The 72,089-nt window shown below is 45.1% G+C and overlaps 2 protein-coding genes and 1 pseudogene across 3 annotated transcripts; 1 reads left to right on the forward strand and 2 right to left on the reverse strand.

The window, feature by feature from the left end:
- Positions 1-24,537: 24,537 nt before the first annotated feature.
- LOC308238986 (eukaryotic translation initiation factor 1-like) lies at positions 24,538-25,623 on the reverse strand. The gene has a single exon (XM_080651526.1). The coding sequence runs from the start codon at positions 25,489-25,491 to the stop codon at positions 25,150-25,152; it is 342 nt and encodes a 113-aa protein (XP_080507652.1). The 5' UTR covers positions 25,492-25,623; the 3' UTR covers positions 24,538-25,149.
- An 8,187-nt stretch (positions 25,624-33,810) lies between these two features.
- Positions 33,811-34,936, forward strand: LOC308239200 (centrosomal protein of 83 kDa-like; annotated as a pseudogene). The gene has a single exon. The product of its transcript is annotated as a centrosomal protein of 83 kDa-like (transcript).
- Positions 34,937-46,909: 11,973 nt separating this feature from the next.
- LOC308239080 (uncharacterized protein) lies at positions 46,910-66,055 on the reverse strand. Its single transcript, XM_080651665.1, has 3 exons — positions 65,774-66,055; positions 50,276-50,399; positions 46,910-49,328 (listed from the first exon to the last, which is right to left on the reverse strand). Exons 1-3 carry the CDS (start codon positions 65,774-65,776, stop codon positions 47,419-47,421), a joined length of 2,037 nt encoding a protein of 678 aa, XP_080507791.1. The 5' UTR covers positions 65,777-66,055; the 3' UTR covers positions 46,910-47,418.
- Positions 66,056-72,089: the final 6,034 nt, after the last annotated feature.

Below are 72,089 nucleotides of genomic sequence, written 5' to 3' on the forward strand. Positions count from 1 at the left end.
TGAGGGTAAAGTTTCCCCTGAAGGACTTTCCACAATCAGTACATCCATACGGCTTTTCTCCAGTGTGAACCCACTGGTGTAGAATTAGAGCAGAGGTTTGTCTGAATGACTTCCTGCATTCACTGCACTCATATGGCTTGGCTTATCTCCAGTGTGAACTTTCTCATGTCTAATGAGAGCAGAGATTTGTCTGAAAGACTTCCCACAATCATTATACTCACTGGCTTTTCCCAGTGTGAACTCTGTGGTGTTTAAAGAGGGTAGAGCTATGATTGAAGGACTTCTCACAATCACTACATTGATACAGCTTTTCCCCAGTGTGAACTCATTAGTGGTTAAAGAGGTGACTATTGTACCTAAAATATTTTCCACAGTCACTACACTTACAAGGTTTTTCTCCAGTGTGAACTTTCCGATGTTCAATGAGATTACAGATTTTGCTGAATAACTTATTGCAATCAGTACACTCAAATGGCTTTTTCCAGTGTGAACTCTGTGATATTGAATGAGGTTAGAGCTTTGACTGAAGGACTTCCCACAATCACTACATTGATTCAGCATTTCTCCAGAGTGAACTCTCCTGTGGTTAATAAAGAGGTTATTACTGTGCCTAAATGATTTCCCACATTCACTAAACTCAAGAGGTTTTTCTCCAGTGTCAACTCTATGGTATTTAGTGAGGGAAGGGCTTCCCACAATCAGCACACTCATAGGACTTTTTTCCAGTGTGAACGCCCCTATGCTGATTGAGGTTAATGATACATCTAAAAACTTTCCCACTTTTAGTACACTCATATTTCACTTCGCCAGAGCAGACATACTGATGTTTAACAAATTTATGTCTGTGGCTTGCAGCATTTTCACAGTTGCTCCACTGGTGATGACATTTTCCACTGAGAAATTTCTGTGAAATCTCACTGCCACTGTGAGGCTCCTCAGTGTTAAGAGAAGCCTGGGGCTTCAACAGTCCTGAGCTGGCTGGCCAGTCTTTCCCAACCTCCCTAGTGGTTGAAGGCACTCCTGATAAGTACCGTGTTTCCCCAAAAATAAAACATCCTCCGAAAATAAGACCTACTTACAGGTTTCCTTCTGAGTGAAATATAAGGCATCCCCCGAAAATAAGGCCCCCAGGCTCTGTCTCAGAATGAAAATTAATTTACCATAAACTGGTCGCTAGGGCCGCCCTGACTGGCGTCTAGCAACCAGTGACGTTACGCGGAGTCCTGACATCACTGCTGTGTGGAGGCGGAGCGGAGGTCGGAGTGAGCGGTGAGCGCCGGGCGGGAGAGAGGAGGAGACTTTCGCAGATGCGTGTAGAAGAACAGGAGGATTACAGCGGATGGGACGCGGCGAAGGTGGTGAGTGCTGGTCTGTCTCTGGTGACACTACCTGATGCTCGCGGCTGCCTTCATGATGACTGAAGGTTCTCAGTCAGTGGCAGACCCTGCTCCAGCCCAGATCCAGGCCCCAGCAAGTCCAGTGACAGTCCCTAGGCAGGCCCCAGGGGGTAAATGTCTGATAAAGGGGTAGGGGGGATGTCTGGTGAAGGTGTTCAGTGGCATAGGGGTGGGGGGAGGGGGATCACTTAAAATGACACAGGAGGATCAGAGGGGGCAATCAAAATGACACAGGAGGATCAAAAGGGGTTACTAAAATGGTAATCCCCCCTCTGATTCTCCTGTGCCATTTTGATTCCCCCCTCTGATCCCCCCTGTGTCATTTTGAGTGACCCCCCTCCCCCCAACTTGATACCCCAATTCCTTTTTTTTTACCCCTAGAAATGAGCGCAAAAAGAAAAAGCTACTCCGTGGAGTACAAGAAAGGAATCGTGGAAGACTCTTGGGGCCAAAATCTTTTTTTTTTTTTTTTTTTTTAAATATATTTTATTGATATTTTACAGAGAGGAAGGGAGAGGGATAGAGAGCTAGAAACATCGATGAGAGAGAAACATCGATCAGCTGCCTCCTGCACACCCCCCACTGGAGATGTGCCCGCAACCAAGGTACATGCCCTTGACCGGAATCGAACCCGGGACCCTTAAGTCCGCAGGCCAATGCTCTTTCCACTGAGCCAAACCGGTTTCGGCGGGGCCAAAATCTTACTGCGTTCTGCAAAGAGAAGATGTTGAGTATTCGATTGGTCCGAAAATGGCAAGCAGAGTATGGTAACCTCATTGAACAAGTGGACAAGGGAAATGCTAAAAAGCGCAAGTGTGGATCAGGTCGGCAACCATTATTTTCCGAGCTGGAAGACCTGATCTGTGAATGGGTTGTTGACAGGAGAGCAAAGGCTTTGGTTGTGAATAGGGCTCAGATTCAAGAATTTGCCCTTGCAATGGCACCACAGTTTGACATAGCCCCCGAAGACTTCAAAGCATCACAACACTGGCTGGATAATTTCCTTCAGCGAAGTGAACTGTCTTTAAGAAGATCTACAACATTGTTTAGGTTGGAAGATACTCAAGTTATGAAGCAAGCACTTGCATTCAAGTCCTTTATTGATGATGCTGACTTCTCTAAATACAATCTTTCCAACATGATTGCTATGGATGAAACTGCAGTGTTTATGGGCCAATCATCTCAAACAACAATTGAACAGCGGGGTGCCTCCTTAGCGTACATTCCCTCCACTGCTTACGAAAGTGCATGTGTTTCCTGTATTTTGGCAATTCATCTGGATGGCACTGAAATCCCACCTTTAATCATTTCTAAGGGCAAGAAGGAAAAGATTGAACGTGTTTTGGACGTTTTTATTCTTGAAACTGAAAAAGCCTGGGCCACACAAGCAGTTATAAGGAAGTGGGTTGATTTAATGCTGCCGCTTGTTATGCGAGGGAGCCAAAGAGGTCTGCTAGTCTGGGATGCAGCCAGCACTCACTGCGCTAAAGACATGAAGACATTTCTTCACGAAAGAAAAATAGATCAGATAATGATTCCCGCAGGAATGACGGCCTATCTCCAGACTCTTGATATTGCAATAAACAAGCCATTCAAAGACAATTTGCGCATGGAAATGAATGACTACATTGAAAATAGAATGGAGAGAAATCAGCGTGGAAACTTTGTGAAACCTAAACTGCAAGAAGTTGTGACTTGGGTGAAGAATTCATGGGAGAAAATCACTGACAGTTGCATTGCAAATGCACTGCAAGCAGGCTACCTTGACAAGAAGTACTCATTTAAAGACAGTGCTATTGCTAAACATGAGAGATTTGGTCCACTGATTCTGAAAGAAATGGAGTCACAAGAAATTCACCAGGAAATTCAGGAATTGGATTGTTATGATGATGTTCCAGAAGATGATGACATGATTGTCATTGAATAAATGAGTAAATTCTTGATACTGTAGGATTCACAGTTTGTCTGGTTTGTGTTGACAACTACCGTACTACCGTACCGTATACAGGTAATAAATTTCCTTTATTTTCATTTAACAATAAATGTGTACCGTATTCTTCTTCATGGAAAAATAAGACATTTCCTGAAAATAAGATCTAGCCTGTCTTTGGGGGCAAAAATTAATATAAGACACTGTCTTATTTTCGGGGAAACACGGTAGAAGCTGCACCTGGTCACAAAGGAGGCCCTGTCCATAGCTTCTTTCCAGGGCTTCTCTCCACTGGCATCCCTCTGTTGCTGCTAATGGTTTGCATTGAAACAGAAGTCTCTCTTTCATGTGTTACTGAAGAAGGCTTTCTGCTCCAAGTATGCTGCTTGTGACTCAGTCAGGTGTAGATTAACTTTTAAAACTGAGAAACACTGCTTTCAGAGATGGGTCCTCTGTGTTGGTGGAGCTGTCTTAAAAGCCATGAATTTTTACTCCACTTGTACAGATTCGCTTTCATCAGAACAAGCCTCCTCCTCATCCATTTTATGCTAACAACCTGAAAACAGGAAAAAGGTGAGGAAATGAATGTTGACTGTGGTGATGCAGGAAGTCCCATTACAAAAGTGTGTTGCACATATTACCTTGGATTCATGCAACTGGCTGAAAATAAAAGGTTTGCAGGAAGGATTTATAAGATGCTGCTATGAAGTTATAGGCTACAGACGACCTCAAATGAAACATGACACAAGCATGGCAAGCACCACTTAGAACAGAAGAGGGATCACCCGCTCATTCTTCTGCTAAAAGCATTCAGCTGGGCTTGTCTGCGGTGACATGGGCCAACTGTGCAGAATGTTGGTTACATCTTATTCCAAGTAAAATTCAGTAAATGATTAGCTTGTGTTTGAGGTCTACTTAAGCATGTATGTGCACCTCATAACACATGTGCAGGTTTTCGGCACTCTGTCTCATCTTTCATTTCCTGGGTTTCGGCACCAAATGAAAGAATGAGAGAGAGGCCGAAAAACCAGGACTACAGGCTTTATTAGAGGAGAAGGACCTGCTGGGCTGTCTCACAAGGGGAGAGCAGCAACACGTGCAGAGGGGAACACGCCTTTTGAGGGGAGGAATGGGAAGGGATGGGGCTTAGGGTACTCGGCACGCGCTGATTGGTGGTTTCATATAAGGCACATGATTAGGCACCTAGGTACTTAGGAATCAAGAGCTTAGGGTATTTGGCAGGTGCTGATTGGTGGTTCAATGTGTAGCCCACAGAAGGTGCCTGGTTAGGTGCTCGGGAATGTCCGGGCCGCAGGTGCAGGTTACGTCATACTCCATCAGTCGGGGGAAGGGAGGATCTATCAGATAGCAAATAGGGGTGGCTGCATATTGGTTGCCTCCTGTACAAGCCCCAACTGGACTGGGGATTGAGCCTGCAACCAAGATATGTGCCCTTGATCAGAATCCAACCTGAGACCCTTTGGTCTGTGGGCCCATGCTTATCCACTCAAATTGGCCAGGGCATAAACTTACATTTATATCCATTGAAAGTAGATGCCTAGGGCTGGGTGTGGCAATATTTGGAAGCATTTTGAGCCTCATGAAGACTGAACAGGCAATCCCAGAATTGGCTGTTTTCCTCCAAGCAAGCCACTAAGGTCATTGGGAGCCAAGTAGAAAATTCTGAGGGAAATGGTGCCATCTTGTGGTACTTTTTCAGTTTTTCAGGCCATTTAAAAAAATAAACTTTTTTTAAAGAGCAGTTTTAGGTTCACAGCAAAGTCCAACAGAATGTACAGCAGGTCCTCAAATAACATAATTTCATCCAATGTCATTTTGTTATAACGTTGATGAGATGGCGTAGAAACTTAATGCTTCCTTGTATCCATTAGCCTATGGGAAAATTGGTTTTGTTATACACCCAACAACATGGGTAGGTCTCAAAGTTATTATGTTAAGGGAAAGAAGCCAAACAAAAGGAGTATTCTGTATGATTTATTCTACAGAAATTTCTAAAAAATGTGAACTAACCCATGGTGACAGAAAGTGAGATGGCAAGCCCCCTCCCTGCTTGCACCACCATACCCATGCCTCAGCTTCTGTAATCTTGCTTGCTTCTTCTGCTTCTGCTCCAGCAGGACCCACTGCCAGTCAAGCTTCCGCTGTCTCAGGTTGCTGCCCTCATGACCTAAGACACTGTAGGGAATCTAGTCGGAACGTGGCTGGGAAGTCATGTCTGTCCGGAGCGGGGCAGTGGCACAGGAGCCCTGCTCAGCTCTCAGCCACCCCAACCACACCCTCCCGGGTGGGGCACTGGGCCCCTCCTAGGCCAGTGCAGCACACCAGGGCCCCAGCCACAGGCTCCAAGTGGCTGCAGGTGTGATGCTGTGGGAGAAATAGCCGAGAGCATGGGGCAACTGTGGGAGGGCGGGAAGTGCTGGCGCGTGGAAGTGGGAGAGTCGGGCCGCCTGCCCCTTGACTCTAGAGGGTCTCCGCTGGCGCAGAGGGTCCGAGCTCTGCTTGGTTGCGGTGCCGGCCCCTCCTCCCCAAACTGCAACAGATATCTGGAAGCTTAGCATGTAACTTAGAAAGAATGTCTAGAACAGCCGTGGGCAAACTACGGCCGGCAGGCCGGATCCGGCTGTTCTATCTGGTTCTCTTGCTCTCCCCTCCGCTCCTTTACTTTGAATTTATATTAGTTCCCACAAACACTCCATCCATGCTTTTGTTCCGGCCCTCCGGTCCAGTTTAAGAACCCATTGTGGCCCTTGAGTCAAAAAGTTTGCCCACCCCTGGTCTAGAATGTGTATGTATGCCATATATGGGAGACAAAGAACCTAGGGAAATCCTATATAATAAAGAGGTAATATGCAAATTGACCCTTATGCCCTCACACAAGGTGGCCACCCCCATGTAGCCAATGATGGCCACCACAAGATGGCCAGCAGGGGAGGGTAGTTGTGGGCGATCAGGACAGCAGGAGAGGGTAGTTGGGGTTGACCAGGCCAGCAGGGGAGGGCAGTTGGGGGTGACCAGGCCTGCAGGGGAGGGCAGTTAGGGGGGACTAGGCCTGCAGGGGAGGGTAGTTGGGGGCAATCAGGCCAGCAGGGGAAGTCAGTTAGGGGCAATCAGACCAGCAGGGGAGGAAAGTTGGGGGGGACCAGGCCTTCAGGGGAGGCAGTTGGGGTGACCAGACTGGCAGGGGAGGGCATTTGGAGGGGACTAGGCCTGCAGGGGAGGGCAGTTGGGGGGACCAGGCCTGCAGGGGAGAGCAGTTGGGAGGGACCAGGCCTGCAGGGGAGGGCAGTTAGAGGTGACCAGTCCTGCAGGGGAGGGCAATTGGGGGCGACCAGGCTGGCAGGGGAGGGCAGTTGGGGACGACTAGGCCTGCAGGGGAGGGCAGTTGGGGGCTACCAGGCTGGCAGGGGAGCAGTTAGGCATTGATCAGGCTGGCAGGGGAGTGATTAGGGGGTGATCAGGCTGGCAGGCAGGCGAGCGGTTGGGAGCCAGCAGTCCCAGATTGTGAGAGGGCAGTCAGATATCCCCCGAGGGGTCCCAGATTGGAGAGGGTGCAGGTTGGGCTGAGGGACCCCCCTCCCGTGCACGAATTTCATGCACCGGGCCTCTAGTACTAGTATATAAGAAAAAACCCTGCTGTGTTTGGTGCTCAACCTCTGGAGGGGACTGCACTGAAACAGCACTGGTGGGAATTAATAGTCCTTTTCTGAACTTTCCAGTGTGTTTGGTTTGTGGCTTCCCGCCGGCCTGATTTCTGCCATAACAAAAGCAGAAATCGGGGTAGAGGCCCAGGAAAGACAAATAGCAAAGAAGTCAGAGGAAATTTGTGGGGCGCCTAACAGGGTCATAGCATTTGGCAATGCAAAGGTCATGGTAGAAATCCGATGGCAGATTATGAACGATTCCGAAGATGTACGTGACATTTGCCCTGGCCTTGGTGAACTAGCACCTGCCAGTCAGATTTGAATTTTTGTTAGAGCTCTTCTATGTAGCCTGGCTCAGCAGCCTCTGCTCTTGGTCATGAAGTCCAAAGAAGTCTGATTCTTAATGGCCATTTTTATGAACTTTGATGCAAGCTGAAGGGATAGTGGAAGCCAGAATTCGGGAGGTTCGAGACAGGAACCATTCCAGGAAGGGAGATGTTAGCCTTACCAAGGTTTTGGACCATTTGCATTTCAACCTATGCATGGTGACAAGCCAAGAACCCTGAAAGTAGCTTGAGCTTATTCAGGCCCCTCACCACGCTCCAGGCCCAGGCCACTGCGGGGTATTGCACCCAGTGGCCCCTATGCCCTAAGTGTGCCCAGCCTGGCCCCACCCCTGCGATCTACATAACGCAGTCCCTCTGCCCTGCCTCCCGTCCCCATAACCCCACCCCTTCACTGTATGTAGCCATAGCCCCGCCTCTCTCGGTAGCTCGCCTCCCCAGTTCCCATAGCCCCGCCCCGTCACTCTAGGTAATGATAGCTCCACCTCTCCAGTTCCCATAGCCCTGCCCCATCACTCTAGGTAATGATAGCTCCGCCTCCCAGTTCCCATAGCCCCGCCCCGTCACTCTAGGTAATGGTAGCTCCGCCTCCCCAGTTCCCATAGCCCCGCCCCATCACTCTAAGTAATGGTAGCTCCGCCTCTCCAGTTCCCATAGCCCCGCCCCTGCGCTGTCCTCAACCGTAGCCCTGCCTTTCCGGTTCCTATAATCCCCAACCCTGCACTATCTGTATCGGTTTCCCGCCTCCCAACTTCCCATAGCCCGGGCCCTCCCTGCCTCCACTCCCTCCCGCAGTGTGTCCAGTTCCCGCTGCCCCTGTCCTCCCTGTCCCCGCCACCACTGCCATCACCTGCCACCCCGCGCGGCGCCAAGACGGCCGAGGCCCTGGCTGCCGAGGCGGTGGCTTCGCGCCTGCAGTGGCAGGAGCAGGACATCCGCTGGCTGTGGGCCGAGGTCCAGCGCCTGAGGGACGCGCAGCTGCCCTTGCCCCGTGGCCTGGCCCAGGGGCCCTGCCTCACGCGGGAGGTGGCGCAGCTGCGGGCGACCTGCGGCACCGCCTGTCCCGCCTGCAGCAGTGCCTCTCCGAGGAGCCGAGCCACCTTGCGGCGCAGCTGTAGGTGCGCAGGTAGCGGGGTGGCGGGACTCCTTGCGGGGGACTTTGTAGGGCGCCCCGAGGTGCACACTTAGCATTTTTCTCCCCTGGAAGGACAGCTGCGGGTGCCGGCAGCACCCTGAGGGGTGTGCGGGGCACAGTCCTTCCTGGTCCCTGCAGGGCGTGCCCTGCCCTCCCATAACCCCGGGGACCACTGCCTTCCCCCCAGTCGCCAGACAGACCTTAGGGTGCACTTGCTCAGCTCTCCCATTCCATTGCTCCTGCCCATTTTCTGTAGGAGCAGGAATAGCCATTTCTTTAGTTTGGAAAAATGCTGGAATATTGAAAGCTCTGTTATTCGCTTGGCAGATTGGGGTTTTGTTGTCTTGAGGTCTGTATATTGAACATCATTATTTAATACAGGATTTTACTATTTTACTTCATTGAAGGACAAATTATTTTCCTGTAACATAATAAATTTCCTAAGTTCTGAAGGCTTTCTCCGACCCAGGAGTCTTCAGTTCCTTTTTAAAAAATATATTTTTATTGATTTCAGAGAGGAAGGGAGACGGGGAGAGAGGAAGAAACATCAATGATGAGACAGAATCGGCTGTCTCCTTCACACCCCACACTGAGGATGGAGCCTGCAACCCCGGCATGTGCCCTGACCAGGAATTGAACCCTGACCTCCTGGTTCATAGGTTGATGCTCAACCACTGAGCCTGGCTGTCTGGGCTCTTCAAAATCATCTTCATGAAACATCTTCATGAAATAATGCGTTTAGAGTCTGTGATGGCAGTCACACAACCATTTTCCAGTGACATTTGTCTAAAGTGTAGGGGAAAAACTTTAAAATACATTAAATGTATGTATATTTAAAACTAGAGGCCTGGTGCATGAAAATTCATGCACTGGAGCGGGGGTCCCTCAGGCCGGCCTGCCCTCTCTCACAGTCTGGGAGCCCTCAGGGGCAGGAGGCGACCCAGCGATCAAGGGAAGGCGATGCCCCCATCACACCTCTGCTGCTGCCACTGCCGGCAGCGCAAGCCTCGGCCGGCTCTGGTTACCTGAGCCTCAGGTGGCCCTGGTTACCTGAGCCTCGGCTGGCCCTGGTTACCTGAGCCTCAGCCGGCTCTGGTTACCTCAGCCTCGGCTGGCCCTGGTTACCTGCGCCTCGGCCGGCCCTGGTTACCTGAGCCTCGGCCGGCCCTGGTTACCTGAGCCTCGGGTGGCCCTGGTTACCTGAGCCTCGGCCGGCCCTGGTTACCTGAGCCTCGGCCGGCCCTGGTTACCTGAGCCTCGGGTGGCCCTGGTTACCTGAGCCTCGGCCGGCCCTGGTTACCTGAGCCTCGGCCGGCCCTGGTTACCTGAGCCTCGGGTGGCCCTGGTTACCTGAGCCTCGGGTGGCCCTGGTTACCTGAGCCTTGGCTGGCCCTGGTTACCTGCACCTCGGCTGGCCCTGGTTACCTGAGCCTCGGGTGGCCCTGGTTACCTGCGCCTCGGCTGGCCCTGGTTACCTCAGCCTCGGGTGGCCCTGGGTAGCTGGGCAGCCGCCATCTGAGGCTTGCCTGTGACCCTTTAATACAGTTCCTGGGCAGCCGCCATCTGAGGCTTGCCTGTGACCCTTTAATACAGTTCCTCATGTTGTGGTGATCCCCAACCATAAAATTATTTTCGTTGCTACTTCATAACTGTAATTTTGCTACTGTTAATGAATCGTAATGTAAATATTTTCCGATGGTCTTAGGCGACCCTGCTAGCAGTTCTCAACCTGTGGGTTGTGCACCTCTGGCTGGCCCTGTGTGGCTGGGGGGCTGAGGGGACTGGGGGACTCTGGAGGCAAGCGCATGGCAAGGCCAGGCCTGCTGTGGGTGGGCCCGGCCTTGCCGCGCCTGCCGCCCCAGAGGGGCTGAGGGGACTGGGTGCCGCCATCATGTGGCTGTGGGTGCTGCCATCTTTGAGGTCATGGCAGTTAATTAGCATATTCCCTCCTTATTGGCTGTGGGCAATGCCATCTTTGTGACAGCATGAGGGTAAATTAGCATATTCCCTCTTTATTAGATAGGCTACAAAAAGTACATTAACATATATTACCTGATCTTAGGAAAAATATAGGAGAATGCCCAGATAGGAAGGACCAAACCTCAGCAATCAATTTGCCCATTGAGGGCCTTAGGGGGTGCTCAGGAGAGCCCAGCTAAGAGCCTTTAAAGGGGGGTGAGGCACTTGCTGCCTGCTGGCATGCCCCCCACCCTCGGGTCTCAGATGTGTTGGTTTTTCTTGTCATTGGTATGAGTTGTTTACAATTTACCTTTCTTTCTAGCCTCCTTCTAGTCAAAATCAAGAAAAGGACATTCAAAATGAGGAGGAAAGGGAGCCTGACCTGTAATTGAAATATGCTCATGTAGTGAATTACCCAGGGTTTAGGGCAGGGGCAGGCAAACTTTTTGACTCGAGGGCCACAATGGGTTCTTAAACTGGACCGGAGGGCCGGAACAAAAGCATGGATGGAGTGTTTGTGTGAACTAATATAAATTCAAAGTAAAGGAGCGGAGGGGAGAGCAAGAGAACCCTCCGCTCTTTAGGCTCCACGGGCCGGATAGAACAGCCAAACGGGCTGGATCCGGCCCACGGGCCGTAGTTTGCCCACGGCTGGTTTAGGGTGTGCAGGAGGCTATGAATCAGTGACTCTCTCCTCATTGATGTTTCTGTCTCTCTTCCCCTCTCCCTTTCTGAAATCAGTAAAAAACATTTAAAAAGAAAAAGAAAAGAAAAAAGTGGGGTGTGTATGCTAACCTTGGTGCATTCTAATGATTTTCAGATAAAAAATCACTCAGAATTCATAAAAGAAAGGTTGATGCTTTTTGAAATATTGAAGAAAGAGCATCAGCTGTTATGTGCCACTGATGGAAGCAAGGAGAGTACAAGCAATGTGATCACAGGAAGAGTGGCTGATGGGAAAACCGTGAAAGGGGAAGCATGGAAAATAACACTGTACCAAGTGGCTGCTGACATTAGGTAAACCATAGTTTGGATGTGTGTGCGTGTGTGTGTGTGTGTGTGTGTGGTTAAAATGTATGCCTTAATCAATTACAGTTATATCAAGCTTTAAAAAATGTTTAACACTTGCCACTTCCTAATAATTCAGCTGTTTTATTATGAATGCTCTTGAGCACACCTATTGTGATCAGTATTCTGAAAATAAAATATAATGATGTTCTACTGAAATATCTTATCATGTCCATGTTCAGTGTCATCATTTTGGCAATTTGAACCTGTTGACAATGAGAGTATTTACACCTGGGAAATTGACAAATACTACAAACCTAGACTTCACATAATGTATTATTGAATGCATAGACTTAAAGAACACTGGTGGAAAATGTTAACAATGCAGATTAAATGTATAAGTGTATGGTACAAGTGGGCTATAAATTGACCATAGGATAAAAATTGAAAAAACTAATTTATTTTCTAGAATTCACAACCAATAGTTCCATACGGCAAAGAAGTCACTGGAGTCATTGAGGAATGAGTGAACCTTAACCATATATCTTATATGCTGCCCTGTCCTGCTATTGATTAGAATAATATATTAACTTTCAAAGTAAACAACAGATCCTGAGCAGACATTTTAACAAAGGAGATGAAGACAGTATAAATAAATGAATGAAGAAATGCTCACCATCAAAAATTCTTGGGGAAATGTTATTAGAATGAAATCCAGTTAACATTATACTCATTTCCTGGCCCACTATTTTAAAAAATTAACCATCACATGTGTTGGCAGGGTTAGGGAAAACTGGAATTTTCACTACTGTGGGTGGGTGGGAGGCAAAGGGAATGACCATTTTAGATCACAGACCTGCCTATCTTAAAATCTAACACACTCACTGACACTGCAACAGTTAGATAAGTAAAACATACACCTGTAGGAAGAACTGAACCCAATAATTTAAGCAGTTTTATTTATAAAACCCCAAACGTGAAAATAAGGGAAAACATAGATCAATGGATAAAGTGGTTATCCATAGAATGCAATCTTTCTTAACAATAAAAAATTAGCTATTTACATAAACATTGGTGTTGAATCTCCAAATACCTGGGTAGCATGAAGGAATCCAGAGTTTGGTAAAGATTATATACCTTATACTGCCTAAAAATAATTATTACAATAATTACAATTATTCCTCTATTGTAAGGAAGTTAAATCAATGCCAGCATGGAGAGCCGGGGAGGAAGAATGATTAGAAAAGGGCAGGAGGTGCCCAAACCGGTTTGGCTCAGTGGATAGAGCGTCGGCCTGCGGACTGAAGGGTCCCGGGTTCGATTCCGGTCAAAGGCATGTGCCTTGGTTGCGGGCACATCCCCAGTGGGAGGTGTGCAGGAGGCAGCTGATCGATGTTTCTCTCTCATCAATGTTTCTAGCTCTCTATCCCTCTCCCTTCCTCTCTGTGAAATATCAATAAAATATATTAAAAAAAAAAAAAAGAAAGAAAAGGGCAGGAGGTAAATATAGGGTGTGGCAAAAGTAGGTTTAGAGTTGTTGGTATTGAAAATAATACAATAATTAATACATAATAATAGAAGTATAAACTCTGCCATGCCTATTGTGGTTCAGTTGGTTGAGCATCGTCCCGTTCACTGAAAGTTCTGTGGTTCAATTTCAGGTCAGGGCACGTGCCTTCCTGGATCCCCAGTAGTGGGCTTAGAGGAGGCAGATGATGGATGTTTCTCTCTGTCTCCCATCCTCTCTGAAAATCAATAAAAATACCTTTTAAATTATGTAAAATAATTATTTAAAGAAAGAGAATAAACTCTATGTTTTGCATACTCACAACTATAAGCCTACTTTTGCTCCACCACGGAAATGGAGAATAGATAAGCTTATTTCACCTGTAAGAGTTTGACAGCTTTATCCAGATGTTCAACCTCACTAAATAGTAAACATTAGAAAAGTGCATTTCCCTGTATGCCAGTTATACATATACCTTAAAATGTGGGTCCAAATAAACACCTAGCTAACCTTCTGTTGTGGAATGAGGGTAGACCTTTGACTGAAGGTCATCTCACAATCACTGCAATCATATGATTTCTCCCCAGTGTGAACTCACTGTGTTTATTGAAGTCAGACTTTAGACTGAAGGACTTCCCACATTCACTACATTTATAACTTTTTTCTCCAATGTGAATTCTGTGGTGTTGAATGAAGGTAGAACTTTGACTGAAGACCATCCCACAATCACTACAATCATATGGCTTCTCTCCAGTGTGAAGTCTGTGGTGTTTAGTGAGGATAGACTTTCGACAATCAATAAGAAGAACTTCCCACAATCAATACACTCATAGGGCTTTTCTCCAATGTGAACTCTGCAGTGTCTATTGAGGTTAGACTTATATTCGAAGGACTTCCCACAATCATTACACACATATAGCTTTTCTCCAGTGTGAACTCTGTGGTGTGTAGTGAGATCAGTCCTTCGACTGAAATGCTTACCACATTCGTTACACCCATATGGCTTTTCTCCAGTCTGAACTCTGTGGTGTCTAGTGACATTAGACCTATGACTGAAGGACTTCCCACATTCACTACACTCATACCTCTTTTCCCTAATGTGAACTCTGTGGTGTTTAATAAGAGCAGTGCTTTCATGGAAGACCTTCACAGAATCAGTACACTCACAGGGTTTTTCTCCAGTATGAACTTTCCCATGTTGAAAGTTAAAGATTCGTCTACACACTTTCCCACATTTATTATACTCATAAATCCCATCTCCAGAGCAGAGACCTTTATGATAAACAACATTCGGTTTCTGGTTGGCAGCTTTTTCACATTCAACCCACTTGTGATGTCTTTTTCCACTGATACATTCCTGTGAAATCTCATTGTTACTCTGTGGCTCCTCAGTGATAAGAGTGTCCTGGTGCTGGAGAAGCCCTGAGATGGCTGGGGAGTCTTCCCCAACTTCCATACTAGCTGCAGACACCCCTAATAAGTAGATGCAGCAACCAGTCACAAGTGAGGCACTCTCCATATCTTCTTTCCAGGGATTCTCTCCACTGGCATTCTTCTGTTGCTGGTGAGGGTTTGCACTGAAACACAAGTCTCTCACACACGCATCACTTAAGAACACATTCTTCTCAAAGTAAACAACTTGTAACTCAGTCAGGTGCAAAATATCTTTTAACATTGAGAAGCACGGCTTACACAGATGGGTCCTCTGGGTGGCTGGAGCTGTCTTGAAAGCCCTGACCTGTGAATCTCCTTCTTCAGATACACTGTGCTCAGAATAGGCCTCCACACCATCCATTTTATGGCAACAACCTAAAAACAGAGAAATGAGGAGGAAATAAATGTTGACTGTAGTGAAAGGGGGAAGTCCTATTATAAAAGTGTGTTGAACACACTACATTGGTTTCATGCAATTGGCTGAAAATAAAAGACCTTCAGGATGGATTAATAAGAGGCCCCTGTGAAGTTCTTGACCACTGAAAATCACAAAACAAAGGAGACCTCAACAGAAATATAACAAACAAATGGCAAGCACCACATGGAAGAGAAGTGGAAGGTCCAGCTCATTCTTCTGCCAACAGCATTCAGCAGATCTCTGCTGGTGACATGGGAAAGCTGTGCAGAAGGTTGGTTACATCTTATTCCAAGTAAAATTCAAGAAACAAGTAGCTGGGATTTGAGGAGTATTTACCTCCTCATAACACTTGCACGGGTCCATGTTGTAATATACTGCAGAGAGAAATGTGCAGAGGAATAGGAGATGTAAAAAGGACACAAAAACGAAGATAGCCAACAGCTAGGAAGTCACAGATGAAATGACAAGTCAGCAAAGTATCAAGTATGGAAAAAGAAAAGTATAAATGAGGTGTGGACATTGGGACCTGTACCAAATACTGTTGGACAGGAGCAGGTTCCTGGTACATTCTGAACACCGCCATTATGTCATACATTCCCCCAGTTGCCACTCAGCAGGGCCAGGCATCCTCTGAGACCATCCTGTACATTCACTGTGTGAAAAAACCAGGGTTCCCTCTGTACCTCGTTCTCTAGAAACACATACACACTAAATATTCTGAGTATCAATGAAAGATAACAGAGGTGAGCAGCCATCACTTGCCCATAGCAATTTGGCTTGCAATAGTATTCAGAGAAGGTAATATTATAAGCAACAATTGAAGGAGGGTCTTATAAGAACAGCCACTGGTTCATGTATGTAAAGAAGATACCTGGCACAGGCATTCACCAAGGTCCTTATCTATAGGAAAGGTCCAGAAGTGGAAGCCATGGATCTGGGTATAGTCACCCTCCCTGGGAGTGGAAGAGCAGGTGGGACCCATTAAGCGGTCTGTAAGACTGCTGACCCCCAGGCACTTCCTGCAGTTTCTGAGGCAACTGGTGTTAGGGAGGTTTATGGAGTCTATTGCTCAGGGCTCTCCGCAGAGCTCAGCACTGGCAGCCACAGCCCATTTGACAAGACAGTGGGGGAAATTAGCAGAGCCCAAGTCTTGCCTTGGGTGAGAGTGTTATGTCTAGAGAATAAAATAAAGAGTGGGCATCACTTCAGGACACTAGGAGAGACGTGAAGGTCTTACCTATGAATGATACAAGTGCAAACACTTCCAGCATCACATCACAGTACAGACGTCTCTGAGAGTCATCAAGGATCTCCCACTCCTTCTGAGAGAAGGCAATGGCCACGTCCTCAAAGTTCATATCCTGTCATAATGGAGACAGTACATCCCATGATAAAATTCTCTCTTCAGATGCCAAGCTTGTCATACTCCCCACCCTGCACATCCATCTGCTCCCTCTACTCCCCACATCAGAGAAGATAGCAGGCCTTGGTCCCATCAAAGTCAATCTCTCCTTATATTCCTACTGATGCTGTGTCTTCCACAACAAATAAAGGCAGATGAGCAGATAGAACATACCTGTGCTCTGGGCCTCAATGTGAGTCACACTGTCCCTTTTAAAAAACAGTGGGTGTCAGGAACATAGAGTAGGAAGAGATGTTGCACATAAAGGGAGTGTGAGTGACTTGACACTTGTCTTGTCAGACAATACCCATGTTGTCCTCCAAATTGTCCCTCCGAGACAACAAAAAAAAACATGGTAATGCACATTACACTTCTGACTCCAATCCCAGTTTGCTGAGGCCATCACTTCGCATTACCTGCTGCCCATAGTTCTTTGAGCCACACTTGTCTCACACAGCTTCATTCCCAGAGGCACAACTTCACTGGTAACGCAAATATGCCATGATAAGGACGGGTTGTTTTCTAATCAGCTTCTTTTCCAGAATTCTAGTTCACGACCGCTGTAATATATTTATCACTCACCTTGCTCCCTTCTCTATTCCCCAGGCTGGTGGAGATTTTCAAGTGCAGGTGACACTGATGTATGCTTTCTCATTCCTATTGTTCACTGGGTCAGCCTGCAACAAGAAATGGCAGGTGGACACATATATAGCATCTAAGCTCTGGACCTGGAATGTAGCACCACAGCAACCCATCTTGTTAGGAATTACCCTAAAATTCCTCATATCATATCATGTCATATATCATATCATATCATATAGACATCATCAGAAATGAACTCCCTTTTCATTTACTCATATGTCAATGTTAGTGCCCTGCCGCCATGAATTCACACTCCCTGTCCAAGTGCAAATCACTCTTCCTACTACACCTCTCTCACACCTGAACTCCAAGAGCCACAGCCCCCATAGTCATCTCCTGGGTTTTCTACTCAGTACTCAGCATGTGTGTTCCAGAGAATACTTGGCCAATTCAAAGATCAAGTATTCCTCCAACTCTGATAGTCCACAGTCATAGCAATAGTCTTGAACCTGCTATGAAGGCCTCCCTCTCTGATTGTTTATTCCTTCAACCTCACCTATTGAGAACCATATCACATCTCCTATGTCCATAGCCCACTCCACTGGTGCATCTGATGTCCCTTCACTAGTCACAGGCTTCATCACTCAAGTCTCATCACCTATGACCCTCTGAGTCTCACAGATGACCCCTCATGGCTCTAAGCAAATCAACCAGACTGACTGCAACACCCAATGGCACAAAAAGTTCCTGGTTAATTTTTTAGAAGTAACTCAACTTGTTTGAAGGCTCCAATTTAAAAAAAATTATCTAAATTCCTCCCTGGTCCATAATTCTCCACAAGCTTTTGAAGAAGTCTTCATCCTGAACTGCCCCTCAGAGTCAAGAGATGCTCATGAACTGCTCTCTGAAATCTCAGGCTCTAACAGGCCAAAAAGAAAAGTGTTTGTATCCCCAATGAATATTACTCTTCTACTATGAATTTCTCCATCTCAGTTGATGGTGTTTCCATACCTCCAGCTGCTAAATCCAAAGCGTCATGGCTTCTATGACTTCTCTCTCTCTCTGTCTCTCTGTCTCTCTCTGTTTCTCTCTCTCTCTCTCTCTCTCTCTCTCTCTCTCTCTCTCTCTCTCTCGTCCTCAAAATTAGAAGATTTAGGTGGCCATGCCTAAAACACCAATCCATAATGCAACTGTTTCTGCCACTTTGACAGCCACCATCATGAGCCAGTTCCCATCACACTCACCAACACTATCTTCCTAGTATTTCTACCACCTCCCTCAATGCCCATATTGTCCATCATGCTGCAGCCACAGAATCTAAGGATAACCTGGTCACATCACCTGCCTCCACTGCTCCAAATCTCCCATTGCTCCCATAACATGCAACACAGACACCCAGGTTGTCACAAAGTTCCTCTACCTGACTCCTGTCCCATTGTTACCTGTTCCCATTTTTTTAAAAAAGAATACCTGCTAGTTCTGAAACCAGCTCAATCTTAACTCTAACCATTGCACATTCTGGTACCTATGCCTGGGAGGACCTATAACTTCCCATTCCCTGGTTGCCCAAACAGGGACCACTTCATATAACACTGGACCTGGACTTAACATTTTGGGCTTGGTGTCTGATCAAGGTCCTCAGGTCCAAGGAGAGGACAGTCCCAGGAGACCACTGTCTGTTAGGCTACAAGAGTGGGAGGCCCTAAAATAAGTCCCACAAATCAATACCCTAAGTCAGTGGTCGGCAAACTCATCAGTCAACAGAGCCAAATATCAACAGTACAATGATTGAAATTTCTTTTGAGAGCCAAATTTTTTAAACTTAAACTTCTTCTAACGCCACTTCTTCAAAATAGACTCACCCAGGCCGTGGTATTTTGTGGAAGAGCCACACTCAAGGGGCCAAAGAGCCATATGTGGCTCACGAGCCGCAGTTTGCCGACCACTGCCCTAAGGGATTCTGCATTTGCAGGAATCTGTCGAAAGATTAAGGTTTGTTGAGAGCCTGTCAACCACCACCAGGATCCATGGGTTCAGGCTGCTCAGTACCCTTACCCAGCCCTAGGGCCAGGTCACCTCAAGATGCCTGCGTTACCTCAGGGCTCAGTCCTCAGTGCACACTCTTGCCAGATGCATTACTTTAACAGGACTTCTCCTTCCTGTCCCTAACTCCTTGCCTCTCTCTTCCAGTCTGTTCTTCCACTGAGCATTTTGGGTAAATGTTTAAAACCCTACCTCAGACCATATCCCTTGTTTTTTCACTATCATGGATGCCCCCCACCCACCCCTTCCTGATGTTAATGTAAAAAAAATTCAAAACTATAAAGAATTTTTGTGAGTTTATTTTAGCAAAACTCACTACAATTGGCTGAAAGCAGAATCTCAAAATATTGAGAATAATGCTCTAGAGAATGGAGTTTTTCCCCCCTATTTTTTTTTACCTTGCAATCAAAGGAAGAGATGTGAGTGGGCTACATGAAATCCACTGGTGATAGATTAGGGAGGCAGGAGCAAGAAAAGTGGGGAAGCCTCTGGGAACAGATAAAAAGTAAAATGATAGACCTATGCTGTTTTACATAGGTTTGTACAGGATAGGTAACAGTCACTAACTAACAGGATAACAATAACAATGAGTGAATTTGTGGTCTCCACCCTGGCCCATTGGCTATTCCCTGAAGGGTCCAGAAAAGAGGAAGTTACAAGTTACCCTGACATTCCAACGATATGTTATCATAGATGCAAAGACAACAGACAGGCTTAGTTAGGTAAAGATGGACTTTTGTCAGGAAAGAATCTGCCTAGGACATGACTACTTGCCATAAACTGCATTTAGTTAAAAGTTTTAATTTAGACCTTCCTTTAGGGTTATTTAGGTCTCTGAGTTTGCATGGCGGCCATGTTGATGTTCCCTGAGATAGTCAGGTTAGCATGTGGCCCGCTTTCATCCACACTGAAAAGGAAAGTAAAATTCATCATGGAAAACTTGGCCTCATGTCCTTGGTTGCATTAAGACACAAAACAGACCTGGGTTTCCTGAATCTTCCGGGCTCAGTCATACCACCCAGTCCTTACACAGTGGCATGGCAGCCTGTCAACCTCCTCCCCCATCACACCCTGTGTCACCCACAAACAACTCACTGTTCTGGATGCAACGACCTGGGCTGCAGGACCTGAGGGGCACCCCCACGCAAGGCTGGAGGGTTAAGTGGGGTGAGGCTGAGTTGCACTCTGTAAGCAGAGAGGAGTGTGTGAAGCAGCAGGCCTCAATCCCACCTGCTGCAGCTCAACAAGCCCCAGACACACCACTGCACAGCAAAGACTTTGCCCCCGATGCCTCGTCCTAGTTGTGACCCAATGCTGGAGCCTCTGACTGTAGAACAGAACGAAGAGGTCAAAATGACCACCAGGTGACAGACGCCAGGAATCACGCCAAACCAGTGAGCACTGGGATCATGTGCCCCCCCTGGGCTTTCATTGGCTAAACCCACCACCATTAGGCTCAGGGCCCTTTGGGTAATGTACTTTTCCTGGCCAAACAGGCGGCATCAGGATCCCCTTCACTTACTGACCATTGTAGTATTGGTGTTAGGGCCCCAAGTCGTACTGGGAAATGGCAACTTGGGGTTTGGGGGGCTGGTCCCGGTTTCTGGGGAGTTTTGTCTGCAACTGATCTCTTGATTGGAGATGTTATTTCAGATTCTCTGAAGCTTAGACTGCTCCCTGAGGTGAAAAGTATTATTGCAATGATTCCCTGAAACTACAAATCTAAACGAATATATATACTTAAGTTTTTAAATTTGACTTTTACAGAGAGAGGAAATGAGATGGAGAGAAACACTGCCTGTCTCCTGCACCACTTCCCCCTGCCACCAGGCATTCAGCCAGGAAACCTGGCTTATGTCCTCACCAGGAATTGAACTGGCAAACTTTCTGTTCATGGGAGGAAGCTCAACCAAATGAGCAGCTCCAGCGGACAGAACTTCATTTTTAACCTAAAAATATCATTATTGAGAAAAAAAGCAGGCTGTGAGAGAATATATATAATCCTATCCTAATCATTTCAAAGCAATATATGAAAGTATACATAGGCCCAGAATTTGACATTTTTTACTTTGAATGTTTGTAGTCAGTACACATTGTGAAGCTGTGGAGCTAACAGTTACTGAATGTTTACTACATGTGCCAGGCCCTGCATTCAGTGCTTTAGTAGCTTTATTATTTCATTTAATCCTCTCGGCAAACTAAGATGGTTTAATAATTCTACGTATTATACGGTGAGGAAATCCAGGCTCAGAGGCTCAAGGTAAATTGCCTGATTGCAGAGTTAAATAAATGGCAGGCCTGGAAGTCAAACCCATGTGTCTTTAACAACATAATTCTGGCTTCTAATATTAGGCTCCTGCCTTCTAAAGCATAGAATAGGGCAGCGGTCACCAACCTTTCGGACCTCATGGACCACCAGGGGTCCGTGGTCCACCGGTTGGTGACCGCTGGAAGAGGGGATGCGTACCCTTTAACATGGGCTAGATGTTGTTGGTGAAGAAAAATCCCAGAGCTTTAGTACCTTATATTAAAGAAGGTTTCTTTCTTTTTCCTAACACATGTCCACCCTGGTTCTCCTGGGACCAGGATAAAGGAGAACGCACCATGTAGGTACCTGCTAGGTGTTATCAGAGGTGGACAAGGGAGCGTGGCCAGTTTCAGTGTTTCCAGACTCTTCTGTTAAAGATGACAGCCTTCACTCTCACCATATTTCATTGGTCTAAACCTGTCAGGCTGCAGCCAACATCAGGGGGTATGAGGAGAACCTGACCTACATCATGGGCCCCAGTAAGATGACTACATGGTGTCAGCCTCTTTTGGGGCTGTGCAGGGGCAAAGGAGGGGAGTGAGATTGGTAGGAAATGACAGTGGTATTCAGTCAGTATGGTTCATTTTCTCCTCATCCACGTGGACTTTGTGTCCGAGATGCCCAAAACCATCACTGGCAAATTTCAAATAAGTGAACCTCAGAAAAAGGAATTTGGTCAGATGTCATTGGCACAAAACTAAGAACCCACTGCTGAGTGTGACCGTGGGTAAATCCCTGCTGTCTCAGTTCCCCCACTAGGGTGGAGGTGAAGACCCACATGTTAACAGTGTCAATTGGGAAGGTTACAGGACTGCAAGCATTCCAGCATCCATGTTCCTTTACATTAACATAAATCTACCCTGCCTCCAAGTCTCTTTATCTTTTGCATTGCCCAGGTGAGTGCTCCATCAGGTGGTGCTGATTGTAAAAATGCTGACATTAACATCAATGGTCATCCTGTGGTTTCCATTCATTCTGTGCCTGAACCTGTGCTAAATGTGGCCCTCCATATTTCTCCCTATACCCACTGGAGAGTGTTCCATGCATGCTCAGTTGACCAGGACCCAGAGGTCCAGGAGTAATGCTCTGAGAAAGCTCAGGCTCCTTCCCCTATAGGTGTCAGCTTAGCTTTCACATGGGCAAGGGATTGACCTGCTCTTCAGGGACTAGGAGTCCCACCTGACTCTTCCAGCCCTCTCCAGGTGTATCCAGTTCCTCATTATTGGGGGACTTAGGGGCCTAAGGTCCTCCCCCTTAGCTGTCCCCACAGGCACCCATTCATTCATTCCTTCACAAGGATCCAGGATCCTACAGCTTTTCCATGAAGGCTCAGAGTCCCCCACAAACATCCCCTCTCCACACTCTGTATATCCTGTCCTTCATCAGAGTCTTCCCCAATTCTCAACCTTCCTACAGCCTTGGATTCTATGAACTGCCCCTATACTTCATCCATCCCTGAGATGGGTCTCTCGGGGGACACGAGACACCTGGAAGAGCAGAAGCTATAAGGGCTCAGCCTGCTGGACGAGGAAGAATAGATTGTCCTCTCCATCTCCCTGGAGGTGATTGCCTGTGCATTCACTTGTTTCCACCATGCACAGACACACAAACATACAGGGAAATATACAGACACCACAAGCACAAAACACAGTTACAGAACACCTCCAGCCACAGCTGGTCACTCAGGTGCAGGGTTAATGGCCAGGCTCACAGAGACCCACACTGTAGACACGGGCAACACCTTGAGAGCATACACACACACACACACACACACACACACACACACACACATATCAGAACAGACAGACATGGACACTAAATGCAGACACAAAGAGGAAACAAACACATATATACAATCAGAAACACTCAAAGGGGCAGCAAATTTACACATACAACCAAAACACACGCATGCAAAATAAACATTCCCAAAAATGCTGAGTCACAAGAATAGACTGTCTTTTTTAAAAAAAACATATGTTTTATTGATATTTTACAGAGAGGATGTGAGAGGGATGGAGAGTTAGAAACATTGATGAGAGAGAAACATTGATCAGCTGCTTCCTGCACACCCCCTACTGGGGATGTGCCTGCAACCAAGGTACATGCCCTTGACCGGAATCGAACCTGGGACCCTTCAGTCCGCAGCTCTATCCACTGAGCCAAACGGGTTAGGGCACTAATAGACTGTCTTGAATGAAAGATTAAGGAATTAAGGTGGTTCCCTAGCTCGGTGGCTTAAGTAAAATGATTGTGGGTTCCATTCCTGGTAAGAGCACATACCAAGGTTGCTGATTTGATCCATGCTCAGAGCATGTATGGGAAGCAACCAATCGTTGTTTCCTCTCACATTGATGTTTCTTTTCTCTCTCTCTCTCTTCCTCTTTCTCTAAAATCAATTAGTATATCTTTGGTTGGGGATTAAAAAAGAAATATTTAAGGTTTTGAGTTTTCAAGACTATACCACTAAATCTAGAGCCATCACTCTAGAACAGTTATTAGGATCATCTGAACTCTGTCTTCTTTCACATGAGACTAATAGAAACAATATAATGGATTTATGAAAAATCCAACATTATTCGTGTCATAGTCATGATCCCCTCCTTGCTTTCATTTCAGCACAAAAATCTCATAGTTCCTCAATAAACTCATCTCCTAATTTTTTAAACTTAGCTTAGTTTTTGAGTGATAAAAATTAACTTACCCATGGGTGAAGGTGATTCTGAGGGATTCCAATATAACTTTGGACACTGGAGAGTGTAGAACCCATGGTGAACTAGAAACTGTGCTTTCCCAAGAGAACCCCACGTTTCTAATCTCTAAAAACACTAAGCAGGAAGCATGAGCCAGCCAACTAGCAGTCTTTTTTCTTTCTTTTTTTAATCCTCACCTTAGGATATATATTTTTATTTTTGCCATTCATTTCTAGTGAGAGTGTAATGGGGTTTGGAGGTGAAGAGAGAGAGAGAGAGAGAGAGAGAGAGAGAGAGAGAGAGAGAGAGAGAGAGAGAAATATCAACAAGCAACAACAGAGAAACACATCATCAATTGGTTGCCTCTTATACCTGGGCTTGGGATTGAACCTGCAACCAAGGTATATATACTTGACTGGGAATTGAACCTGAGACCCTTGGGTCCTTTGTTTGAAGATTTAACCACTGAGTAAACATTGGTTAGGGCTTAAAGTAGAGGAATCACTTGGAGACCACTTGGAGGCTGGTTTTTTTTTTGTTTGTTTGTTTGTTTTTTGAAAACAAGTTTTATTTAAATAAGGGTTTAAATACATAACATAACATTAAAACTGAAGGAGGGAAATAAAAACACCCCAAAAATCTTTTTTCTTTTACTTCACATGGCATTGGGCAGCTGCTGCTATTAAGTTGCAAGCTCTACAGCTAGCTACATGACTGACACTTCAGTTTGAAATTTGTACCCTTGTCAAAAGTTTAACTCGGATAGAAGATTGGCCTCAAATTATGGTGCTTGGACAACAATTAGCTAGGATATGTCAGGTCAGAAAGACCTTGGTGGCAAGCCCGAAGTCCTTACACCTCACTGGAGGGAAGGTGGCAGGCTGCTCTAAGCTCCATCCACCTGGTCAGGTGTAGATCTTTGACTACGGAAGGCTCCCTCTAGTGGTACACATGTCACTGCTGCCTGACCCCTCTCCTCTCAGCTTCACCGAAGGCTGTTCAGGCGGTGGCATTCTCTGAGGGCAGGGAACTCTGGTGAGGAGCTTTGACCAGACATGGGCTGGGCTGAAACCTCACGGAATTGCTGTTTCAGGCTGGACACTGCCAGGCGCCTACTGCTTGACCTCCGTTTAAATGAGGGACTTCAAGACTAGACAGCATGGCTCTTTCCAGTTTATTGCATGGAGTTACACTAGTCCAGGTTAAAAGCAGACCCCAAATGGTTACATTATACAAGCTGTGAGGTTTTTAAACTTGTGACAAGGGACAGGAGGGAAATTCTACTCATTGCAAAGAAATCCTCACTTAAGCTTCAGTGAGCCAAAAGCACTTAAAACCCATGAACCTTCAGCTGGTCGTCCTTAGCCAGTCCAATCTCGACGAGGAACTGGCATATGTTCTTGCGTTGGTCACCCTGCAGCTGAATTACTTCTCCATATTCTGGATGCTCAATTACAGTACTATTGCAGGCAAATTTCTTCTTAAAGGCCTTCACTAGTTTCTTTTTATCGTAATCATCAGCGATCCCTTGGACGGTAGTAAGGGTCTTCCTGCCGTTTCTCTGTTGAATTCTTATATGGATATAATCCTCAGTGCCAGCGGGAAGCAGATCATCACCCTTACTTGCATCAGCAAAGGGGTCGAAAGAGTGGAGGTTCTGGATAGCGGACATACGATACGATTCCTTTTCCTCGGTGGAAACGGCCTGCGGAAGGCTGCGGCGGGAGAAGGCGGGCAGGGGGGACGGAGCATCGGGAAGCGAGGGGGGCTCAAGGGGGAGGTTGCTGAGTCCTCGGCGGCGGCTCAGTCACTCGGAGGCTGGTGTTTGAATCCAAAGATGATTTCTTGAGAGAGATGTGTTGTGAATGTCTAAGGCTCCTCATTATCTCAAATATTAAGTCATCTATTCATATCCTGACCCATTTTTGTGAACTTTGGCCATTTAAAAAAATTCTATGGATGCTTTCTTAGGGAGTCTGGATCATTCCCGCTCAACAGTGTCCACTCCCTCTATGCTTATAGGTCTCAGCTATGACCACCCTTGGCTGCTGGCCCTCCATCCAGCCGGATTCAAGTTCTCATTCCCACAAACTTCCCTCAGGCCACCCACTCAAGGACCCTGCCCCACATCCTGGAGCAGGGGTCTCCTCTAAACAGGTCACACTTGGGGCGGGGTCACCACCTACAATGCATCTCCTCATTGTTGTATCATGTTGAGACCAACCTCTACTTCTGGAAACGCTTGTATTGCAGAAGATTCTAAAACATTAAGAAACACAGCACCATTTCCAGGAGAATCCATGGTACCTCCAGGACTGGCTGAGGGCAGGGGCTTTATTTTTAATGAAATAAAAGTGGAAAATTACCCAAAAAATGTAAAAAAAAAAAAAAAAGATTCAAACCACATGGAGCTCAGGGGTGAGGGGTCAGGGGTGAGTTTGGGCTGGCCAAAGGCAGAAGTTTGCAAAGGTGAACTGATATGGAGGCCAAAAGCATCACAGGGTTATTTCAGGATACAGACTGAGGTTCAGCTGCAGTGGGCCAGGTGCGTGGGGGATGGGGAAGAGCAGAGTGCAGAGACCTCTGGATGGAGACAGAAGAGCCCTGGCCAGCTCCTCTCAGGCAGACACAGAACCCAAATCCCTCCTAGGGACATGCCTAGGGATCCTTGCTACCAATACTGGGAGAAGGACAGAGCATGACCCAGTTGCAGTGGGAACATCCCAGGCAAAGGCAGGAAAGAGAGAGGAGGGATACACTGTTCAGGTGGAGGATCCATCTCAGCACAGCAGGGTGAATGGTTCATTTTTGGTAATCCTCACTCAAGAATATTTTTCTTTTCTTTTTTTTTAAATTTCTTTATTGATTAAGGTATCACATATTTGTCCTCATCCCCCCATTCCCATCCCAAACCCCTCCCCATGCATGCCCCCACCCCCCTGTTGTCCGTGACCAGTGGTTAGGCTTATATGCATGCATACAAGTCCTTTGGTTGATCTCTCTCCCTTACCCCCACCCTCCCCTACCTTCCCTCTGAGGTTTGACAGTCTGATCGATGCTTCCCTGTCTCCCGGTCTGTTTTTGTTCATCAGTTTATGTTGTTCATTATTTCCCCTAGATGAGTGAGATCATGTGATACTAGAAATACACTTATAAGAACCGAAAATGAGACAAGCAATAATGGTTATGCTGGGAGGCAAATGAATCAGTCTGTAGTGAGTTTCTTTCTGAGCCAACAATTCTTTTGAGGCCCAATTTAAATGTCAAACAGTTCCTTATGTGTACATGTCAGCGATGATATTTCAGTTCTGCATGGTGGACAAATGGTGGTAATGCAGGTCCGACCCTCTCTGGTTTGGTCCTGGGCAACCTGCAGCAACACACAGCTGCTGACTGCTAATATGGCAAGGCGTCGTCAGCGTCTTCCATCTCTGGACTGTTTCTCTCTGTCTTCATGGCTGGAGCAGTCCTGACAATTCCTCTCTGTTGCAGGAATCCACATGGTCTTGGAGTTGTTTTCTGAAAATATACATATTCTCGACCAAAAGTTAATAAAGGAATCTTTTCTATAAATTTGACTTGGGATCCTTTTTCATTTTTTGCCCAAATGATTTTCCTTTGGCTTGTTTTGACACCATGTGTGTTTTTCATGGGTGTCTTGCTGTTAGCATTACAAATGAAAGTTAATTTTCTAAAGTAAAAATTTTCTAGATGTAATTTACTTACAGGATATTTTTCCTTACATGATATTCTTCTACTATCCCCCCTTTTTTGATTTAAATATTAGGAGGCTTTTGGAAATTTTATAATGTAGTCCAATAGCTTTTAAATTTTAATTTTTTTGCACTAAAATATAACTGCTTTAGGTTCATTACATGTTACACAATTTTACCATGAGGTTAACTACCAATAAAAATTTTAGTTAATACTTTAGGAACAGCTTTTTGTCCAGTACCATTAATTTCTCTAGAATATTCGCTTATTTCAATTAGTCAATTTAAATTAGTCTGAAAACTTGACTACTATTTTACTGTCAAATTTAATACTCTAACAACAATCTTATTTTACCCTGTAAATATTAGTGGAAAGGATTATTTGACTTCTTGAGTAGGCCTTGAGCATTCCTGGTGCTAGGCTGGATTTGGATATCAAAAACCCACTTCCCCACACCATGGGTACAAGACAACTCAAACAAGTCTTGTTGCAGTGAGAGGGCAGCTGCTGTTGACCAAGTCTCTGTCTGTTACCTGGGTCCTTGTTAGAGTTGTCTTGTACCCATGGTGTGGGGAAGAATATTTTTCAATTGATTTTTATTCAGAGTGGAACAGTGGGGTTGAGGGGAGAGAGGAAGATAGAGAGAAACATGGAAGAGAGACACATCAACTGGATCCAGCCTGCATGAGTCCCCAATAGTGTCTGCAGATCAAACTTGCAACCCAGGTACTTGCCCTTGACCTGTAATCTAATTCACCACCCTGCAGGTATGTGGGCTAATGCTCTTACCATTAATCCACAGTGGCCAGGCCAGGGTGGATGTTTACCCATTAAGGAAAGATCAGGGCCATTTTCTATTACCAGATTGATAAATTTCTACAACGTCCTTTAATGGCTAAATGTTCGGACACTTGCAACCCAGCAAGGACTACCTGGTTCAGCAGCCAGCAACCCCTCCTGCTGGGCAGATAGGGAATCAGCCTCTACAGAGACAGCTCCTCTCCCTCCCTGGGCAGGTAAATGGCTGCAGCACTTCATTACAGTGGACTAGCTTTGGCCTGTCTGGTCAGAGGTTTCTTGGTGGCCATGCTGACACCCAGGTCATGACCTCCCAGTAACTCCTGTAACAGAGGTTGTTCTTTTTCTCACTAATCATGGCTCCAAAGAACAGAGGCCAACTGCCTGGACTGGGACTAGAAAGGGCCTCTGAACCACACTCATGGCCCAGCACCAACTCTCCTTGGCAACTGCCCTGGACTTTTTCATGACACCTAAGAGGAATCTGGGCTTCTCAACCATGTGAATCTGAAATAGCCCAGCCTAAACCCCTGGCTGGAAAGTGCAGAGACCATAAGGGGCATGTATGTCCAGGCCCAGAGCTTTGCTTTGAGTCCCAGAGACCACACTGATGCCATCATCCCCTGTGGTTGATTGTGCAGCTCAGCCCAGGGTTCCCCACCTGGTACACTGACATCAGTGGCACCTCCCATTCTGTTCTCTGGTCACTGCATGCTCTGCCCTCATGAGAACGCTGGCTGCTGGTCACCACGGATCCCTGTGTTGCGCTGGTTTTTACAAGTGAGTGGAGTGACTGGATGATTAAAACATATTGATTTTAGAGAGAGAGAAATATCCATTTTTTTGTTCCATTAATTTTATACATGCTTTGAATAACTCTTGTAATTGATCTGACCAGGGATGGAACTTGCAACCTTCCATTATTGAAATTATTCTCTGACCCACTTAGCTATTTGGCCTCGGTCAGACGTATGTGACATTTTAAGTAAAATAACCCAATAACATATCTGAGAAAGATAGATAGAAAAACCATTATGATGACAGATAGTGGTGGAAGGCTATAATAGGATTCATGGGATTTCATAAGTATCTTTTTCACATGGATATATTTCAAGTAAGCTGTTTCAAGGGAAGACTGTATTATTCCATCAGTTATTTATATGCTGAGAATGAAGCACTAATAAGGGCAGGAGAAACTTGGTATCAGTAATGCAGGCATGCAGGGAAAACCAAAAGTGTATGTTCGTTTGTTTTTTTAAATGTCCATTTTAAATCAATTCTAGCTAAATCAATCTTTAAAAAAGGTTTAAACTTTATGCTTCCCAATAATTTTACTGTTTTATTATGAAAACTAGAGGCCCGGTGCATGAAATTCATGCACCGGGGGTAGGGGGGGTCCCTCAGCCCAGCCTGCATCCTCTCCAATCTGGGACCCATTGAGGGATGTCTGACCGCCCATTTAGACCTGATCCCAGGCAGTTGGACATCCCTCTCACAATCTAGGACTTCTGGCTCCCAACCACTCGCCTGCCTCTGCCTGATTGCCCCTAACTGTTTCTGCCTGCCAGCCTGATCACCCCCTAACAACTCCACTGCCAGCCTGATTGACGCCTAACTGCCCTCCCCTGCCAGTCTGGTCACCCCTAACTGTCCACCCTGCAGGCCTGGTGGCCCCAACTGCCCTCCCCTGTAGGCCTGGTCCCCCCCAACTGCCCTCCCCTGCTGGCCTGGTCCCCCCCAACTGCCCTCCCCTGCTGGCCTGGTCCCCCCCAACTTCCCTCCCCTGCTGGCCTGGTCTCCCCCAACTGTCCTCCTCTGCTGGCCCAGTCACCCCTAACTGCACTCCCTGCTTGCCTGATCGCCCACAACTGCCCTTCCCTGCAGGCCTGGGTCCCCCCCACAACTGCCTTCCCTTGCTGGCCTGGTCACCCCCAACTACCCCCAACTGCCCTCCCCTGCCAGCCATCTTGTGGTGGACATCTTGTGTCCACATGGGGGTATCCATCTTTGACCACATGGGGGCGACCATCTTGTGCCTTGGAGTGACAATTTGCATATTACTCTTTTATTAGATAGGATTCTTGAGCATATTTGGTATTACTGCATCAGCAATGTTGGAAATAAAATATAATGATGTGCTACTGAAATATCTTATCACGTCCATGTTCAGAGCCATCATTTTGGCAGTTTGAACCTCACAACGATGAGAGTATTTACCCCAGGGATATTAATAAAGATTACAAACCCAGACTTCACTTGAATTTTGAATGCTTAGACTTAAATAAGAATGGTGGAGAATGTTACCAATGCAGATTAAACCTGTGAGTGTTTGGTACAATGGGTTTAAATCGTACATAGGAAAAAACTGGGGAAAAAATTTTCATTCCAATTTTCAAAACCTATGGTTCCATATAGCAAAGAAGTCACTTGAGTCACTGAGGAATGAGTGAACTTCAAATATTTCTTAAATTGTGCACTGTCATCCTATTGGTTAAAATAATAAATTCATTTTATATTTTTAATTCCTGATTGTTGAAAGAATTACATACGTCCCATTTTCCACCCATTGACCTCTCCAGCCCACCCCCTTCCCCAAGCCCAGTCCTGCACCCCCCTATTGTCTGTGCCCATCGATTATGTTTATATGCATGCAAGTTCTTTGGTTGATCTCTTATCCCCCAAACCTCGTTAACCTCATGCCTTCCTTCTGAGGTTTGAAGGTGTCTTCGATGCTTTTATGTCTCTGGATCTATTTTTGTTTGTCAGTTTTTGCTGTTCATTATATTCCACAAATGATGAGATCATGTGATACTGATCTTTCTCTGACTGGCTTATTTTGCTAAGCATAATGCTCTCCAGGTAATAAATTCATTTTAAAAATTGGTAAAAGATTCTGAGCAGACACTTAAACAAATGTGATAAAAACAATGTGAATAAATGTATGAAAAAATGCTCACCATAAAAAATTCTTAGGTAAATGAAATTAAAACAAAACGGAATTAATACTATACTCATTTATTGGGCTAGTATTTAAAAAGATTAGCCATCATATGGGCTGGCAGAGTTGCAGAAAAACTGGAATTTTCATTACTGTGGGTGGGTGGGAAGACAAAGGAAATGACCATTTTAGTTCACAGTTACACATATCTTACAATGTAAATCATTCACCTACTCAACAATAGTTTGATCAGTGAAACATACATCTAGATAATGAACTGAACACAATATGCCCAGCAGATTTATATATTTAAAAGCCTAATATGCTAATTGTCCCTCCAACTGTTTGACCAGTCGCTATGATGTGCACTGACCACCAGGGGGCAGACACTCCAACCAGTAGGTTAGCTTGCTACTGGGGTCCAGCTGATTGGGACTGGGCAAGATGGGCCAGGCATGCCCTAGAGTCCTCCCATGGTCCCTCCCTGGCCCCGAATGGCCCCAATTGGGACTGAGTGAGATGGGCCAGACACACCCTGGAGCCCTCCTGCTGTTCCTCCCCAGCTGGCTAGCCCCAAATGGCCCAATCAGGACTGGGCAAGACAGGCCAGATACGCCCTGGAGCCCTCCTAAGGTTCCTCCCCGGTCCCGATCATGCACTGGTGGGGTCTCTCCTCCTGGCCTGCATCCTCTCACAATCCAGGAGCCCTCAAGAGATGTCGGAGAACCAGGCCAAGGGACCCCAGCAGAACACAATTCTGTGCACCAGGCCTCTAGTTTATTTATAATACTCTAAACCTGGACATAATCAAATCATAGATAAATAAAGTAGTAATTCACAGTACACAATACTACTCAGCAATAAAACAATTAACTATTCGCATAAGCATTTGTGTTGAATCTCAAAATAACTATGTAGTGTGAAGAAAAACAATATTTGTTAAAGAATACACACCTTCTAGTGCCTATAAAATTATGAAAAATATGCACTAGTGTGATGTAATGAAATGAAAATCAATGCCTGCATGTAGACTGGAGAAGGTAGAGTTTATAAAAGGGCAGGAGGTAAATATGTATGCCAAAAGTAGGTTTAGAGTTGTTGGTATGGAAAGTAATACAATAATCCTATATAATAAAGAGGTAATATGCAAATTGACCATCATTCCAACACACAAGAGGGCCACCCCCATGTAGTTAAAGATGGCCAGCAGGGGAGGGCAGTTGTAGGTGATCAGGCCCGCAGGGGAGGACAGTTGGGGCAACCAGGCCAGCAGGGGAAGGCAGATGGGGGTGACCAGGCCTGCAGGGGAAGACAGAGGGCTGACCAGGTCAGCAGGGGAGGGCAGTTGGGGGTAACCAGGCCGACAGGGGAGGGCAGTTATGGGCAATCGGGCCGACAGGGGAGCAGTTAGGGTGATCAAGCTGGTAGGCAGAAGTGGTTAGGGGCAATGAGGCAGTCAGGGAGGTGAGCAGTTGGGAACCAGCAGTCCTGGATTGTGAGAGGGATCCCAAATTGGAGAGGGTGCAGGCTGGGCTGAGGGACACCCCCCCATGCACGAATTTTGTGCACTGGGCCTCTAGTTAACAAATAATAATGCAAGAATTTACTCTGCCCTGGCCAGTGTTGCTCAATCAGTTGGGCATCATCTCCTACACTTAAAGTTCACTAGATCAGGTCAGGACACATGTCCTCCTCAAACCCCAGTAGAGGAGAGCAGGAGACATCAGATTAATATATGTCTCTCATATATCTCATATAGATGTTTCTCTCTCTCCTCCTTTCCATTCTCCCTAAAAGAATCAATAAAAATGTTTAAAATACTTTAAAAAAAAAAAAAAAAATATATATATATATATATATATATATATATATATATATATATATAATTGATTTTAGAGAGGAAAGGAGAGGGGGAAAGAGATAGAAACATCAATGATGAGAGAGAATCATTGATTGGCTGCCTCCTTACTGGGGATCTAGCCCGCAACCTGGGCATGTGCCCTTGACCAGAATTGAATCCGGTACCGTTCAGTCCACAGGCTGAAGCTCTATCCACTGAGCCAATTTGGCTAGGGCTAAAATACTTTTTTTAACAACAATAAACTCTGTCTTTTTGCTCACTACTGTAAACCTATTTTTACTCCACCTTGTACACTGGTGACAGGCAAGTTTATTTCATGTGTGACAATTTCACAGCTTTATATGTATATCAAAGATCACCAAATAGTACACATTAGAAAATTGAAGTTTGTTGCATGTCAGTCCTCATATCCTGGAAGGAACAGCCTTGCCTCAGTCGCAGCAAATATTGGTAAGCAATTTAGACTATTACCATCAGAATCAACAGGAATGTTGACTGGTTACAAGACACATCCTGGGACTGATTACAGAATTATCCTTCCTCTGCCTTTGAGTTCTTGCATTTTAAGCATCAGCCTTGAGGTGAACACCCTAGAGGGGCCAGCAGAATAGCAAACCTATAAGGTTATTGTCTCTGCCAATGACTTCAGCCACAGGGAACAGTCATGGAGGTCCTGAGGATGTCCGCACACAAACATCACGCAAGCCACAGGCCCTGCCACATTTGTGGAAAACATTCAGAAGAGGAAGTGGAAACTAATCTTAGAAAGAAAATGAAGACAACAAGAAAGCCAGAACTTACTTTCACATGGTTGTCAGCTTACCTACTATGAACACTCTTCCCACCACTTGTCCTCTGGATGGAGACAGTGGGCTGACAGATTCTGACCCTGTGTTACAAACAATGTGAATTGATGAAAGATCGCGATGTGGACATCATAAAACTAATTATCCCTCTGAAAACTGAACACAACAGGTTGCGAGATGAGTACACAAAGTCACAACATGAACTCGAGCGCCTGTTAAATAAAAAAAGCAAATTAACCAGGAGAAGTTCCAGCTGCTGTTTGAAGAACTAAGAGGGGAATTATTAGAGAAAATGGAAGACTTAGGGGAAATAAAGCTGCAGGTATTAGCGCCACAAAGCTTGGAATTGTTCAGAGCCCAAATACAACAAGAATTAGAAACTCCAATGAGAGAGTGTTTTAGGAGTCTGGATGAATAAATTGAAAAGTATAGAGCTGAATATAATAAGCTTCACTATGAAAATACATTTCTCAAATCAGAATTCAAACACCAGAAAGAAGAATTTGCACTTATTTTAGAAGAAGGAAAAATAAAATACGAATCAGACATTGCAAGACTGGAGAAAGATAAAGAACTACATAATCAGCTGCTTAGTCTTGATCCCACAAGAGATAGCAAACAAGTGGAGCGACTTATTTGAGAAAAAGTCCATTTGGTTCAGAAATTAAAAGAGTTAGAGGCTGAAGTAGCTGAATTAAGGGCTGAAAAAGAGAATTCTAGAGCTCAGGTAGAAAATGTCCAAAGAATTCAGGTGTAGCAGTTGGCTGAGATGCAAACTACATCCAGATCCCTGGAGGCTGAAAAAGAGTCAGTTAAACTATAGGCTGAACGCTTGAAAAAAGAGCTACAATCAAGCCATGAACAAAATACTGTTTTAATCAGTAAATTACATAAAGCTGAGAGGGAAATAAATGCATTGACCAGTGAAGTGAAGGACCTTAAACATTCAAACAAACTAAAAATAACAGACATCAAACTGGAAGCAGCAAGAGCTAAATAAAATTTTTAAAAATATATAAAGTACTTATTTTTTTTTTTAAAAAAAAAGAGAATAAACTCAGTGTTTCCCAAATTCACATCTGTAAGCCAACTGTTGCCCTAACCTGTATGAGGGTGAGAGATAAATTTATTTTACATGAATCTTTTTTACAGCTTTATCTGTATGTCCAAGATCAACAAATAGTGCACATTAGAAGAGTGGATTTTGTTACATGTCAATTATAAATATACCTAAATAAAGCCTTAAAAAGTACTTCCAAATAAAGACCTAGATAATCCTGTCTTGTTAGTAAATTACAATGGCAACCTGATATGAGCTCTACCATTTCTCTCCTAATTTCTTTGGATGATCAGCCTTGCCTCAGGGACAGAAAATATCAGAAAGAAGTGAATACTGTTGCCATCAGAATCAACAGGGATGCTGCTGACTGGTTCCAAAACACACATCCGGGACTGATTACAGGGGACTCCTCCCTCTAGTTTTGAGGTCTTGCCTGTCGAGGAAACATTGAGGTGAACACCCTAAATGGGCCAGGGAAATACAGTAAACTGTTAGATGATTTTTTCTTTTTTTTTAAAATATATTTTATTGATATTTCACAGAGAGGAAGGGAGAGGGATAGAGAGCTAGAAACATCGATGAGAGAGAAACATCCATCAGCTGCCTCCTGTACACCTCCTACTGGGGATGTGCCTGCAACCAAGGTACATGCCCTTGACCGGAATCGAACCCGGGACCTTTCAGTCCGCAGGCCTATCCACTGAGGCAAACCGGTTTCGGCTAGATGATTTTTTCTCTCAATGACTTCAGCCAGAGGAAACAGCTATGGAGATGTGAGAATGTCTGTATACAAACATAACACAAGCAACAGCCCTTTGATCATTTCTGGATAACGTTCAGAAAAGGCACTTTTCACCTATTTCACTACAATATTTCCCACTCATTATTAATACACTGTTTCTGTCCCAATGATGGTATAAATTATACATCAGAGTCTTTTTTTTTTACTTTTTAAAAAAATTTTAATAAATCTTTATTCAGATTATTACAATTGTTTCTCCTTTTTCCCCCCATAGCTCCCCTCCACCCAGTTCCCACCCCACCTTCTGCCCTTACCTCCCCCACACTGTCCTCATCCATAGGTGTATGATTTTTGTCCAGTCTCTTCATGAACCCCCCATACCCCTTTCCCCCTGAGAATTATCAGTCCACTCCCTTTCTATGCCCCTGATTCTATTATATTCACCAGATTATTCTGTTCCTCAGGTTTTTAATTCACTTGATTTTTAGGTTCACTTGTTGAGAAATATGTATTTGTTGTTCATAATTTTTATCTTTACTTTTTTCTTCTTCCTCTTCTTTAAGAATACCTTTCAGCATTTCATATAATACTGGTTTGGTGGTGATGAACTCCTTCAGCTTTTTCTTATCTGTGAAGCTCTTTATCTGCCCTTCAATTCTGAATGATAGCTTTGCTGGGTAGAGTAATCTTGGTTGTAGGTTCTTGCTATTCATCACATTGAAAATTTCTTGCCACTCCCGTCTGGCCTGCATAGTTTCTGTTGAGAAATCAGCTGACAGTCGTATGGGTGCTCCCTTGTAGGTAACAAACTGTTTTTCTCTTGCTGCTTTTAATATTCTCTCTTTGTCTTTTGCTCTTGGCATTTTAATTATGATGTGTCTTGGTGTGGTCCTCTTTGGATTCCTTTTGTTTGGGGTTCTGTGCACTTCCTGGACTTGTAAGTCTATTTCTTTCACCAGGTGGGGGAAGTTTTTGGTCATTATTTCTTCAAAAAGGTTTACAGTATCTTGCTCTCTCTCTTCTTCTGGCACCCCCATAATTCTGATGTTGGTACGCTTGAAGTTGTCCCAGAGTCTTCTTACACTATCTTCAACTTTTTGGATTTTTTTTTTTGCTTTTTGCTTTTTCGGTTGAGTGTTTTTGCTTCTTTGTATTTCAATTCTTTGACTTGATTTTTGTGTTCCTCTTGTCTGTTTTTGGGTCTCTGTATAATATTTTTTATTTCAGTCAGTGTATGTTTAATTTCTAGTTGGTCCTTTTTCATATCTTCGAGGGTCTCGTTATATTTATCGGCCTTTTCTAGGATATTCTTGAAAAGCCTTATAACCGTGGTTTTGAATTCTATATCCAGTCGTTTGTTTTCCTCCATTTCTTTCGTTTGTGATCTGATTCTTTGACGCCGCATTTTCACTGCTTCCCTGAGTTGGTAAGGTAGATTTGTGTGCTAGGTTTCCAATATGGCCCAGTGGGTCTGCCTCCCCAGTTAACCTGAGGTGGACACTCTTGGTGCACCCCTTTGTGGACTGTGTGTACAGCCTTGTTGTAATTAAGTCTTTATTGTTGTTGGTATCACTGGGAAGAATTGACCTCCAGGCCAGTTGGCTGTAAGGATCAGCTGTGTCTATGCTGGGAGAAGTTCGGTGCTGGAGACAGCCTTATAGGATTAGACTTGCCAAATTGCAATAGCCTCTGTGCTCAGCTTGGATGGGGTGGAGTCTCAGTCTTGGCTTCCCGTCAGCCTTGCCCTTGCGCACATGTGCGTGCCTTCAGACCTCTGCCTTCCCGGCTCCCGAGTCTCCGCCCGAGAGTCCAGACTCCCCCCACAAGAGCGTGGGTCCCCAGGGGCTCGCCTGGAACTGGGGTTCACTGCAGTCAGAACTGGGGCTCAGTATAGTCAGGAGCCTCTGACTCCCTTCCACTAGGGAAAGCCTGTGGCAACCTCCGCAGCCTTTGTGCGCACTGGCACGCGTGCGCTTTCAGTCCTCCGCCTTCCCAGGCTCCCGAGTCTCCACCCGAGAGTCCAGACTCCCCCCGTAAGAGCGTGGGTCCCAGGGGCTCGCCCGGAACTGGGGTTCAGTGCAGGCAGAACTGGGGTTCAGTGCGGTCGGGGGCTTCCTTCCCCCTTCCGCCAGAGAAAGTCAGCCAGGCTCTCAGCTGCCCTTCCTCTCTGCACACACAAAGACCCTTTGCCGTACCTCCAATTCTCTGTGAGCTTTTCTCTTTCCTTCTAGTTGTAGAATTTTCACTCAGCCAGCTTCCCTGTGGTTTTGGATGGTGTCTATTCTGTCTTTTAGTTGTAGTTTTGAAATTGTTGTGCGAGGCAGCAGTTTAGGTGCTTACCTATGCCGCCATCTTGGATTTTTCCATACATCAGAGTCTTAAAACAAATGACCAGCATATGAAATTTCATTCATGGCTCATGGCTCCTTTATAGTATATAGGGAAGAATTCCCCAAAACATTGCTGAAATTATCTAATTCATACTGTGAACAGAGAATATAATTCATATAGTTAACAGAAGCACAACAAAGGACTCCTCTTCTGGTTGACCATTGACCTCACCAATAATCAAGGCACGAGGGTGCAAATTAGAACCACAAAGTCATGCACACTTTCTTTCAAGGCCTTAGTCAGCAATACAAAATAAGCAAATGTTTGACAAAGAGTGAATTTCTGCCATGATTATGTGCCTTCCAAAACACAGAAAGTTTGGGACCCCAACATATCTGTTCATTTATCCATTCTGACATATCACAACTTTCCTTTCTAGTCATCCCAGGCAGTGAATATAACCCCCCAAATTAAAGATACAAAACACACACACACCCTTATGAAAAGACTAGAGGCCCGGTGCACGAAATTTGTGCACGGGGGGTGGGGGTGTCCCTCATCCCAGCCTACAGTGTCTCCAATCTTGGACCCCTTGAGGGATTTCCAACAGGTTGTCAGACATCCTTCTCACAATCCAGGACTGCTGGCTCCCAACAGCTTGCCTGCCTCTGCCTGATTGCCCCTAACCGCTTCTGCCTGCCAGCCTGATCACCCCCTAACCATTCCCCTGCCAGCCTGATTGATGCCTAACTGCTCCCTGGCCAGCCCAATTGCACCTAACTGCCCTCCCCTGCCGGCCTGGTCACCCCCAAAAGCCCTCCCCTGCAGGCCTGGCCCCCTTAACTGCCCTCCCCTTCAGGCCTGGTTCCCCCCAACTGCCCTCCCCTGCAGGCCTGGGTCACCCCCAACTGCCCACCTCTGCTGGCCTGATCACCCCTAACTTCCCACAACTGTCCTCCCCTGCAGGCCATCTTGTGGTGGCCATCTTGTGTCCACATGGGGGCAGCCATCTTTGATCACATTGGGGCGGCCATCTTGTGTCTTGGAGTGACAGTCAATTTGCATATTACTCTTTTATTAGATAGGATCATAAACCATAACACAGGACAGCAAGCCTTTTGCAGGTTGGTGAATTGAAACCTGAAACAATTCATCAAAGCATAATGTGAGATCCACAATGTCCCTGAAAGAGGTATCACTTCTTAGCTGAGGATGGGTGCCCTGGATGAAGCCTGGGTCAGGTGAATTCCTTTGTCAGAGATAAACACAGCATACATTTCCCCAGAGCACATAGTGGCTGGGACTGATGCACACTCTTCAGGTGAGCCAGATGTTAGAGTTGACATCTCTTTAGCCACAAATACTCACTGTGACATCCATCAGGTAGTTGGTCTGGTCATGTTAGCAAGTGCAATTCAGCTCGTTAAAACTGTACTTGTAGCTGAAACTTATGAGGAAACTAGAAGTGTATCACCCATTAAAAGGGGTTTAAATTCAGGAAAATGGGTCCCAAAGAGTCTCCTTCCATGTTGTTATTCTAAGTGAGAAAAATAAAACATTCCCTGCACATTTAAGGCTTTTCTCCAGTGTGAACTCTTGGGTGTGTAACCAGGCTACATTTGCAACTAAAAGTTTTCCCACATTCACTACACTCAATAATTTTTTTCCCATTGTGACCTCCGTGGTGTTCCATGAGCTTAGAGTTTTAGCTGAAGGACTTCCCACAATCACTACTCTCACATAGCGTTTCTCTAATGTGAACTCTCTTGTGGTTACGTGGGTGATTATTGCACCTAAAATATTTCATACATACACAATTTAAATGGTTTTTCACCAGTGTGAACTCTGAGGTGTTGAGTGAAGTGGAACCTTCAATTGAAGGACTTCCTACATTCATTACACTTATATGGCTTCTCTGCAGTGTGTAGTCTCTTGTGTTTAGTGAGGCTATATCTTTGTCTAAAGGACTTAACACAATAAGTACACTCATACGGCTTCTCTCTAGTGTTAACTCTGTGGTATTGAATTAGGGAATACCTTTGACTGAAGGCTTTCCAACAATCACTAAGCTCATATGGCTTCTCTCCAGTGTGAACTCTATGGTGTGTAGCGAGTGTGGATTGTAAACTGAAGTACTTCCCACAACCACTACACTCATACTGCTCCTCTTCCATGTGAACTCTGTAGTGTTCAATGAGGTGAGACCTTCAACTGAAGGACTTCCCACATTTACTACACTCAAAATGCTTTCTCCAGTGTGAAATCTGTGGTATTGAATGAGGGTAGACCTTTGACTGAAGGCCTTCCCCAAATCACTATACTCATATGGCTCTTCTCCAGTGTGAATTCTCTGGTGTTTAATGAGTGCAGTGCTCTCACTAAAGAAATTCCCACAATCAATCCACCTACAGGGCTTTTCTCTAGTGTGAATTCTCACTGCAATTAAAGATTTGTCTAAAATCTTTCCCACTTTTGTTACACTCATAATTCACTTCTCTGGGGCAGACACCCTGATGTTGAACAACTTTCTGTTTGTGCCTGGCACTATTTTCACATTCACCACTCTGGTGAAAACAATTTCAACTAATAAATTCCTGTGAATTCTCTCTGCCACTGTGTGATCGCAGTGTTAAAACTTATCTGGTGCTGGAGACGATATGAGGTGGCTGGGAAGTCTTCCACAACCTCCATACCAGTTGAAGACACCCAAGATAAGTATAAGCTGATCTTGGTCTCAAACGAAGCCCTGTCCATATTTTTTCCCCAGGGTTCCTCTTCACTAGCATCCCTCTGTTGCTGGTGAGGATTTGCACTCAAAGAGAAGTCTCTCACACATGCATAATTGAAGAACTCTTCCTGCAAATAACTTAGTCAGATGGAGAATATCTTTTAACACTGAGAAACACTGAGTACACAGACGGGACTGCTGTGTTGGTGGAGCTGTCTTAGAAGCCCTGTCCTGTGACTCTTATTCTACAGATACACTCTACTCAAATGGTTCTACCGTATCTTCCATTTTTGTCTTCTTTCTGCCTGATTCAGTCCTCAGCTTCTTCTAGTCCACCATTGAAACTTTCCATTGTGTTTTTTTGTTGTATCTATGTCATTCTTCATTTCCTCTTGATTCTTACACGTTTTCTCATCCAGACGTTTGAGCATCCTTATAACCATTATTTTGTATTATTTCTCTGACAAATTGCTTGCATCCATTTCATTTATTTCCTTTTCTAGTGATTCCTCCTTTTCTTTCATTTGGGGGTTGTCTTTGTCTCTCCATTTTTTGCTGTTCCTTTGTAATTGATTCTATGTATTAATTAAACTGCTATGCCACCCATATTTTTTGAATTGGCTTTTTGTACTAGATGTTTTTTAGGACCCAGTGGTGCAATCTCTCAGGTCACCAGCACTGGGTATTCTAGTGAGGAATCCTACTAGAAATGTTTGGGTTATTCTGATATAGTTAGGTCTTGACTATTATTGTCCATTTCGTGAATGGAGCCTCCTCTCAGGGTGTCTGATTATGTGGCTTGCTTCCTACCACCTTATGCCAAAAGTTGTGGAGGCACTTAGCCAAAGGCATAACATAACAGGACAAGACAAGATACAGAAGGAACAGAACACTAATGTACACAAGACATGTATAACCACAATAAAAGTGATCATCAGAGAAAAGATAATTAGGAAAGAGAAAAGAGAGCAAGAATGATAGTGAGGAATAAAAAGAAAAAAGAAAAAAGGGAATGAAAACACAATGAAATAAACCAAAAGGCACAAACAAGAAACACCCGGGGGGGGGGGGGGTGGTGAGGAGGGAGAGGAACCAGGGGTGGCAGAATCTGTAGATGCTGAGCATAAACAGAGGGGGAAAAAGTTAAGGAATTGGATAAATAGGGGAAGGATCACAGTCTAGAGCAGTGCTTCTCAACCTTTCTAATGCCACGACCCTTCAATACAGTTCCTCATGTTGTGGGACCCCCAACCATAACATTATTTTCGTTGCTACTTCATAACTGCAATTTTGCTACTGTTAATGAATCATAATGTAAATATCTGTTTTCTGATGGTCTTAGGCGACCCTGCTAGCGGTTCTCAACCTGTGGGTCTTGACCCACAGGTTGAGAACCCCTGCTGTAGAGCCTAAGACCATCGGGAAACACAGATATTTACATTACGATTCATTACCAGTAGCAAAGTTACAGTTACGAAGTAGCAACGAAAGTAATTTTATGGTTGGGGGTCCCACAACATGAGGAACTGTATTAAAGGGTTGCGGCATTAGAAAGGTTGAGAACCACTGGTCTAGAGGATGGAGAAAGAAATGAGAAGACAGAAAAGAGAAAAACAAAAGAGAAAAAGAAAATGAAATATTTTTTTGAAAAGGGGGTTAGAGGAGACAGCAGAAAGGTCTAAATTTAAGAAGTGATACAAGTTAAAAAAATTAGAAAAGAGAAAGACAAGAAAGAAAGAAAATAAAAACATTGTGAAGAAAAAGAAAAGTGAAGGGAAAATGGAGTAGGATCAGGGAAGAGGAAATTAAATATATGAATAAACCAACAGAGACTAGAATAAAGCACATCAGTAAAGCAGATAAGGCCCTAACTGGTTTGGCTCAGTGAATAGAGCGTCGGCCTGTGGAATGAAGGGTCCCAGGTTCGATTCTGGTCAAGGGCATGTACCTTGGTTGTGGGCACATCCCCAGTAGGGGGTGTGCAGGAGGCAGCTGATCGATGTTTCTCTCTCATTGATGTTTCTAACTCTTTATCCTTCTCCCTTCCTCTCTGTAAAAATCAATAAAGTATATTTAAAGATTAAAAAAAATAAAGTTGATAAGGAAGATCCATTTTTGAAAAGAGGGAAAAACTAAAATTGGTAAAGGAGATTAAAAACGCAAAGAAATAAGAGAAGTGTGATAGAAAAAGGTGCAAAAAATAAGATAAAAGTAAAAACAATTAAAAATTTAAAATAATAAAAAAGTGTTGTTCACTTCAGCTGGTGTGAATGCCCCATGGCTGCTGGTTTATGGCCCCACTATTCTGTTCTGTTTGATAATTCCGGGCTTCCTGTTAGGTAATAAGGTGCTGAACACTCTTAGTCACTTTATTTTCTATTTGGCTCTCTACTTGAGGCTCCAAATGATCCACAAGTCCTCCATTTGTGCCTGTCTCCACAGGTCTTGGCTGTAAGCAGGGCCGAGCTGCCCTCTTTGTCTTCTGGCTGTCAGGCTTATCACTCAAGCAACTGTTCCTAACGGGGCTTTAGGTGGGGATGGTGCTGTTTCTCATTCAGGAAATAAAATGGGTGCTTTTCCCTGACCCAGAGCGGCTCCTCCACGTGTGTCCAAAGATATTACTCTGGCCTTGGTTGGGCAAAGGTCCTTACATGGATACCAATGGCGTTGGCTGGCAACCTGGAGTTTTTATCAGTCTGATTCCCAGAATAGCAGAGCGGACCCGCCCCTTTTCCAATCCAGTCACTGAGGGCGCTTTGGTACTATTCAGACCTGTAAGCTTGGACTCTGCCTTTGTTTCCTCTGTTAAGCTCAAATGCAGGGTGTGGCAGGAAGTATCTCCTGCCTGAGCCTACTGGGAGGGGCTAGCTCTTCTGGGGAGAAATGGCCGCTTAGGTTTGGAAGCTTAAGAAGGTCACACGTCTAGCAATATATCCCACGAAATCAGAAACACCAATCAGAAAGGATATATGCACCCCTATGTTCATAGCACAACAGCCTAAATGCCCATCAGCAGATGAGTGGATTAAAAAACTTTGGTACAGCCAAAACCGGTTTGGCTCAGTGGATAGAGCGTCGGCCTGCGGACTGAAGGGTCCCGGGTTCGATTCCGGTCAAGGGCATGTACCTTGGTTGCGGGCACATCCCCAGTGGGAGGTGTGCAGGAGGCAGCTGATCGATGTCTCTCTCTCATCGATGTTTCTAGCTCTCTATCCCTCTCCCTTCCTCTCTGTAAAATATCAATAAAATATATTTAAAAAAAAAACAAAAAAAACTTTGGTACATTTACACTATGGAATACTACGCTGCTGTAAAAAAGAAGGAACACTTACCATTTGTAACAGCATGAATGGACCTAGGGAGCATTAATGCTAAGGGAAATAAGGCAGTCAGAGAAAGATACATATCACATAATCTCACTCATTTGTGGAATATAATGAACAACATAAACTGATGATGTACATTATATTACACAAGTATCCAAGAATGAAAGGCAGGGAGGGGAACCGGTAAAAGATCCATCAAAGTACTTGTATGCCTGCATATGAGCATAACCAGTGGGCAGACAGAAAGGGGGTGAGGGCATGTGCTGGGGGGGTAGGAGCAGCCGGGGAGATGTCAATGGGGGAAAAGAGACTTATGTGATAATTTAAAAAATAAAGAATTTAAATTAAATAAAAAAGGAATGTCCCCATGCAGGACTTTTGGCCATGTCTCCCCGCCCTGCTTTCCTCCCCAGCCTCTCCTCAGGCCCCCAAGTCTGTGCCTCTCTCCCAGCTCCAAAGCCCCGGGTGAGTGTTTGCAATAGAAAAGCCCTGTGTTCTGGGCTTAGAGAACAAAAGCAAAGACAAACCAAACCAATGAAACTGCTGTCTCCCCAGCACTGCGCTGTCTGGGCCGCCTTCCATGGGGCAGCCTTTCGGGGCTTTGCCTTTGGTCCAGTTCCCCCGGCAGCCAGCTGCCCTGGGGCTTTTCCTTTACACAGTTGGGTGTTACCCCGTCCTGAAGGGGCGCAGCTTTGGAGAAACACAGCTTTCTCCTCACCCTCTTAGCTCACTGGCTGGCTGTCCCTCTCAAGCTCACTTCCCAGTTCTTGGCATTTTTCAGATGTCCTCGGCCCTTTCTTTTTGTAAATTGTCTCCTCAGCTGCCTCTAATTTTTTAACAGCAAGTGGATGTTCTTTGATTTAGTTGTATTTCCAGTCTGGCTCAGGACGAGATGGACAACACCTCTGCCTATTCGGCCACCATTTTTTTTTTTTTTACAACTTGATGATCCTTGCTGTTAAAACCAGCCAGTGACCTCCCTACAGCTCACAAATGCACAGGGCATGCTCCCTTCAGGCCCTTTTCTGGACCCTGCAACCCATTGACTACCCCTGACTTCACCATCCCCGTTAGCTGCTAGTCCCACTGACTACCCCTGACTTCACCATCCCCGTTAGCTGCTAGTCCCATTGACTACCCCTGACTTCACCATCCCCGTTAGCTGCTAGTCCCACTGACTACCCCTGACTTCACCATCCCCGTTAGCTGCTAGTCCCATTGACTACCCCTGACTTCACCATCCCCGTTAGCTGCTAGTCCCATTGACTACCCCTCTCTTCACCATCCCCGTTAGCTGCTAGTCCATTCTTTGTGGGCTGTCATCCACTAGAATGCCAGTTCCCAAGGACAGGGGACTCTGTATTTGGGGCGTCTGAAACAGTTGGGCTCAACAGTATCTACAGCCTCAGTCTTTATATGTCTCCCTTATGCCCACCCATGCCTGCTGAGCCTCCATCCAGCCTGATTCAAGTCCTCATCCCTACAGCCTTCCCTCAGCCCACACACTCAAGGACCCTGGCCCATGGGCTGGCAGAAACATGTTCACAGGCACCCAACCTCTCTGCCCCTCAACCACACACCCCAGCGGCACACTATTTCCCAGAATCCAGGAGATATTACCTCATTTCAGATCTTCCATGCACAGGCAAAACTTAGGGAGGGGTACACCAACCACAACTCATCCTCTGAATGTGGAATTATATTGAGACCAAGCTTCTCCTTCTAGACATGCCTATATTGCAGAATGTCAATACACATCATACCCTGGAAAATTGGTTACTTCCAGGACTGGCTGGGTAAGGGGGTGAGGGAGAGGCATGCTTCATTTTTAATAAAGTGCAAAATAATCCCTAATATGAAAAAGAAGAGACTTAAACACCAGTAGGTCTCAGGGGTGAGTGGATGGCTTGAGGCAGGATTTTCTAAAGCTGAACTGATTTGGTGGCCCAAAGCATCAGGTGGCTTCTCAAAGATACAAAACTAGGTTCATTTGCAGAGGGCCAGGTGCCTGGGGGATGGGGAAGAGCAGGCTGTAGAGACCTCTGGATGAGACAAAAGAGCTCTGGACATCACCTCAGGCAGACACAGGAACCAAATCCCTCCCAGGGGCTTGCCTCTGGTTCCTCTCTACCAAACCCAGGGAAGGACACAGTATGTTCAGCTGCAGTGAGGAAAGGTGAGTTATGCAGGTAGAGGCCCCTCCTCAGGTCACTGGGTGAATGTTTGGGGGTTTTGGTAATCCTCATCTGAGGATATTTTCCCACTGATTTTTAGAGTGCAAGGGAAGGGGGAGAGGAAGGGAGAGATTGAGAGAGAGAGATCAATGTGAGAGAGAAGAAAAAATTAGATGCCTCCTACATAGCCCCATAGTGGCCAGGATCAAACCTGCAAATTAGAACTACCAATTCATGCGGTCTTTCTTTCAAGGTCCTGGGCAGTAATGCACTATATGGTCAAAGAGTGATTGGTCAAAGAGTGATTGTCTGGCATTATACTGTCCCTGTTAAAGCACAGAAATGTTGGTATCCACACAATATCTGTTAATTCTACATGATGATGATCACAATTGTGCTTGAAAATCATCCCTGGAAGTGAATATAACCAAAAAAATTAAAGGTACAAAAGAAAAAACACCTTTACTAAAAGATCATAAACCAGAACAGAGGACAGAAAGCGGTTGGTAGCTTGGTGAATTAGAACTTGAAACAATTCATCACAGCATAATGTGAGAGCCACACTGTCCCTGAAAGAGGCAGTAGTTCTTTTTTTTTTTTTTTTTTTAAGTTTATTTTTATTGATTTCAGACAGGAAGGGAGAAGGAGAGAGAAATGGAAACATCAATGATGAGAGAGAATCATTGATTGGCTGAGGCAGCACTTCTTAGCTGAGGATAGCTGCCCTGGAAGAATCCTGGGTCTGGTGCATTCCCTCGTCAGAGAGAAAGGAATGAAGATCCTGTCAAGAGCTGGAGTAATCATAATTTTCGCAAGCACAAGTTCTCACACAGAATACATTTCCCCTGAGCATGCAGGAGTTGGGACTGATACACACTCTTCAGGTGAGCCAGGTGGTAGAGGTGAAATCTCTTCAGCCACAAATCAGTCGGGTAGTAGATCTGGGCATGTTAGCAAGTGCAATGCGGCTCCTCCAAGCCTCACTTGTACCAGAAACTTAGGAGGAATCTAGCAGAGTGTATGTTCCATTAAAAGAGGTTTATATTCAGGAAAATAGGTCCTAAAGAGTTGTCTTCAGTGTTGTTATTCTAAGTGAGAAAAATAAAACATTACCTGCACATTTAACACTTCTCTCCAGAGTGAACTCTTTTGAGGTGTGCAGTGAGGTGAGCACTTTGACGAAAGGACATCCCACACTTTCTACATTCATACGGCTTTTCTCCAGTGTGAACTCTGTGGTGTTGTTTGAGATGAGACTTATAACTGAAGGACTTCCCACAATCACTGCACTCGTATGGCTTCTCTCCAGTGTGACCTCTCAAATGATGAATAAGGCTAGAGTTTTGCCTAAAAGACTTCCCACATTCAGTACACTCATATGGCTTCTCTCCAGTGTGAACTCTGAGGTGTACAGTGAGGTGATCACTTCGACGAAAGGACATCCCACATTCTCTACACTCATATGGTTTTTCTCCAGTGTGAACTCTATGGTGTTTAATGAGTTTAGTTTTTTCACTGAAGAACTTCCCACAATCAGTACACTCATAGGGCTTTTCTCCAGTGTGAACTCTCTGGTGTTTAATGAGTTTAGTTTTTGCACTGAAGAACTTTCCACAATCGGTACACTCATAGGGCTTTTCTCCAGTGTGAACTCTGTGGTGTTGTTTGAGGTAAGACTTATCACTGAAGGACTTCCCACAATCACTGCACTCATATGGCTTTTCTCCAGTGTGAACTCTCTGGTGTTTAATGAGTGTAGTTCTTATACTGAAGAACTTTCCACATTCAGTACACTCATATGGTTTCTCTCCAGTGTGAACTCTGAGGTGTGCAGTGAGTTGAGCACTTTGACGAAAGGACATCCCACATTGTCTACACTCATAGGGCTTCTCTCCAGTGTGAACTCTGAGGTGGTAAGTGAGGTGAGCCCTTAGACGAAATGACATCCCACATTCTCTACACTCATATGGCTTTTCTCCAGTGTGAACTCTATAGTGATTAATGAGTGTAGCCCTTTCTCTGAAGAACTTCCCACATTCAGTACACTCATATGGCTTCTCTCCAGTGTGAACTCTGAGGTGTGCAGTGAGTTGAGCCCTTTGACGAAAGGACCTCCCACAATGTATACACTCATAGGGTTTCTCTCCAGTGTGAACTCTGAGGTGTACAGTGAGCTGACCCCTTCGACGGAAGGACATCCCACATTCTCTACACTCATACGGCTTTTCTCCAGTGTGAATGCTATGATGTCTAGTGAGGTAAGCCCTTTGACGAAAAGACATACCACATTCTCTACACTCATATGGCTTTTCTACAGTGTGAACTTTGTCATGTTGGCTGAGGTTAAACTTACGTTTGAAAGACTTCCAAAAATCACTACACTCATACAGCTTTTCTCCAGTGTGAACTCTCTTATGTCGAATGAGGTTAAAGATTTGTCTAAATACTTTCCTACATTTGTTACACTCATAAATCAGTTCTCCAGAAGAGACACCCTGACACTGAACAACATTCAGGTTGTCGCTGCAAGCGTCTGCACATTCACCCCACTTGTGATGACTTTTTCCATCAAGAAATTCCTGTGAAATCTCACTGCCACAGTGTAGCTCCTCAGTGTTGAGAGTGGCCTTGTGCTGGAGAAGCTCTGAGTTGTACTGCAAGTCTTCCCCAACCTCCCTGCTGATTGCAGGCACTGAAGATAAGTAGAAGCTGCACTTGCTCACAAATGAGGCCCTGTCCATAGCTTGTTTCCAGGGCTCCTCCCTACATTCATTCCTCTGTTGCTGTTGAGGGTTTCCACTGAAACAGAAGTCTCCAACACATGCGTCACTACAGAAGGCTTTCTGCTCAAAGTATGCTGCATATGACTCAGTCAGGTGCAAAATATCTTTCAAAACAGAGAAACATCGCTTACACAGGAGGGTCTTCTGAGTGGCTGGAGCTCTCTTAGAATCTCTGACCTGTGACTCTCCTTGTATAGATACACTCTGCTCAGAACAGGTCTCCTTATCATCCATTTTATGCCGACAACCTGAAAAGTGAGAAATGGTGAGGAAATAAATGTTGAATGTGGTGACGGGGGAAGTCCCATTGCAAAAGCGTGTTGTACATCACACGTTGGTCCCATGAAAATGTCTGAAAATAAGAGATGTCCAGGAAGGATTAATAAGAGGCTCCTGTGACTTTCTGGGTTAATGAAAATCACAAAACAGGGAGACCTCCCCAGAAATATGACGCAAACATGGCAAGCACCGTATGGATGAGAATATGGATCTCTAGCTAATCCTTTAATTGCAGCATTCAGCATGGCTTGTCTGCTGGGGACAAGGGTGAGCTGTACAAGAGGTTGGTTAGGTTTTACTCCAAGTAAAATTCAATAAAGGAGTAGCTTGTTTCATGGACTACTTAGCACGTAGGTGCACCTCATAACACATGTGCAAGTCAATGTTGAAGAATACTGCAATGTTGAAGCAGTGCAGAGGAACAGGTGATGAAGAGGTGAGCTGTCAGCACTGGCCCAGAGCAACACAGCTTGCTATAGTATTCAGGGAAGAGAATGTTACAAACAATTGAATGGGGCCTTACAAGAACAGCCCATGGTTCATGTAAGTAAAGACCATAACATGGTACAGGTCGTCACAAAGAACCTTTACCTAGAGAAAGAGTGCAGAAGTTGAGTCCATGCATGTGGACACTGTCAGTTTCCTATGAAGATAAATTGCAACCTGGGACCCATTAAGCTCATTGCAAAACTCCTGACTCCTTGAGACTTGTTGCACTTTTTGAGGTAATGGGTGTTAGGGATGTTCGTGGAGCCCTTTGCTCGGGACTTGCTATAGAGCTCATCCCTGGTAGCCACAGCACATTTGACAGGACAGTGGGGTAAGTTAGAAGAGGCCATGTTCTGGCTATGGGAGTGAAAACACTATGGCTGAGGAATAAAGGAAAAGAGACAGTGTGAGAACATGAAGGTCTTACCGACAGATGACACATGTGCAAAAACTTCCAGCATCACATTGCAGTACAAAAGTCTCTGAGCCTCATCAAGGAGCACCCACTCTTCCTGAGAGAAGGCAATGGCCATATCCTCAAAGTTCATATCCTGTATTAATGGGAACAGTACAACCCATGATCAGATTAATTGCTAAATTCTAAGTCTGTCATAGTCCCCACACTCCACATCCATCTGTTCTCTCCACTCTGTGCATCAGAGAAAATACCAGACCTTCATCCCATGAAAGCCACTGTTCTCTTATATTCCTACTGATATTTTGTCTTCCCACAATAATAAAGGCAGTTCAGCAGATGGAAGTTACCTGGACTCTGGACCTCTCATGTGAGCCACAGTGACTCTAATCCATAGAGTGGGTGTCAAAAACATAGTTTGCTCAAGCAGGTATGGCTCAGTGGATAGATGGTTGGCCTGCGGACTGAAGGGTCCCAGGTTCAATATTGGTCACAGGCACATGCCCAGTTAAAGGCCCGATTCCCAGTAGGGGATCTGCAAGAAGCAGCCAATCAATGATTCCCTCTCATCGTTAATATTTCAATCTCGCTCCCTCTCCCCTCCTCACTGAAATCAATAAAAATATATTTAAGAAAAAATAGGTTAAAGAGTGATGCTGGCCATAAAGAGTGATTAAGTGATTTGATACTGGTCTTGTCAGGCAATACCCTTGTAGTCCCTCAGATTGTTTCTCAAAGACACCAAATACATGGCATCACACTTTACCCTCCTGACCCCAATACCGAGGTGACGAGGCCATTGTTTTGCACTACCTGCTGCACATATTTCTTTGAACAACACTTCTCTCACACAGCTTCATTCCCAGAGGCACAACATCAAAGGTAATGCATATTTGCCTTGGCGAGGACAAATTGTTTCCCAATCACCTTCTTTTCCAAAATTATAGTTCACCACCTCCATAATCCATTTCTCCTTACCCTTACCCCTTACCCATGCCAGTGGAGAGTTTGAAGCCTGGGTAACATGGAAGTATGCTATCTCATTCCTATTAACCAGTGTGTCACCATCACCAACAAAAGGCAGGTGGTTAAATGGCACCTAAGCTCTGTATTGTGGGAAACTGCCCATTGTCTTCACTAGCAGAGCGGTGTGGACAAGGAACCCAGAAGGCTGGAGACCTTGAGCTCTGGCAAAGATTAGTGCTATACACCCACTGTCTAGTTGAGACAAAGGTAGCTGAAGCAACTTCCACCTTTTAGTCTTATATAAATCCTTGCTGATAGGCTATCACCGAGCTATTACTGGAATCGCCTGCTAAGGGCTATGGGTGTATCCCAAACCTGAATAAAAGAGATGGCAAGGCCAGAGCAAAGCGGAGTCCTTCCTTGGGTTTCCGCCTGGCTCCCAATTTCCAAATTATTATCTTGTCTCTTTCATTTGCATGTGGTCTCCTCCAGAGCCCGAACCCTAAACCTGAACCCTGAGCCACGTGGGATGTGGGTCACTTGCAACTGGCGCCTGCGACATGGGACCTCTGGAGGGGAAGGTTTCGCCTAGAGTGAAGAAAGGAAGATTTCACTGAATAGGTGGGGAAGAAATCACCATATAGATGAGGAAAATTCACCGCACGCAAAGCCCACAATCAGCTGCAGAAGTCGCAATCTGTAAGTAGAGTGGGAACATCTTTTTAGCCAGGCTAATGTGGCAGTATTCGATTATAAAGTAAACTTTATTATAGACTTTTGTTTGCATGCTTAAGGAATTAAAGTTTCAGAAGGTATTCTCTTACAGTTTTTGCTTGATGTTACAGAACATAAACCTTGGTTTCCTGAAGAAGGTTTAGATCTTGAATGTTTGGGAAAAAGTTGATCAAAATTTGAAAAAAGATCAGCAGCAGGGAAAAAAGTTGCCTCCAAACTGTTTCTCCTTGTGGAACACAGTATTTTATTTGCTAGAGCCTTTTAGAGAGGCTAAGGAGGATAAATCGCCTTCCTTTGCACCCTCCGCTCCTAAAGAGGAACTAACTAACTAACTAACTAAATAAATAAATAGATAGATAGATAGATAGATAAATAAATATTACTAGGTCTTTTTGTGATCCTGTAATATAGGCGCCCACTCTCAGTGTTATTAAGTATCATATTTGCGATGTTTTTATTTCACAATCCGTCATTTAAAATTTAGACAAATGAAACATTTTCCAGAATTTAGGGATGCATCTGAAATTTCTGTACCCATGAACAGAAAAGCAAGCTTAAGAAAATGCACGTGCTCAGCCCAAATTTGGGTGACTTCTTGAGCCCCCATCTTTTCACAGATGCTACAGAATAAAGCATACTGTTTTTTCTTTAAAAAGATGGCAAAAATGACACAAGGAAAATATACAGGCTGTATTTAGGCAATAGGATCAATGCACTCCTGTTTTTATAAAATAAAATAATACTTTAGAATTGAAGCCACTAAAAGTCAAAAAGTTATCTCTGTTACAAAAATTTGCCAAAGAAAATGCCTTAAGATAATTATAATTGAACTAGAGGCCCGGTGCACGAAATTCGTGCACGGGGGTGTGTGTCCCTCAGCCCAGCCTGCACCCTTTCCAATCTGGGACCCCTCAAGGGATGTCCAACTGACCCAAGTGGAGGACTGGGCTGGCCAGGGTGTGCGGAAAGCTTGGCTTCCTCCATCACCGGTGGGATCGGGCCTAAACAGGCAGTCGGACATCCCTCTCACAATCCAGGACTGCTGGCTCCCAACTGCTCGCCTGCCTGCCATCCTGATTGCCCCTAACCACTTCTGCCTGCCAGCCTGATCACCCCCTAGCCACTCCCCTGCCAGCCTGATTGATGCCTAACTGCTCCCCTGCCAACCTGTTTTCCCCTGAATGCCCTCCCCTGCAGGCCTGGTCACCCCCAACTGCTCTCCCCTGCAGGCCTGGTCACCCCTAACTGCCCTCCTCTGCAGGCCTGGGTCCTATCCAACTGCCCTTCCCTGTAGGCCCGGTTGCCCCCAACTTCCCTCCTCTGCAGGCCTGGTCCCTCCCAACTGCCCTCCCTTGCAGGCCTGGTCCCTTCCAACTGCCCTTCCCTGCTGGCCATCTTGTGGTGGCCATCTTGTGTCCACATGGGGGCAGGATCATTGACCACATGGGGGCAGCCATCTTGTGTGTTGGAGTGATGGTCAATCTGCATATTACTCTTTTATTAGATAGGATAGAGGCCTGGTGCACGGGTGGGGGCCAGCTGGTTTGCCCTGAAGGGTGTCCCGGATCAGGGTGGGGGTTCCCTTGGGGCGTGGGGCGGCCTGGGTGACGGGCCTGTGGTGGTTTGCAGGCTGGCCACGCCCCCTGGCTCCCCAAGCGGAGGCCCTGGTATCTGGGGTTTATTTATCTTCTACAATTGAAACTTTGTAGCCTGGAGCAGAGCCAAGCCTTCTGCTTGCTCCATGGTGGCAGCCATTTTTTTTTTGGATTTATGTATCTTCTATAATTGAAACTTTGTAGCCTTAAGCAGAGGCCTGGGCCGGCCAAGGTGTGTGGAAATCTTGGCTTCTTCCATCACCGGGGGCAACCCTAGCCTCCTGCTCTTTCCAGCTCCGTGGCTACCACCATTTCTGTTTGGATTTATGTATCTTCTATCATTGAAACTTTGTAGCTTGAGTGGAGGCCTGGGCCGGCAAGGGCCAGCAGAAAGCTTGGCTTCCTCCATTGCCGGGGAAACCCAAGCCTCCCTCCTGCTCTCTGTGGCCGTAGCCATCTTGGTTGGGTTTATTTGCATATTTGCTCCTGATTGGCTGGTGGGTGTGGCTTGTGGGTGTAGCGGAGTGATGGGTAATTTGCATATTACTCTTTTATTATATAGGATTTAAATCTCAAAAAATTGTTGAAACATAGACAAATACTATATTAATTATAAAGTTCCAATAGCCCAGGCGGAAGGCTAGCTGCACCTCTCTAGTGGAGGAAGTGGCTAGTCGCCCTTCCCCCAGCAGGAAAAAAAGGGTGTTTTAAAATCAAGCGGCCAGGCCCTCGCCAGCCAAAAACATAGTTTCCTGCCAGTAGCAACTTCTAAAGACAAGCTTGCTTTCCAGCTTCCCCTCCTTGTGGGGGTCACATTTCCAACAAAAAGAATGTAACTAATTTGCATTTGTTTGGCTACCGAACTCTAGCAGCTAAATCTAAGAAATGCTAAATATTTGACTTGTCAGCTCTAAAAGTTCAAGGTTCAAATTAAATTGGGAGAAATTATGTAGTTGTGGTAACTAAATGCCTAAAGTATAGAAATTTCTTTTATATATATTTGATGATCTTTCCAAGTTAAATTTCAAAGCTATAACCAAGGGATAATTTTGGAGCATTTCACAGGCCCAGAAATGATTCAAAGAATTTGTTCTCTCTTCTTAAAGGAAATATTTTAAATTTGGCCAATCTAATATATTTGAAATCGCATGGAAAACTTTATCAAATGAAAACTGATACCTATATTTTACTTATATACATATATTTTAAATGTTATGAGGGTTTTGGTCTCTAAGGAGGGCAACATACAGTAACAATATATTTCTTAAATACACCCAAGTTTTTCAACAGCAGAATTTTAAGATGAAATTTTAAAGACAAAAAGCCCATAGCCGCCTGCATTTTAATTAGGCTGGAAGTGGGGCAATGTTTGTGCCTTGTGAATCAGACATATAAGTTTATTAAAATTTACTTGCTTTGCCTTTTTAATAAAGATGCCTACTTTAATTACTTTATAAATTAGCTTTTTAAATTATAATCAAGGTTTCATATAATTTCAGCTAAATGAAAAGCCAATATTTTTATAAACAATTAAATTCTAATAAAGCCACCAGAAACAGCTAGTGAGATTTCTGTTTGTCTGCAATATAATTTTGACTGTCTATCTTTTAGGGGATTTTTGTTTGCTCTTCCCTTGTTTATTGTGAGAATAACAAAATCATCTTTTCTGTCAAAGAACAGTTTTTTAGACAGCCGCCATTTTGGACTGCCTGACTGCAGCCACCATGTTGGCCACATGGCTTGCATCTCCCCTGGTGCCTCCATCTTGAAACAGCAAAGGCCAACCCCTCCCTTAGAATTAGCCAATCAGGAAAGACCGTGCACCTGAGCTCCAATCAAGAGCAAGGGACAGTTCACGTGCATTGTTAAGGCACTCTTCTTCACAAAGGAACTTGCAAAGATTCAGAGCCAAGTTCAAACAGGAAACTTTCAAGGGGGTAGCATGTGTCCAGTCAGGGACACCAGGCAAGCCAAGAGTCATGATTCCCTGTAGGGGTGTCTGCCAGTGATACTCTGGGTATTTGTGTTTCACAGATTGGGAGTTTATGAATTATTTTCAATGCTCAATACACTGCTTGCAATAAGTCATGTGTCTCATTTGAAAATCTTACATATTATTTATTCTTTATATGCTGAAATTATAATTGAATCCAAGTAAAGTCTAGGAAAATTACTGAAACCTCCCATAACCCCTCTGTATATGCAAATTAGCCAAAGGGGATACTCTTTAAAAATATAATTCTAAGCTTAATAAATAGGAGAAATTTTAAAATTTTGAAATCTCTTCCACTAATATTTATAGGGTAAACTGAAAATTATTAGTCAAACCTTAAATCTGATCATAAATAGTCAACATAATGTAAACAGAGTCATTATAATATAGCTCTTCAGCCACATGACTCAGTATCCAAGCAGCAGCCCTGTAGATTGCTTGGTGTAAAAAACAAAACAAAACAAAAGAAAGACAAAAACTTTTAAGAGAAACTCTCTAAAAGCTGGCCTGGAAATTATTCTGGAAGGAAATAAAAATATTTCCTTCAAGTGTCTGGGAAACAGTAATTAAAAAGTCAATGCATTAGGCTTTGAAAAAGAAATAATTTGTATTTTTGCCTCCCTAGACAAAGCTTATGTAAAGTTACTCAAAGACTAATAGCAGAAATTTAATTAATGTCATTTACTGTCCATAACCTAGGACAAGTAACATTTAAAAATAATAATAATAATAATAATAATAATAATAAAACTTATTTCAGATTGGTTTAAATTGGCTAATTAAAATAAATGAAAATTCATAAAAACCTTGTTGTACTGGGCAGGAAACTGTTCCTGAAGCATTAACTAATTTTTTAGTAATGGTTTATCTCATAGTTCAAAAACTGCTTAACATGCAATAAAACCAAACCAGTCATTTCTGTGCATAAAATTAAAATTAAAAAGTTATCAAGACTGCATTGCAAAATTTCCAAAAGCCTCTTAATATTATTTAAACCAAAAAAAAAAGAAGGGGGATAGGGGAATAATCCCCTGTGAGTAAATTACATCAAGAAAACTTTTTACTTTAAAAATTATTTTTCACTTCTAATGCTGAAGACAAGACACCCATGAAAACACACTGGTGTCAGAATAAGCCAAAGGAAAATTGTTTGGGCACATGAAAAGTATAGTTTATAGAAAAGATTCCTTTATTCGCCTTTGGTCGAGAATATGTTTGTATATTTCCAGAAAACTCCTCCAAGCCTGTGTACGGATCCCAGAGAGGAACTGACCAGATTATTCCAGCCATGAAGACAAGAGGAGAAACAGTCCAGAGATGGAAGCTGGTGAAGACGCCTTGCCATGCTAGCAGTAAGCAGCTGTGTGACGCTGCAGATTGCCCAGGACCAAGCCAGAGAAGGTCGGACCTGCATTGCCACCATTTGCCCACCATCCAGAACTAGCGTATCATTGCTGGCACGTACACATAAGGAACTGTTGGACATTGAAATTGGGACTCAAAAAACTATAGGCCCAGAAAGAAACTTACTACAGACTGATTCATTTGCCTCTCAGCATAACCACTATTGCTTGTCTCATTTTTGTTCTCAAATGTTTATTTATAGTCTGCAGATGCGGAATGAAGAGTCTTAAAAGGACTCGAAAACTTTTAAGTGGCATTCACTTTTCAAGATTTTTTAAGGAAAAGAAAAGGGGGAGATGTGGGAAACCGCGCATTGTCTTCACTAGCAGAGCGGTGTGGACAAGGAACCCGGAAGGCTGGAGACCTTTGAGCTCTGCAAAGATTAGTGCCATACACCCACTGTCTAGTTGAGACAAACGCAGCTGAAGCAACTTCCACCTTTCAGTCTTATGTAAATCCTTGCTGATGGGCTATCACCGAGCTATTACTGGAATCGCCTAAGGGCTATGGGTGTATCCCAAACCTGAATAAAAGAGATGGCAAAACCAGAGCAAAACGGAGTCCTTCCTTGGGCTTCCGCCTGACCCCCAATTTCCAAATTATTAACTTCTCTTGTCTCTTTCATTTGCACGCGGCCTCCTCCAGAGCCCGAACCCGAACCCTGAACCTGAACCACGCGGAACATGGGACACTCACACTGTACCTAGAATGTAGCACCAAAACACCCCTCTTTACAGGCAATTACCCTAAAATTCACCTTATTGGATCATCCAGACAACACCAGAAATGCACTCTCCCATCATTCACCCTTATGTCAATGTCAGGGTGCTGTGGCCATTAATTCACATTCCCTCTCCGAGCCCACATCACTCTTTACCACACCTCGCTCACACATGCACTTCCACAGCCCCATTCCCCATAGTCCTCTCCTTGGCCTCTTACTTATTACGCAGTATGTGTTGTCCAGAGAATGCTTGCCAACATCTCTCACTTAACTGCCACCCAACTCCCAGCCATGATTTCCCTCTGCACATATACCCAGGGAGTCTCACAGATGACCACTCAAGCCTTTAAGCTAATCCACAACACTGAATGTAACTCCCCATACAGGCCACACAAAGGGTCACAACAAAATCCTGGTGAGTGTTTAGAGAAGTTAATATGTACCAGCCCTAGTCTCATCTTGTTTGAATTATTCTTCGGCCTCCAAGTAATCTCATGTCCACTCATCTTTTAAAGGCCTTGGCCACTGCGAAACGATTCTCTCTCCCTGACACTCTACATGACAACTTCTGTGCCTATGCTGTGTTGTGACAGCCACCTCCCACAAACAGTGGCCCCAGCAGGAAAGGTAGTCCTCAGGCTCACACCTCCCTTCTGAGCTTCTACTATCATTACCAACCTGACCATGATTTCCTATATTAAATTATCTACAGTCTTTGCTGATGGGTCTCAGTTGGTTGAGCATAGACCCATGCACTGGTGTGGTCACATGCCTGGCTTATGGGTTGGATCCACAGTAGGAGTTGTGCAGGCATCAACCAATCCCTGTTTCTTGCTCATCATTATTTCTCTGTTTCTATCCCTCTTCCTTCCTTACTACATACACACACACACACACACACACACACACACATTAGAGGTCCAGTGCATGGATTCATGCACTTGTGGGGGATATGGCCCGTGGGGATCGGTCCACTGTGGGAGGACCACTCACCCCGATAAGCCGAGCTGCTGTGGACCCGTCCTCTGAGCTGCTGCTCCCACTGTGGAAGCACACTGACCACCAGGGACAACTTGTGCATTGAGCGTCTGCCTTCTGGTGGTCAGTGCACATCATAGCGACTGGTCGACCGGTCATTCTGGTCGTTCCATTGTTTGATTGCTGGTCTTTTATATATATAAATAGACATAGAAAGATATAGATATAGATATAGATATAGATATAGATATAGATATAGATATAGATATAGATATACATATATCACACCTGCTGGTTCCTGAATCAGCTCACCCTTCACTCTAAGCCTTTGCACATTCTTGATCCTATGCCCTGGAGCAGCGGTCACCAACATTTTGGACCTCACGGGCCACCAGTTGCCAACCGTTGCCCTGGAGGCCCTTCTACTCCTCACACTGGTTGCCAAAAACAAGGTCTACTTCATGAAGCTCTGGTCATGGCCTTACGATTCTGGGCTTAGTATCTCTTCAAAGCACCCAGGTCCAAGAGCTACAAGAGTGGCTGGACCATCACAGGACGCCACTATCTCAGAGGCCACAAGAGTGTAAGGCCCTGAAATAAACTCCAGAAACCGGTACACCTAATTGTTTCTGCATTTGCAGGAATTTGTGGAAAGAAAATGGTCTGTTGAGAGCCTGGTAACTGCCACCAGAATCTATGGGCTCAGGCTGCTCAGTACCTTGCCCAGCCCAGAGGCCAGATGACCTCAAGATGCCTCTATTATCTCAGGGCTCAGTCCTCAGTGCTCACTTACAACTGCTTTCCTTTGTCTTCTAGTCTGTTCTTACCTCTGAGTAATGTTGAAGTTAGAACCCTACTCAGAAAATGTCCCTCTTTTTTTCACAACCATCTATTATTAGGTCTGATCAAATAATTGAATTAATAACCCCTCCCCTGGGAACTGACCTTTTGGCCACTACACAATGGATATTCCACTTGCTTAGACCACATTCCACTTGCTAAGACCATCATCTCTCTCTTCTGGAATTTCCCAGAATCCAGACCTAAATAGAATTTTCCGCCCGGAAAAAGCCCACCTAGAATCCTTTAAAAATCTCTGACTCCCTGTCGTTGGGTGCTGGTGCCATTTTGGGGCTCAGCCCATCTGGTATCCAGATGATCTAATAAGTTCATAATTCTCCACCCTTTTTGGCCTCGTGCGTTCCTTCTTTGGCAACCCTAACATTTGGTGCGGAAACCCAGAAGTGTTCTATGGGAGTAGGGAAGGCATTGCCCCAGCTTCATCACCCTAAGTTTGCTAGTTTGCTACTCGTAGAGCAGTAGGCAGTGACAGCTCAGCCTGGGCTTACCTCCAGATCCTATGCTGGTGACTCGATTGCTGGCCTCGATTAGGCCTCCAGACCTTATCAACCCTCTCGAGCCAGCCAAGGAGGATGCTGGATCGGGACCCACTCTTTCTCCATTGTTGACCCTCCATCTCATACCGGCCAATCTTCTCTAGGTGAGTGATGTTCCACAATTTCCTTCATCTTGAGTCTTCTCAACAGTCTCTTGTCTCAAAAGTCCTAATGCTAGGCCAGAAGACTCCTCAGCCATTTGGCTTTGGGTCCTTCTGGATTGGGGGTGCCCAGTCCAGAGCATCACCTCATGTCTCATGGTGATTGGTGTGGGAGCAGGGATGCCTGCCCTAAACAGTCACCTTTGGATGTGTGGTCTGTCACTCACCCTTCCTTTCCTGTGGGCAATGCCACACTCCCTCTGCACACTCACAGGGGAGATCATGCCCAACCACCTCATTTTATTTTGTAACACTGTTTGGCCACAATATAAACTAGATGATAAGTCTCAATGGCCTAAAAACGGCACTTTTAATTTTAACACATTGCACAATTTAGGTAATTGCTGTCATTGCAATGAAAAATGGTGAGAGATTCCCTATGTTCTGGCCTTTTTTACCCTTCAGTCCCAATCCTCTAAATTCTGTTCCACCCATCAGATCTTTCTCCCTCACATAAAACATCATACCCCTAACACTTCTGATTCTGAATCTACTTTTGACCCAGCAGACCACCCCCTCTATCCCCTTACACATCCCTTCCCTCACCTGCAATAGATTCCCAAAATCCAGACCCTCCTAACCAGAAACCGCCTTCTCTCCCAGCCCCTAAGAGCCCAAATCCCAAGAACTTGAGCTTCAATACAGCCTTTCCCCACCTAACACTTGCTCTTGGGCCACCCTAAGACTGCCTTCCTCAACAGCTGCTTCTATTCCATCACCCATTCTACCCCTGAGAGAGGGAGCAGGAACTGAGGGTATTGTCTGGGTACACATCCCATTTTCCATGTCCGACCTCACACAAAGTGAGAGGCATCTCAGGTCTTTTTCCACTGAGCCGACCACCTTTACTAAGGAATTTAAGTACCTGACTCAGTCCTACGACCTGAGCTGGCATGACATCTAAGTCATCCTGTTGTCCTCTCTCACCCCAGAGGAGAAGGAGCATGTCTGACTAGCAGGGCAGGACCGTGCTGTGCCCTCCATAGACAGGACTTGGTGGCCAACCCAGTTTGTGCTAATGCAGTCCCCGAACTGACCCAAGATGGGCCAATCAGGTCAGTTCCCAAGATGGGACTCTAGGGTGCAGGCTCTGTAGCCTGTCTCATTGTTGGACTCAAAAAGGCTGCTGATAAGGTGGTCAATTATGTCAACTTAATGAAATCACCCAGGGCCTTGTCAAAAACCCAGCTCTCCTCCTCTCCTGCCTCAAGGAGGCCTTACACAAATTTACAACCTCAGAGCCCACCTGCCCAGAGGGAGCCCTTTTTCTGAACACCCATCTAATATCCCAATCAGCCCCGACATACACTATAAACTTCGAAAAGTAGACACAAGTCATCAAACCTCTCAAAAAGACTTCGTTAACCTGGCCTTTAAGGTCTTTAGTAATAGAGAAAAGGAGACCCAAATCCAAAAACAAAGGTGAGATCAGGCCAAGGCTGAAGCCCAGAAGGCCTTCCAGCTCCTAGCCACCGCTCTCAAGAACCCCAAATGAAGTGCCAGTCCTCCAGCTCTGACTGGTTTGGCTCAGTGGATAAAGCATCAGCCTGCGGACTGAGAGGTCCCGGGTTCGATTCCGGTCAAGGGCATGTACCTTGGTTGCGGGCATATCCCCAGTGGGGGGTGTGCAGGAGGCAGCTGGTCAATGTTTCTCTCTCATTGATGTTTCTGGCTCTCTATCCCTCTCCCTTCCCCTCTGTAAAAAAAATCAATAAAATATATTTAAAAAAAAAAAAAAAGAAATGCCAGTCCTCCAACCGAGGGAGTAAGTCAGGCGCTAAGCCTCTTCCCGGCCCATGCTTCAAATGCAACAAGGAAGACACTGAGCCAAGTCTTGCTCAAACCTGAGACCCACGCCTGGGTCCACAGTGAAGAAGGAAGGCCACTGGAAGTCAGACTGCAGTCTGGCCCCTCCAGATCAGACATCAACCAGCCTAGCAATGCCGCCCTCTGGATCCATTCTGGAGCTCCCAGACCTCCTGGGACTGGCCACCGAAGACTGAAGCTGCCCAGGCCCTGAGAGGGCTCCACAGACTTACACCACCAGGACAGAGCCTCGGGTAACGATGTGGTGGCAGGTAAGCCAATCTCCTTTTTAATTGATACTGGGGCCACTTATTCTGCTCTCCCAGAATTTGCTGGGACCCTTGTCCCCTCCTCAGTCTCTATTATGGGGTTGATGAGATTAGTCTCACAGTCATTAGCCACCTCACCGTTACACTGCATCTTACTAAACACCCCCATTTGCTCTTTCCTCGTTCTACCTCGGTGCCTGACCAGAGCTACTGCGCATCCCCTCACAAAACCTGGTTGTCCCAAATGACAGCCCTCTACCTCAGTTTCACTCTCACCCCACAAAGCCATGCCATTCCTTAGACTGTAAACGCCTTATCTCCTCCATGATTGCCCCCTCCTCTGAACAAGAAATACTCTCCTTTCTCAGGGTTGCTGGGTACTCTCCCCTCTGAATTCCCACTTCAGTCCTCCCACAAGCTCCTCTGTGACATAACATGGTGAAGGAATCCTCTGACTGAGCCTTTGGATCCCAAGGCCAGCATTCTCACTGCTTTAATGCTCTGAAAACTGCTTTCACCTCAGTGCCTATTCATCCCCCTGCCCCTCCTCCCCCACATCTTTCCCAAAGAACAACTTTCTTTACTGAAAAACTAGGAATGCCTATTGCACAGTCTGGGTACTTATCAGAAGCTGAACTCATTATCACCCAAACTTAGCATGTTATCCCTAAAGAAAATTGTGGCAGTTTATGTTTGTTTGTTTTTAAGAGATTTTTAATTTTTAAATATACAGCATATTTCTTTATAGATTTCATAGAGGAAGATAGAGAGATAGCAACATCAATGATGAGAGGAAGTCATTGATTGGCTGCCTCCTGCATGCCCCATACTGGGGATTGAGCCCGCAACCCGGGCATGTACCTTTGGCCGGAATCGAACCCAGGACCCTTCAGTCTGCAGGCCAATGCACTATCCACTGAGCCAAAATATCTAGGGCAAAATGTGTCCGTTTTAAATCCAAGCGGCTGGAGGCCTGGGCACAGGCTTCAAGGCCTGCTCTCTCCTCCTCCTGTCTTTCCGAAAGCCTCATGTGCTTACACATAAATTTCCAAAGTCTTTGGTAACTTAAAGGCTTTGGAGCATCGCTGGGTTAAATGATAAACATCTAAATATTTTAAAATGGCATGAAATACTGAAACATCGACTGCTAGGCATCTTTTAATTCACTTGCTCTTAGTTTTTATTACAGAAGGTCTCTTGTACTTTGTCGAGTGTGTATTTTCTAGAAAGTAAGAGTGTGTTATTTGTGAATGCCTAGAAGGTTTGTGTTGTCCAGTGAGACAGGACCTGCTCACCCCTGATGTCCGAAGGGACCCCTTCTCTCCTAGTAAGCTAAAGTAGCCCCACCCAGGCTCTCTGCTGTGGCTTAAGCCCTTATATCTGAGTCTAGACTTTCTTTATTATCACCGCTCATTCACAGTCCTTGCCACTATCACTGAAAGCCTCACAGCTCTTCCAGCTTGGTATTTAGAAACCTCTCTCCCCCTTTCTAGCCTTCTTTAAAGTCACACACTGCAAAGGACACCAAGTCAGGAATGATCCCGAAATAAAGGGAAATGACAAAGCAGACCAGGAGGCCAAGCAGCAGCTCAGAGGAAGCCTCCGTCTCCCCAACTCTTAGCTACACCCCATATAACACCCTAATACACTGCAGAGGAAATTCAGTCCCTGGTAGCTCTTGGGGCCATGCAGGAAGATCCATGGTTAAAATCTCAGGGAAAATATATCCTTCCCCAGGGACAAGCCTGTGATATCTTACAGGCTATTCACAATTCTCTATGTATAAGATACATTTACAACTCCTAAAACCCCTCATCACATGTCCTAGTCTAGCCTTCCTTCTGCAAGATACCTCCCAAACCTGTTCTACTTGTTACTCAGGATCTCCCCAAGGAGAAGTTAGACCTCCTTCTTTCCCCACTCATCAGGCAAGGCGCCAAATCCCTGGACAAGACTGGCAACTGACTTCACTCACATGCCTCCTATTTAAAAACAAAACAAAACAAATATTCCTTAACCCTCGTAGATACCTTCTCAGGCTGGGTAGAAGCATTCCATTCTGCGTCTGAAAAGTCCTCAAGGTCACACAGCTCCCATTCAGCATATCATTCCCATATTCAGCCTCCCCACCTCATTACAATCAGATAATGCACCTGCTTTTAAACTGCAAATAACAATTCTCCTCCACTTGAAATCCAGTGGAACTTACACCCCCACCGCCCTTACCTTCAAGCAAGGTAGAAAAGCCCCACCTAACTAAATTAACTCTAGAAACTAAAGAACTTTAAACTACTCTCCTACCACTAGCCTTTATGCACATCAGGGCAATCCCCCCATGCACCCTCTTTTCTTAGTCCCTGTGAACTCATGTATGGAAGACCCTTATTAGGAAACTTCCCTTCCACAGAGACCCCTCTCGGAGACTATGTCCCCATTTTAAATCTATTCCAACCATTACTGAGAGAACATGCTGATCAAGTCCTCCCTCCACCTTCTACGGGAGACACCCCCCTACTCCTCTACAGCCAGGGCACTGGGTCCTCCTAAAGGAAATCCACCATCGAATAATTTACAGCCCCGATGGCAAGGCCCTTATCAGGTACTGCTAACCACCCGCTGCAGCTAAACTCTCAGAGAAACCCCGTGGTTACACCTTCCCAGATTAAACCCATCCCCGGAACACCTCCATCACGTGACCTGGAGTCCCCTAACTGTTACAGCCACCAGATTGGGCCCACCAGACTCCCCCTTACCCTCATCTATGCTCACCCAATGTAGATGTAGCCGCCAATGATCAGACTTTACCTGTCCCCGTAACCCACCATATCCGACACAAAGGGCAGTTCAGGTAATCCCTCTCCTCATAACCCCGGGCATCACAGCAGAGGCTGGACCTGGCACAGGGGCCTAACCCCTGCTCTAGCCCCTTTGGAAGTCCTGTCTCAGGACCTACAAGAAAGCTCTGGATGCAGGCAAGGGGCAAACCTGGGAAACAAGAACCCCGCCCCCAGGGTAACCTCCCCTCCCCCAGCCAGTAACTGGTCAGGCCACTCAGACCCCTGACCTTTTCCTCCCTACAGATCAGTCTGGGCCTCAGTTGTATTTCAGCTCCAGGCCCAGAAGAGCAGCGAAAGCAGACAAGAGACGCTGAGGCAGCCTCAGGACCAGCTTCCGGCTCCCAAGTCCCTCAACAGGACCGTTTCCGACCTTCCAGGTGGCCTAATAAATTCATAATTCTTCACCGTTTTTGGCCTCCTGCCTTCCTCCTTCCGTGACCCTAACATCGATGGCCCCAGCGTTCTGAGAGTGAAAGGAAAACTCCTCGTGCAAACCCACACCTCATCTTTGTTGTCTTTACACCCAAAACAGGCCCGGGTTTCCGAATCCTCCCTGCTCAGTGTCACCATCACGTCCTTACAAGGTGGCACTGCAGCCTTCCACCCGCTTCCCCCATCACCCATGTGTCACCACGAGGGACTCACCATTCTGAACGCTGGGACCTGGGCGGCAGGACCTGAGAGGCGCGGGTCCCCCAGGCTGGAGGGTGAAGTGGGGTCAGGCTTTGGGAACGCTGTGAGCAGAGAGGAGTCCGGGAGGCACGGAGACCCGATCTCGGTCTGTTGGGGCTCAAGGAGCCTCAGACACACCCCGCACCACAGGCAGCTGCCCCCCAGGCCTCCTCCTGCTCCCGACCAGCGCCCTGAAGCCTGTGACTGTGAACAAAGACCTAAGAGGTTAAAATGACCACCAAGAGGAGGAAGGCGGAAGTCCCGCCCTAACCGGATGTATAGACACTAAAGTGGCCTTTAGCTCCGCCCACATGGGCGCATTTCCTTCTGGGTAATGTAGTTTTCGAAACCGCCCATTGGCCTACTAGTACCCCAGCCAATGACTTAGGTGAATAAATGTGTGTGGCACAGCAAGTGACACCTGGGGGAGGAGAAGGCGGGACCAGAGGTCTGGCTAACTGGAACAGACTGACGCATCTCCAAGGTCAAGACTAGAGGGTGTGGAGGACCGCAAGAGATCCACCAAAGGATATATACAAGGGGGAAATGGGAGACATCTGTAATATTATCAACAATAAAAAAGACAGGGATTTTTGTAAATTTTAAAATAATGTAGCCCAGCTGGTGTGATTCAATGGTTGAGCCTTGACCTATGAACCAGGAGGTCAGGGTTCTTTTTTTAAAAAAAAAAAAATTATTTATTTATTTATTTTTATTTTTTTAATTCTTTATTGTTTAAAGTATTACTAATAGTATTACATATCCCTCCTTTTTCCCACCACTGAGCCCTCCCCAGCCATCCCCATCCCTCAGCACATGTCCTCCCCGCGCCCCCCCCCCCATAGTGTCTGTGTCCATTGGTTATGCTTAAATGCAAGTATGTAAGTCCTTTGGTTGATCCCTTAACCCCTCCCTCTCCTGACTTCCCTCTGAAGTTTGACAGTCTGTTTGATGCTTCTATGTTTCTGAATGTATTTTTGTTCATCAATTTATGCTGTTCATTATATTTCACAAATTATGAGGTCCTGTGATACTGGTTCTTTTCCTGGTCAGGGCACATACATGGGTTGCAGGCTCAATTCCCAGTGTGGGGGTAGACTTTTGCAGGAGGCAACTAATCAGTGATTCTCTCTCATCATTGATGTTTTTATCTCTCCTTCTCCCTTTGCCTCTCTAAAATCAACAAAAATATTTTAAACAAAGTATATACATACGTATATGCATAGGCCATGGACATAGACAATAATATGGTAAGGGCCCTAACTGGTTTGGCTCAATGGATAGAGCCTCGGCCTGTGGACTTGAAGGGTCCCAGGTTTGGTTCAGGTCAAGGGCATGTACCTTGGTTGCGGGCACATTCCCAGTAGGGGGTGTGCAGGAGGCAGCTGATCGATGTTTCTCTCTCATCGATGTTTATAACTCTATCCCTCTCTCTTCCTCTCTGCAAAAAAAATCAATAAAATATGTTTAAAAAATAATGTGGTGAGGGCCTAGAAGTGGTGGGGGCAGGGTAGAAGGACAAAAAGGGGGAGGGGTATGGGGAAATTGGGAACATCTGTAATAGAGTCAACAATTAAAAAAATAGTGTGCACAGCCAGTGGGGCTCAGTGGTTGGGCATGTACCCATGAACCAAGATATCGCTGATTCATTTCCAGGTCAAGGCACATGCCCAGGTTGTGGGCTCCATCCTGGTAGGGGAAATGCAGGAGGCAACTGGTCAATTATTCTTTCTCATCACTGATGTTTCTTCCTCTCCCGTTTTCTCTATAAAATCAATAAAGACATTTAAAAAATGAACAGTGTTAAGATTGATTTGACTCAACAACAGCAAAGTGAGTGTGGGCCATCACCTTTCTTCCAAGTCCTGTAAGCAAAGTCGTGCCTTGTTCCGTCTTTACACAGAATGCCCCAGACATAACTGTGTTGCAGAACAGAAAGCAGCCTGGAGCTGGTCTGCCTCAGGTTGGCCTGCAGTGTTTGAGTTTTTTACTTCATGCAGAAAAGATTTCAGAACATGAGTTCAGAAGACTTTGAGGGAACATTTATTAAATCTGGGGATAATGAAAAAAACTAGGGCTTAGGACAGAACAAGGAACAGCAGAGAGACTAAGCAGGGATCCTTTGGCTCCTAGAAACATTGTGGGAAATAAATGAGCCAAAAGGGGGCTGCTGTGAGCTCATTGGACAATCAGAAACGGAGGCCTTGCACGTAGGTTCATCAGTTTAGCCCAGGATGAGCTGTCGCTGCTCATTGCTGCCCCAGTTGCGGGTCCAGCAGGAACCCTTAAAAGCTTAGGAGAGCCCGGCCAGTGTGGTTCAATGGTTGAACATTGACCTATGAAACTGGAGGTCACAGTTGGATTCCCAGTCAGGACACATGCTCAGGTGGTGGGCTGGATCCCCATTGTGAGGCATGCAGGAGGCAGCCTATCAGTGATTCTCTCTCATCACTGATGTTTCTATCTCCCCTCCCTTCCTTTCTGAATCACTAAAAATATATTTTTGAATGTATGTTTTAAATCAATTATACTTACATTAAAGTTTTAAAATTTTTAAAACTTGCCACTTCCCAATTATTTTACTGTTTTATTATGAATGTTTTTGAGCATGTTTATACCTGCTGTATCAATATGTTGGAAATAAAATATAATGATTTGCTACTGAAATATCTTATCAGGCCCATGTTCAGTGCTATCAGTTTTGAAGTGTTAAAGTGATGATGAGAGTATTTACACCAGAAAAATTGACAAATACAACAAACCTTGACTTCACTTAATATGCTATTGAATGCTTTAACTTAAAATGAATGGTGGAGAATGTTAGCAAGATAGATTAATCTTGTAAGTGTATCATGCCAGTGGGCTTTAAATTGTACATAGGATACAATTTGAAAAAAAAACACACACAATTTTCCTTCCAGTATTCAAAACATATAGTTCCAAATGGCAAATAAATTAGTTGAGTCCTTGAGAAATGAGTTAGGTGAAAACAGATGTCTTAGATGCTGAACTGTCTTCCTATTGATTAAATCATAAATTCATTTTAAAAATTGGCAGAAGTTTCTGACCAGACTTTTCAACAAAAGAGATAAAGACAGTGTAAATAAATGCATGAATAAATGCTCACCATAAAAATTTCTTAGGGAAATGGATTTAAAACAATACAACTTAATACTACTGATTTTCAGGCCTACAATTTAAAAATATTAAACATTGCCTGTATTCACAGGGATAAAGAAAAACTAGAATTTTCATTATTGTGGGTGGCTGTGAAGGCAAATGAAGGACCATTTTATTTTATTTTATTTTATTTTTTTTAAATAAATCTTTATTCAGATTATTACAATTATTTCTCCTTTTTCCCCCCATAGCTCCCCTCCACCCAGTTCCCACCCCACCTTCTGCCCTTACCTCCCCCCCCACTGTCCTCATCCATAGGTGTATGATTTTTGTCCAGTCACTTCATGAACCCCCCCATACCCCTTTCCTCCTGAGAATTATCAGTCCACTCCCTTTCTATGCCCCTGATTCTATTATATTCACCAGATTATTCTGTTCCTCAGGTTTTTAATTCACTTGATTTTTAGGTTCACTTGTTGATAGATATGTATTTGTTGTTCATAATTTTTCTCTTTACTTTTTTCTTCTTCCTCTTCTTTAAGAATACCTTTCAGCATTTCATATAATACTGGTTTAGTGGTGATGAACTCCTTTAGCTTTTTCTTATCTGTGAAGCTCTTTATCTGCCCTTCAATTCTGAATGATAGCTTTGCTGGGTAGAGTAATCTTGGTTGTAGGTTCTTGCTATTCATCACATTGAAAATTTCTTGCCACTCCCGTCTGGCCTGCATAGTTTCTGTTGAGAAATCAGCTGACAGTCGTATGGGTGCTCCCTTGTAGGTAATTAACTGTTTTTCTCTTGCTGCTTTTAATATTCTCTCTTTGTCTTTTGCTCTTGGCATTTTAATTATAATGTGTCTTGGTGTGGTCCTCTTTGGATTCCTTTTGTTTGGGGTTCTGTGTGCTTCCTGGACTTGTAAGTCTATTTCTTTCACCAGGTAGGGGAAGTTTTCGGTCATTATTTCTTCAAATAGGTTTTCAGTATCTTGCTCTCTCTCTTCTTCTGGCACCCCCATAATTCTGATGTTGGTACGCTTGAAGTTGTCCCAGAGTCTTCTTACATTATCTTCAACTTTTTGGATTTTTTTTCTTTTTGCTTTTTGCTTTTTCGGTTGAGTGTTTTTTGCTTCTTTGTGTTTCAGTTCTTTGACTTGATTTTTGTGTTCCTCTTGTCTGTTTTTGGGTCTCTGTATAATATTTTTTATTTCAGTCAGTGTATGTTTAATTTCTAGTTGGTCCTTTTTCATATCTTCGAGGGTCTCGTTATATTTATCGGCCTTTTCTAGGATATTCTTAAAAAGCCTTATAACTGTGGTTTTGAATTCTATATCCAGTCGTTTGTTTTCCTCCATTTCTTTCGTTTGTGATCTGATTCTTTGACGCCGCATTTTCACTGCTTCCCTGAGTTGGTAAGGTAGATTTGTGTGCTAGGTTTCCAATATGGCCCAGTGGGTCTGCCTCCCCAGTTAACCTGAGGTGGACACTCTTGGTGCACCCCTTTGTGGACTGTGTGTACAGCCTTGTTGTAATTAAGTCTTTATTGTTGTTGGTATCACTGGGAAGAATTGACCTCCAGGCCAGTTGGCTGTAAGGATCAGCTGTGTCTATGCTGGGAGAAGTTCGGTGCTGGAGACAGCCTTATAGGATTAGACTTGACAAATTGCAATAGCCTCTGTGCTCAGCTTGGATGGGGTGGAGTCTCAGTCTTGGCTTCCCGTCAGCCTTGCCCTTGCGCACATGTGTGCGCCTTCAGACCTCTGCCTTCCCGGCTCCCGAGTCTCCGCCCGAGAGTCCAGACTCCCCCCACAAGAGCGTGGGTCCCCAGGGGCTCGCCTGGAACTGGCGTTCACTGCAGTCAGAACTGGGGCTCAGTGTAGTCAGGAGCCTCTGACTCCCTTCCACTAGGGAAAGCCTGTGGCAACCTCCGCAGCCTTTGTGCGCACTGGCACTCGCACACCTTCAGACCTCCACCTTCCCTGGCTCCTGAATCTCTGCCTGAGAGTCCAGACTCCCCCCACAAGAGCGTGGGTCCCCAGGGGCTCGCCTGGAACTGGGGTTCACTGCAGTCAGAACTGGGGCTCAGTGCATTCAGGAGCCTCTGACTCCCTTCCACTAGGGAAAGCCTGTGGCAACCACTGCAGCCTTTGTGCGCACTGGCGCGTGCGCGCCTTCAGACTTCTGCCTTCCCCGGCTCCCGAGTCTCCGCCCGAGAGTCCAGACTCCCCCCGTAAGAGCGTGGGTCCCCAGGGGCTCGCCTGGAACTGGGGTTCAGTGCAGTCAGAACTGGGGTTCAGTGTGGTCGGGGGCTTCCTTCCCCCTTCCGCCAGAGAAAGTCAGCCAGGCTCTCAGCTGCCCTTCCTCTCTGCGCGCACAAAGACCCTTTGCCGTACCTCCAATTCTCTGTGAGCTTTTCTCTTTCCTTCTAGTTGTAGAATTTTCACTCAGCCAGCTTTCCTGTGGTTCTGGATGGTGTCCGTTCTGTCTTTCAGTTGTAGTTTTGAAATTGTTGTGCGAGGCAGCAGTTTAGGTGCTTACCTATGCCGCCATCTTGATTTCTCTCTGAAGGACCATTTTAGATCACAGTTCTGCATGTCTTAAAAAGTAAAAGACTCACCTACAGTATACTGCAACAGTTAGATAAGGAAAACATACATTTATGTTAAGAATTGAACCCAATATTCCCAGAAAATTTATTTATCATACCTCAAACCTAAAAGTAACCAAAACCATAAACTGATCATAGATAAAGTGGTTATTCACAGAACACAATACTACTCAGCAATAAAAAAATAATTAACTTTCACATAAGCATTAGTGTTGAACCTCAAAATAATTCTGTAGCATGAAAGAGTCCCATATTTGTTAAAGAATACACACATTATAGTGTTTATAACATTATGAAAAATATGAACTGATCTTGTAAAGGAAGAAAAATCAGTGACTGCATTTAGAGCTGAGGAAGGCAGAAAGATTATAAAAGGGAAGGAGGTAAATATAGGGTGTGGTAAAGTAGGTTTAGAGTTGTTGTTATGAAAATTAATACAATAGTTAATAAATAATAATACAAGAACAAACTCTTCCCTGGCCATTGTACTTCAGTTGGTTGGGCACCATCACTTGACCTGAAATGTCACTGGTTCCAGTCCAGGTCAGGGACATGCCTGCCTGG

Source organism: Plecotus auritus (assembly GCF_963455305.1).
Source record: "Plecotus auritus genome assembly, chromosome: 15".
In the NCBI taxonomy this organism is placed as follows: domain Eukaryota; kingdom Metazoa; phylum Chordata; class Mammalia; order Chiroptera; family Vespertilionidae; genus Plecotus; species Plecotus auritus.

Bases quoted from the DNA above. Each gene is read 5' to 3' on its own strand.
- LOC308238986 (XM_080651526.1), bottom strand. From the start codon at position 25,491: ATGTCCGCTATCCAGAACCTCCACTCTTTCGACCCCTTTGCTGATGCA.
- LOC308239080 (XM_080651665.1), bottom strand. The intron at 49,329-50,275 runs GTAAGACCTTCA...CTCACTTTTCAG, and splicing joins TGCACATGTGTCATCTGTCG to GTTGTCGGCATAAAATGGAT.